The sequence below is a fragment of the Heterocephalus glaber genome, unplaced genomic scaffold, assembly GCF_053883595.1.
Source record: "Heterocephalus glaber isolate CG9 unplaced genomic scaffold, H.glaber_assembly_v1.0 deba00001504, whole genome shotgun sequence".
Lineage (NCBI taxonomy): Eukaryota > Metazoa > Chordata > Mammalia > Rodentia > Bathyergidae > Heterocephalus > Heterocephalus glaber.
In genome coordinates, this window is record NW_028258324.1 from 24,519,354 (window position 1) to 24,591,442 (window position 72,089).

Sequence of the window (72,089 nt, forward strand, 5' to 3'; positions counted from 1 at the left end):
GAAGTAGATTGTTAATTGAACTTACAGTAATATTTCCATCATGACACTGCAGAAATATCATTGTCCACACAAGAATCACAGTATTTTGATTTTGCAAGTCAATCAGGCTTTTGCTTTGCCAAGCTTGGGACCATTTTTGTCCCATGACAAGGAAAGTGCCACAGCCATGGACAGACTCAGGTACAAACCACCTCTGCCCGTCCATTCTTGGTGTCCCTCTGTTCCAGTTGAATGGGCAAAAAATAGTCCAGGTTCTTGTGCACGTTAAAGAAAGAAATTGCCAATCATACATCTCTTAGTTAAGTAGCTGTGTTTATTGAAGATCATGGGACGATAGCAGCATGAACAAGCAGAAGGGCAAAAGGAAACAGGAGGGGAAGAGGAACTCCCCATTGCAGGCGAAGCTACTGTTGCTGGTGGTGAAGTCCTCCACGAAGGAGCTGGTGGTGGTGTTGACAATGTTCAAGGAGCACACATGCTAGGGGCTGGCGTGTTGGCTCCTAGACTTTAGGCCCCCAGAAGAGGAGAAAGAGAAACCCTAGAGGAGCACCAACACAATTCAAGCTTCCAGAATTTAAAGTCAGACACCTCTAACTTCTGGTACCTTCCACTGTGAGCAGATGGCTCTGACACCAGGTGCCTCCTATTTCACCTTTCACTGGGGTCAGAACTAATGATGTGCAGCCTCGGATAGCCTGGTTAATCACCAGGTTGGTGTGGGCACAGCTGAATGAAAAGAAAGGAGACACTTACTCAGCTCCACTGTTTGTTTCTAACTGTATCACCACTTTTCTCTTCATATGTCTTACTACCAAATGAAGTTTCCTGCAAATGCTTTTATTAGTAAGAATGCACTTAAATGAATAATTGATAATTTGAAATAGGAAAAAAGGTCCAATGACAAAGGAGTGAAGGGGGGGAAGGGGAAAGGAAAAGAGGGAAAGGAAAAACTATGAGAAAAGAAAAAAAATGGAAAGGAAATCTATGTAAATAGGGAAGGGCAGAGGGGGTGAAGGGTGCACAGGTAATGGGGGGAAAAAATAAGAACCAAGATATATCATGTACAGGTACAAACACCCAATGATAAATGTAAACGAACTGCACACCTAAAATGTACCAATAAAAGAACTAAAAAAAAAAAATAAGAACGTACTTAGCACAAAGAAGAAATGTGTAATTTCTTAAAAATTCAGCCTTGGCAAGGTTCATAATATTGGAATAAGGTTCAAAACGTTTGAAATACTCACAAATGACAGATACTAATCTTTGAATACTTTTTAAAACAAAAGAAAATCCCTTAATATTGTAGCGTTACTTTTATAATGGTTTTCCTCCTATTGTGGTTTCAATTTGAGTTCTGTGTGCCAAAATAAGAAAAATTAGGAAGTATTTGGCCAGCAATGAAACAATGTAATAAAGAAGCCAGAACTTACTGGTTACCCTATGCTGAATAATTTCACTTAGCAAATATGAAGTGTGATAATAAGTTCAGTGAACGTTTAATATTTAAAATTTATTATAGCAAAAGACAAATTGCCATTAATCCCTCTCAAAATATTCCCCTCTCTTCAAACATACTTTTTCCACTGGCATAGTCTAAAGCATTTCTAGAAGTCCTCTTTCATTAATGTCTTTAGGTTCATTGCCATGGTTCCATCAATGTCTTGAATTGATTTAAAACATTACCTTTCATGGTCATTTTAACTTTGAAGAAGAGACAGAAGTCATATGGTTGCCAGATTCAATAGGGTAGCTGAAGATACATTAGAATATTTTCATAAGCCTGCTTTTCTGTTAGATCCTGCTCAGCAGCTACATTCACTGCAATTTTGATCACATCTTATAAAGACACCTGTGAGAGAGGACTTCTAGAACTGTTTCAGAAAGTGGCAAGAACAGTGGGATAAGTGCATTTGAAGTGAGGGGAAGTATTCTGAGGGAGATTAATGACAATGAACTTTTTATTGTAATAAAAAATTAAGCATCCATCTTATGTTTTTACCACACTTCATATCTTATAATTCTTTGATATGGCATCAAATTTCACTCAAATATGAGAAGCTTAACTTAATCAATTTGGAATCACTAAAAAAGAAATATCTTACCTGCCAATGAACATTAGACCACAGGTCTGGATCAAGCCAAGAGAAATCCAGAGTTTTCAGTTCACACAGATTTTCGGAGCTGAATGTTTCAATTTATTTTGAAAGTTATCTTTGGAGAGTATGTGTTGTTGGCATGGTTATATCAGAATGACTTCCACATAGACAGAGTCTTAATTTATCTAGGTAATGACTTGCTGAATAGTGTCTCCAAACCTAGGCAGGTTATTTCATATTTATCTTGGATTTAGATGGATAAAAAGTAATATAAAGGAATTTAAATAATAATGTAAATAAAATATTCAAAGCATATGTGTATGTGTGGGGGGGTAAAAACTAAAATACTACAAGGAGTTTGTGACTAAGTAGAATTTATCATTTTTACTTCACAAATTTAAAAAAAAAGGTCATATTTCTGCCTTCTAAGAAATGAAAGCATTATAATGGAATATTTGAGGACTTAAGTTGATTATGAAGGCTTTCTATTCTTTGAACAAAATATGCATAGTAGCCATTTTATATAGATAACAACATGTGCTCAAGATTCAGGCAAGCATGTAGTTGCTTAATGAAATAATTAGTAGCATTAGAAAGCACTTGCTTGATGTTTCCTTTTTCCATGTCCATGAACAGGTCTATGTAAGAAACACTCATATGCATTTCTGTCTAATCCAACTCTATTCTTTTCACAATTTATGTTCCCCAAAATATTTTCAAAGGTTTACTTCATCTTTACCACAAGAAAAATCTTCTCTATGTTAGTTTTGTTTCACATACATTTCAAGTACATTACCAATTTCCCCTTTCCATGTTCCTTATGGCTATAGCTACTTCCTATCTTTTGTTTCTGTAATTTTTTGCTTTTTGTTTCCCCTCTCTTGCTTTTATCCTGTTTGTCTAGGTTCTGTTGTAAGTTAGACCTGACAAGTTCCCCAAAAGTCTCATCTACTTGGAAGCTGTATATATCAGTGGATTCATCCATTCATGAATACAGTAGCTGACTCACTGTTAGGAGGTGGGGCCTGGTTGGAGGTTGGTTACTGGATGTGTGACTTAGAAGGGCATAGCCTCTACCTGAGCTTCACCTTTATTGCTCTGCTAACTGGTTGCCATGAGATAAGCAACTGTCCTCGGCCATGTTCTTCTACCATGCCATTTCTCTTTTGGGACCAGCTGACTTTGGACTGAATCCACTGGAAACTTTGAGCCAATAAAGCTCTCCTGCTGTAGGTGCAGATGTCAGCTATTTCATTCCAGTGACAAGAAAGTGATAGATACAGGTTCCTTTAAAACAACTGTTATAAACATTTTTGGGGTACAAACTGCTTTCTCATACAATTTCAGATAGAATATCTCCCCACTAGTCTTTCACTAACATCAGTTCTGTGAGTGGCAATTACATACACAAGCATGCTATTCTGAAAATGCTGAAATGATATTCCCTGCACGACTGAAAGAGACACATATTTATTTCTCTATGTGGCTGGAAAATTATACTTGAAGTGTTAATAAAGTAAAATTTTAAAGATGAGAGTGATCTAATAGTGCTGAAAAAAGAAAATTTTATTTAAGAAAATTTTCAGAATAAAAATATGACAGAGAACCTTACAAAATAAATTACACTCAATCTAACACTCAGATATTTTTGAGGATAAAGTTAGGGCTGAAGGATAAGAGTATGGCTAAAGTAGTATCCAGGAGGTGAGAATATGTCAGAAATACCGTAAGGATTTTTTTAAGCTAATCCAAGGATGCTCATACTCTAACGATAATGACACTTTTTACTCACTGATATTTCCTTATTTACCAGAGTAAGTGCTTAGAAAACAAAATGGTTTTTATTGAATTGTTTATTTTTGATTAGATAATTTCTGACTGCTTAGCTCATCTGGTAAAGAACATGGTACTATCGTTAACCTTACAAAGTTTCCTTAAAAGTTAAAAGAGACAGAAATAAAGGAGAGAGAGAGAGAGAGAGAGAGAGAGAGAGAGAGAGAGAGAGAGAGAGAATATTTACTCAGGAATTCTACTGGATCTAGAGGAGAAAAAGTAATATTTTTCTAACCTTTCACAAAATACTTGGCTGAGGCCTCTGTAAGAGAAGACAGATTAACATTCATTTTATATAAGTTTCACTTGATTTTGGAAACTTTAGAAATAAAGGATTCAAAGAAATAGGAGATGCATTATTTTTATGAAGAGTTGTACAGAAGTATGATTGGAGGACTAAAGGATATAATCTGGTCATAGTAAATTGGAGGGTGGTTCCTAGAAAGACTCAGTTTCTTCTCGGCACCTCTTGGTGACTTTCCACCTCTTTGCAGGAGACTTCTTACAGGAGAGAGTTCAAGGTGAGGCAGGTAGATAAGGCATGGCAAAGCTGGTTGAGGAAGTAGGCAAGACCAGATTTCAGAATATACATGCCAAATAATCCCCAAGGTCCCATATATGGACTTCTGGTGGGTTCCCAGGCTGTATGGAAGAAATAGACAGGATGCCAGGAAGATCTTGTTATCATGCCTCTTCACAGTAGCCTGTCCTGTGTCCCCAGACCCAGGGTGTACTTTTATTTTTGTTTTTATTTCTCTCTTTTGTTCAGCCCAAATTTGCTCCGCAGAGCCAGTTTCCCCTTCACTCTTCACTTTTCAAATAAACTTTGCCACCATTTTTGGCTTGTCTCATTCAGTTCTTTGAGAGAAGGAACTGGAACCAAGAAGCAAGGACCCTAAAAACCTGGTAACTTTTAATTGGGTAGCCATTTTTAAAAAGAGTTACCTGGTAACAAAGATAGAAGGGAGTGAGAAAGTCAGAGCAACCTTTGTAGGTTTTGTGTCCTGTTCAGGGAAACAGGGGTGAAGTTTATTCTAGTTTCTAGGGCCTTCTTCAGGAGAGAAAGAAGCAAGAGATAGTCTGAGGCTCCTGGATGAATCTGCTGTTTTCTCAATTTTCAAGGTACTGTATGCTAAGGTAGTACCTATTTCTCTGAAAATAAGACCTACCCAGGAAATAAACTTCAGCTGTGGTTACCATGGTGATGGCTAGCATTATACAGATTACACCTCACTGTTCTCTTACTTGGTGGCTACTCTGTAATGGCTGGTGAGGCAAGGATAGGCTGATTGGGATTGGCATTTTTGGTCTCTAGCTAGGTCTTACATTTGGGGAAACACAGTGTTTCCCGCACTTAGTCAAATTGTCAAGCCACAAAGAGGACAGCAGTCATTGATTGCGGCTTTTCTTCTAGCAGAGAATCAACCTATGGGAGAGAGTTAACTGTTTTCATCTCAAGGATCCAGAAAATATTCACAAAAATGCATTTCCTATTTCTTAAACATGCATTATAAGCAGTGCTTCTTAGTTCTTGCTGAATATCAAACTAAATCACCCGGAATTTACTTAAATTAAATCAATGTTTGAATTTCTTGTGTATGCTGTCCTCCAGCCCCTCCAAAAACCCTTGATTATTCCAATGTACAGCCTCCATATGTTGAATATGAATAATGCAGTGCCTATTATTTGTTTCAGACTATTTTGGTTCTCAAGGTCTTGGCAGAATGAGCATTTTTGAACCAGTACTTCAACTGATGCTCATACACCTGGAAGTTTGAAAATTTTAAATGACTTGAAAAATTTTACTAGGTGGATTAAAGATAAACAAAATAGAGGGCAGCCTATGTAAGGCCTGTGTGAAGCCACATAACCATTAAGTTGGGCAGTAGGGTAGGGTTAAAGATAAAAACAATGAGTCCCACTATGGAGTATGTATTATGCCACTGAACGAACCTTACTCCTGCCAGGCAGGTGAGGAGAGCCACTGAGGGATTTAAGAGCCCAAGTGATCTGCTCAGAGTCCAATTTAGAAAGACGTTCTGGTGAGTGTGTGTAGGAAGAACTGAAGAAAAGAAGACCAGTAGAGAGGCGATGATAAAGTTTTAAGGTGTAGACAAAGAGTAGGGCTGATATAGCTTGGAGTTTGACTGAGAGAAATGAGTCTAGGAGAAATTCCTTGTTTTATTGTTGCTTATGTGGCATCTCAATAGCACCTTCGTATTCTCCTTTATATGTACTGTAGTTAGAATGACACATTCAATCCATGTCCTCCATGAATATTAAGTTAAAAAGAAAGAAAGTAGAAAAACACATCATGTTGATGTTGATAGGTAGAAAAATAGAAATACAATCAATTAATGAAGTTCCTTTAGGTGTCACCAAAATTCTAATCTAACTGCTGGTAAATTACAGGGTTAATTTATCTATGCAATATCAACTAAATTGATGCTGAGCCTTGGGAATTCAAAAATTCAGGTGTAGTATGGAAAGGCTGAAAAATAAAATCAGTTGTTTTCTGACCAGTCCAGGTTATTAAACTGTCAAAGAACTGAGGCTGGGAAGCAGTGTGGCTTGGGCCCTGGTTCTATCAGATTCTCTCTACAGCTGAAACCAAAGGCAACTTTTTTTTTTTTTTGAGATTCTTTTATTTCTTTAGGTTATATTTCATAATTTAATGATAGTATGTGAGAAAAACCTAATAAAATTGTTCTAAAGGATGCTGTGAATATAAAATGTGAAGAAACACAATCATGTGCTTAATGAACTATAAAAATACAATAGTAGATTAATATCCTGTGAAACTTTAGCAAATTAATTACGATACAATGGAGACAAAGGCATATCTATTTCACTTAGCTCTGTGTGAAAAGTAAATCTCACTTATCCCTGGGTCCTAGGTAGTCACTGGGTGTGCTAAATCATAGAAAGAACAAAGTACAATGTTCATTGAGGATAGAGTGGGGAATTTAAAAACAAGCACTTACAGCAAGTACACGTTATTTTCAAGTTTCAATCATTTATTTATCTATTTTTATGGCTTCCAAGTGATAATATATATCTGAAAAGTGATATTACTCGGAGATAGGCATAATCATTTTTTGGAGAATCACATTGTAGTACACATTTCACTGGAAATGAGAAAACTTTTGTGGACACTGGCAAAATAAACATCAATAAAAGTATTGGTTTATTCATTACTTGTTAGATAAGTCTATTTCAATAAAAATAGTCATCATATTTTTAATTATAAGAAAAATTTAATACCTATTTTCACCTTTCAGGAAATCACAAGGAAGAAAAGAAAGATCAAAATTTCCTTCTATATAGAGGTAACAATTGCTACTACTTTGGCTGTGTATCCATAAAAAACAACCCATGCGGGTTTCTGGCAAGTACCACTTGTTGACACAGATATTTTCCTCCTTATTATACAGTGTGTATATTTTTCAATGCCAGTCATTTTTAAAAGGTGGTAAACACCCTCCTCTTGTATATTAAATTTTTACCGCTGTAAAAAATATAAGCAGGCCAATAGTAGTGGTGGACATCTCTAATCCCAGCTACTCAGAAAGCTGAGACAAGAGGATAGAAAATTCTATGGCAGGGCATTTGAGACCTTGTCTCAAATTTTTTAAATTTAAACATTTTAAATTAATTAATTAATTAATTCATTTATTTATTTATAGAATGGTCTGGGGACGTAGCTTGGTTGCAGAACTCTGGCCTACATAGCTTGGTTATAGAGCCCTGTGTCAATCCCCTGTGTCAATGTATAATCCACAACTACATTAATATTAACAATGATAAAGTCCTGATCAATTTCATAGTAGAAAAATACCTAAGTGACATTTATTATTTTTGAACTTAAATACTCTTTATACAACTTATAAATTGCCTCACTATGGTTTCTATAGATTGTTCATTATAATTTTAATGTTTATTTATTTTTATGGCACTGAACTATATCCTCAATGTCTTTTTTATGGTATTTTGAGATGGATAGTAACTAAGTTGCACAGGCTGGTCTTGAATATGTGATCCTTTTGCTCAGCCTTCTAACTAGTGGGGATTACAGGTGTGTGCCACTGTGCCCAATTCATTATAAATTTTTATGTAAGTAAATCTATTTTTCTTTTCTTTGGAAAGTTGTTCTGACATTAAACTTACAAAAATCATTTCATAAATTTTTGTATATTATTTATTCCAATTAAATCACTAATTTATTTGATTTTTTTGCATAAGATATGAGGAAAGGATACATATTTTAATAGAATTAAATAGTACTAATGACATTTTTAATTTGGTCTTTACTAATAGAAAAGTTGAATTTTATTATATTTTAAATCCTCCTGTATGTTTCAGTGTATTTCTAGATGTTATCATATTTTATGAACTTTTTTCTAATAGTTTAAATATATTTTATAATGGTTTTCTAATACCTAATAGATATTATATATATTCTAATTATACTCACACATTCATTATTTTAATAAACTTTAACATAATTTAAAGTTTTCTTTCCTGAACTCAATTGAAGTATTAATCAGAATTCATTATGTTGCTAGGTTAACATTTAGAAAATTTGTATCTATACCATACATAGTGTTAGCATCCAAAAACATGATATATGACATTGTGCTTTAAAACTCTTTGAATTATTAAAAGATATTTGAACTTTTAAAGTTTTTATTATAAAACTTCATTGATCAAAGTTTTTTTCACACAGTTCTGCCTATCTCTTGTTAGGTTTATTCTTAAGTATTTTGTGTATTTCTTCTCTTAGCTTATATTTTTCTTGTCTTATTTTATGTATTTCTTGTCTGTTACTGTTATTGTGGATGGATTGCTTTTTATACTCTAATTATTGTACATATTTATTTTAGAATTGATTCTTATAAAATTTGTGATGCTTCTGGAAACTTTCTTTGAAACTCTAGGATTTTTCTTGTAGCATATAACTTGTAAAACATATTACTCTTCCTCTATCCTTTCCATATTTTAACTTCTATTGTGAGATCATCTTCTGAAGCAACATTAGAAATAGTGTTCTTATACAAGCTTATTTTGTGTTTGACTTTAATGTCCTTTTCTGATGTATTTTGCAACTTGGAATAAACCTTGGTATATGTGTATGCACACACACACATATCTTTTTGATCCATTAATTCTTTTGAAACAAAATATATTAATATTTTTGAAATAAAAATATTAGTTTTAAAAAATTTTTTGAACTATCAATTAAATATCTACTGTGAGCATCATTCATGGCACTGAGATAATTATAAAATTGTTATTCATTCTGTAGAACAATTTTAACATTTTATGTCAAACTGTGGTTTTCAAATTGGAATATTACATTTATGAACATTTATGTAACTATGTTAAGGAAAATATGTTAAAATTTTGATTTCAGTAATCTATGTCCTTTAAAAACAATTTCATAGTGTATTGGTCAGCTCTTCATTTACTAGATAAAATATCTGACATCTGCAATTTAAAAACAGAGAAGTTTATTTGGCTCACAGTTACAGAGAATTCAGCCCATGGTCTCCTCCAAAGCAACAAGAATCATGGCAGAAGTATGCAGTGACACAAACCTGCTTAGTTCATGGCAGGTGGGAAGCAGAGGAGGGAAACAGTGACAGGAAGAAGTGATGAGGGGCCTTGTATAGACTCCAAGGTCACACCTCCATGACTGACCCCCCAAAACCCAGAAATATGCTTTATTAATACCCTGAGAGGCTCTCAAGTAATCAAGTGACAGTTAAACTTAATCTTGACACATAGTATATTAGTAGAATATTATAGCTTTATTTTTCTAATAAATCTTTTAAAATTTTTATTTTTGATTAACAAATAACAGTTTTATTTATATGGTACAATGTGATGTGTTTTTTATTAAGTTTATTGGTATGTTTTAGGTATACATTATGATCACATTCGTCATTGGAAATTTGTACCTATATGTGATATATTTTGGTCCTTGTTTTTTTCCAAATTTCCCTTCTTTCTCTTCTGCCCCTCCAACTCTCCCTATTAACAAAACTTTTGTTTCTGTGTTTTCCTTCTTTTCTCACATTTTTCATTCTCTTCTTTCCCCCTCCACACTTCCCATTCTCCTTTGGACCTTTCCTCCCTATTTCACATTATCTATTATACATTTTGGTCCTATTTTATACTTTCAGTTTCTCACACCATAGAAATGATTTGGTATTTACACATGTGTGTCCTACATATTTCACTTAAAAGTATGGCCTCAATGTGCATCCATTTAGGTATAAATGTCTCAAGTTTCTCCTACTTTATGGGTGAGTTGTACATGGTAACCATATGAAAGATATGATTAATAACTCTAGAGCAGACACAGATAAAATATATAGAGGAACTGAGGAAAATGATGGAATCCATGAATATCCAACATAGAAAAGAATTGGAAAACATAGAACACATCCAATCAGATATCCAAGAAATTAAAAATTCCACTGAAAGTTTCTGCAGCAGAATAAGTGAATGTGAGGACAGAATTTCAGATACAGAAGACAGGATGGGCAGTTAGGCAACACAGAAAGAAAGATTCCTTAAAATTAGCAAGGGATTGGTCCCACCGCTCATGGTTCAGAGGAAGGGGTGTCTGGGCTGCCTTCCATCCAACTGCTCCCAGCCCAGAAGAAGGGGCTTCCAGGCTGACCACCACCCCACCACTTCTGGATCAGAGGAAGGGGCTTCCAGGCTGCCTTCTGTCCCACCACTCCCAGCCCAGAGGAAGAGACTTCTGGGCTGCCTTCCATCCCAGTGATCACAGCCCAAAAGAAGGTGCTTCCAGGCAACCCTCCATCCTGCTGCTCCAGGAGCAGAGGAAGGGGCTTTCAGGATGCCATCTTTCCCGCTGCTCCCTGTCCAGAGGAAGGGGCTTCCGAGCCACCATTCCACTGCTTACAGTGCAGAAGAAGGGGCTTTCAGGCCGCCGTTCCACTGCTTCATGCACAGAGGAGGTGAGCCGCACTGGTGCCAATAGCATCCCCCACCCCAGATCGAAATGAGAAGATATGTAAACAAGGCACAAAACCAGACTTCCAGATTACCTACAGCAACTCCAAAGGGAAATGAGAAGGAACATTCTGATACTTAACCACCTAGACTCCCTGAACTTGCAACAAAAAACGATCCGGAAAAAATGAAATCAGAAATAATTTCTCAGATAACAGCAGAGATTGTGCTCATAGTGCAAGACATGATTAATAAATCTAGAGAGGAGCTGAGGGACATGATGGAATACCAACCTAGGAAACAAATGGAATCCATAAAACAGATGCAAACAGATTTCCAGGGCATTAAAAACTCCACTGAAAGTCTATGTAGCAGAATGAGTCAATGTGAGGACAGAATTTGAAATATAGAAGATAAGGTTGCAATTATTGAGCAGGAAAAGAAAAATTGCTTCAAAATTGTAAGGGACCATGAGAAATCAATCCAGCAGCTGCTAGACAACATGAAGAAGAATAATATAAGAATGAATGGAGTCAAAGAAGAAACAGGAGAGAGTGCAGATGGCATAAAAAAACTGTTCACAGAAGTGATGGCAGAAAACTTCCCAAGCAGGGAAAAGAACATGACATACAGATAAGTGAGGCATATAGGACTCCAAATAGCCTTAATCAAAAAAAACTACACATAGGCATATAATTGGCAAGATTCCAGAAACACAACAGAAGAACAAAGTTCTACAAGTAGTGAGAGAAAAGAAACAAATCGAAAGCCCATCAGAATCACAGCAGACTTCTCAACACAAACCCTCAAGGAAAGAAGAGCTTGGAGTGATATATTTCAAGCCCTAAAGGAAAACAGTCTCCAACCCAGATTGAGGTACCCTGCAAAACTATCTTTCAAAATACATGGAGAAATAAGATACTTTCATGACAAAGAGCACCTTTGAAACTTCATGAATAGCAAACCAGCACTTAAAAAAATTTTAGACAATATCCTAGGAACAGACAATGGGGATCACAACCCCAGGAAGCAAAGCAGAATGAACCCATCTGGCATGACAAGAAATTAAATGTAAAGGGGGAGAACCCAACAAAAAGAAAAAGTCATGGCAATGACAAGTCAATATGTTTCAGTTATAACCATCAACATTAATGGTCTCAATTCAACAATCAAAAGAAACAGACTGGCAGAATTGATCAAGAAGCAAAATCCAACAATATGCTGCATACAAGAAACACACTTAATTCAAAAGAAAACTCATAGACTGAAAGTTAAAGGGTGGAAAACAATACTTCATGCAACAGGAACCCGAAAAAAAGCAGGAGTAGTTATCCTCTTTGCAGATCAAGTAGATTTCAAACCAACACTGATTAAGAGAGACGAAGAAGGACACTGCATCCTTGTAAAGGGAACAATCCAAGAGGAAGAGATGACAATCATAAATATCTATGCACCAAACACTAATGTGCCCAACTATATAAAACAAATATGAACAGACATGAAAAGTCATATATGCACTAATATAATTGTAGAGGGGAACTCAATAGCCCACTGTCACAAATAGATAGATCAACTAGACAAAAAACAAGTAATGAAATACTAGAACTCAATCAAACTCTTGAACAAATGAACTTAACAAATGTTTACACAGTGTTCCACCCCACAAAATCAGAATACACATTCTTCTCAGCTGCACATGGGTCATTCTCCAAAATAGACCGCATACTCATGCATAGAACATGTTTAAGTAAGTGCAAAGGAATTGAAGTTATCCTCTGTATATTATCAGACCATAGTGTGATGAAATTGGATATCCAAAGCAAAAGAAAGTGCAAAAACTTCATAAACACATGGAAATTGAACAACACACTTCTGAATAACCAATGGGTCACAGAGGAAATTAAAGAAGAAATCAGACAGTTCCTACAATTAAATGACAAGGACAATACAACATATCAGAATCTATGGGACACAATGAAAGCTGTCTTACGAGGGAAATTCATAGCAGTGAATATGCATATTAGGAAAACAGAACAAGCCCAATTAAACAACCTGATGCTGAACCTCAAGCTTCTAGAAAAAGAAGAGCAGGACAATCCCAAAGCTCATACAAGGGAGGAAATTATAAAGATCAGAGGAGAAATCAAAGCAATGGAGACTAAGAGAAAGACACAAAAAATCAATGAAGCCAAGAGTTGGTTCTTTGAAAGAATCAACAAAATTGACAATCCATTAGCCAATCTTATCAGAAAAAGGAAAGAAAAGGCCTAAATCCATGCAATTAGGAATGAAAAGGGTGAAATGACAACAGACCCAGCAGAAATCCAGAGGATCATCAGTACCTACTTTGAGAACCTATACACCAGTAAGATGGAAAACACAGAAGAAATGGACAGATTCCTAGATACATATGAATTACCAAAGTTGAACGAAGAAGACCTAAAAATTCTGAACAATACAATATCAATCAAGGAAACTGGAAATGTAATTAAAATCTTGTCAACTAAGAAAAGCCCAGGTCCTGGTGGCTTCACTGCTGAATTCTACAAAACCTTTAGAGAGGAACTACTGCCACTACTGTTTAAACTCTTCAATGAAATTGAAAGGGAAGCAATACTCCCGAATTCATTCCTGGAAGCAAGCATCACCTTGATCCCCAAAGCAGAGAAAGACCCAACTGAAAAAGAGAACTATAAGCCAATTTCACTAATGAACATAGATGCAAAAATCCTTAATAAGATAATGGGAAACAGAATCCAGAAGATCATCAAGAAGATCATAAACCCTGACCAAATGGGATTCATTCCAGGGATGCAGGGATTGTTGAATATACACAAATCAATCAATGTAATACACTATATCAATAGAGCCAAGGACAAAAACCATATGATTACCTCCATAGACACAGAAAAAGCATTTGACAAAATCCAACATGTATTCATGATAAAAGCCCTACAAAAATTGGAATAGATGGTCTCTACCTCAAACTGTAAAAGCCATCTATGAAAAACCAACAGCCAATATCATACTAAATGGTCAAAACCTGAAACCTTTCACACTAAAATCAGGAACAAGACAAGGATGTCCACTATCACCACTCTTGTTCAATATAGTTCTGGAAACATTAGCCACGGCAATTAGACAAGAGAAAGAAATAGAAGGAATAAAGATAGGAAATGAAGAAGTCAAATTGTCATTATTTGCAGATGACATGATACTCTATATAGAAGACCCCAAGAACTCCACCAAAAGTCTTCTAGACTTAATAACCAAATTCAGTCAAGTAGCTGGTTACAAGGTCAACACACAAAAATCAATAGCTTTCTTCTACATGAATGACAGACTCACTGAGAGAGAAATAGGGCAAATAATTCCTTTCACAATAGCATCCAAAAACTGAAATACCCAGGAATCAACCTAATGAAAGAAATCAAAGACCTCTTCTCTGGAAACTATAGCACTCTGAAAAGAGAGATTGAAGATGACATCAGAAAATGGAAAGACATCCCTTGTTCCTGGGTAGGAAGGATCAACATAATGAGAATGGCCATACTTCCAAAACTGCTATATAGATTCAATGCAATTCCAATTGAGATCCCAGCAGCATACTTTACGGACCTTGAGAAAACCATCCAAAAATTCATTTGGAACAAGAAGAGACCCAGAATAGCAAAAGCAATTCTAGGTAACAGAGACATGGCAGGGGGCATCCCAATCCCCAACTTGAAACCATACTACGAAGTTACTGTGATAAAAAAAATCATGGTACTGGCAAAGAAACAGACCTGATGACCAGTGCAACAGATTAGAAGGTGCCGAAACAACTCCAGATACAGTCAGCCATCTCATCTTCCCTAAAGGAGTCACCCTCACTGGAGAAAAGATAGCCTCTTTAATAAATGGTGCTGGAAAAATTGGGTTTCAACTTGTCAAGATTAAAACTAGACCCATATCTCTCACCATGCACTAAACTAAAATCAAAATGGATTAAAGATCTAAATATTAAAATAGAAACGCTAATTCGGCCTGAACAGAGGTTAGGTAGAACTCTTGAAGACATTGGTGTAGGAAAAGATTTTATGACCAAAACCTCAGTTGTCCGTGAACTAGCACAAACAATCAGCAAGTGGGATTTCTTCTTGTTAAAAAGCTTCTGCACAGCAAGAGAAACCACCAGCAATATGAAGAGACAAGGGGGGCGCGGAGACTCGGGACCCCTGCATCAGCGCCGCTGTGTGTGGTCTCCAGCCCTCTTGGCCCGGTCGCCGCCCACCTAGGTTCCAAGTGTGCATCGCTGACTTCCCTGAGTGCGGGTGGAGCCCTGGGCGGGCTGTTTTTCTTGGAATGTGTTTATGGGGCTGGATGGGCTGGAACAGGAAGCTGGACGCTGCAGCTGGAAATAGCAAGCCAAGGGGAGAAAGTGATGGAGAGTTCTGATGACAACCCCATGATTGAAGCTGTGTAGTTGTCCGGGTGGATTCAGTAAGCTGTATTTGGGCATATTCAGGATATAAAGTGTGACTAAACTGAACATATACTTGGCAGATTCTCATCATGAACCGTGCATTTAGCAGGAAGAAAGACAAAACATGGGTGCATACGCCTGAAGCTTTATTAAAACATTACATTCCCTATAACACCAAGTTTCTTTGCAGTACAGAAGTGGAGCAGGCAAAGGGGACGGAAGTTGTGCGAGATGCGGTGCGGAAGCTAAAGTTTGCAAGACACATCAAGAAACCTGAAGGCCAGAAAATTCCTAAAGTTGAATTGCAAATATCAATTTATGGAGTAAAAATCCTAGAACCTAAAACAAAGGAAGTCCAGCACAATTGCCAGTTTCATAGAATATCATTTTGTGCAGATGATAAAACCGACAAGAGGATATTCAGTTTCATATGCAAAGATTCCGAGTCAAACAAACATTTGTACTATGTATTTAACAGTGAAAAGTGTGCTGAAGAGATAACTTTAACCATTGGCCAAGCATTTGACCTGGCATACAGGAAATTTCTAGAATCTGGAGAAAAAGATGTTGAAACAAGAAAGCAGATTGCAGGGCTACAAAAAAGAATCCAAAACCTAGAAACAGAAAATATGGAACTTAAAAATAAAGTAGAAGGTTTGGAAAACCAGTTAAGAATTATTCAAGTATCAACATCTCCAGCAGGCAATGTGGCATCCAAGTCACCCTCCAAGGACATCTTTGATATGATTCTATTTTCTCCAGTTGCAGACCAGTCTTCAGTAGCTACTCGCAACGGCACACAGCCACCCCCAGTACCTAGTAGATCTACAGAAATGAAACGGGACCTGTTTGGAGCGGAACCTTTTGACCCATTTAGCTGTGGAGCAGGGGATTTCCCTCCAGATATTCAATCAAAATTAGATGAAATGCAGGAGGGGTTCAAAATGAGACTAACTCTTGAAGGCACAGTATTTTGTCTCGACCCATTAGACAGCAGATGCTGATGCCAGGAAGGAGAGATGCTGCCTTGTGTTCAATTTGTTTATATCCATGTATATCATGCATTATTACTTTGAGACAGGTATTATGAATGTGCCAATATATTTTTGAACATCTTTGCACTTTGAAAACTATTGCAGTAAAATTTCTTCACATTCAGTGTTGATCTGTACTTTTTATTCCAAAAGCAACTTAGTGTAATGTGTATCTTACTTTTATATTCCTTTTTGTTTCTGTTGTCAACGAATTTAAAATTGAAACACAAATCATCCCAATGATCTGCCTTGTTTGTGGTCTAAATAATTAGCACCTTAAAATTTGAGTTCATTCTTCAGAATGCTAGTTTATTTCTGATGTCCCAAAAGCCATACCTTAAATGGTAACTTTTAAAATTTTGAAGAGATATAATGCCAAACTACACATGTTCTATTTTAAAACCAATAAAGATGTGACCATTCACTAGATAGATGTCATTTTATATATAAAATGCTGTTCACATCATTGGGAAAATGTTAACTTTGAATTCTGTGCCACCTCTTCACTAATTTTTATCTGATAAAGTAAATACATAAATTCCAATAATAATTAAATTAAATGTATTTAGAATACAAGGTAATAAACAAATACAAGGTTATTATTACTATCTGTTATTAAAAATTAGTCTCTAAAATATTTGCTTTATAAATAATGATTGTGGAAAATAACAATTTACTATCAGTAAAATTCTTAAAGATCTAATTTCTAATGCATAATAACATTACTATAAATTCTAAACATCATCTGATCTGATACTTCCTTTCAATGTATTTGAAATGTGTGCTGTGTATGAGTACAGTGCCTATTATGCATACTTACTTTACCAAATATATTTCTCCTCACTAATATGGACTATTTTCATATATTGTTCTTTAATAAAAATATTTTTTCCTCACCAAAGTTTATTTTGTGATGCCCCACTGGTTTTGATACTTTAAAATGTGTGATAGTAAAATATCAAAATATATAGCACCATGATATATTTGTTTTGTTGAAATCGAATCTCATTTTTCACAAAACTCAAGTTTTTGCTCAGCTTCATCTTAGATGTGAGCAATGAAATTCAGTGGTAGCTCATTCTTGATGTGCTGATGGAACCTGACCTTTAAAAACATTTGTTGTCTGTATCTTTGTCCACTACATAACAGACTAACAGTAACTGTGCAACAAAATTTTATGGTCAAATTTTGTAATGTGTTTTATTAGTTTAAAAGCAAAATGAATTATGAAAACATGAGCTTAGTTAAGATGTAGCCACCAAAAAGAAATTAATAAATAGATTATTTTACTCATGTGAGTTTTCTTCAAGTGCTAAAGGTACATTTTCACTAGGAAAAGAATCAAATATGCTTATGCAATATTATATTTGTATGTATCTCTAAAATGTTCTATAGTATATGCAAGCCTTCTTGTTCATGTTGTTATAAATTGTACCTTAATTAAAGGGTAGTGTATGTTTCATAAGGAAGAGTCTTTATAATTTTGTTTGTCATATAGTATTTTGGAATTTATATAATGAGAATGTTTCAAAGCCATATATATGGCTTTTTTTTTTTTTTTTTGGTACCAGGGATCGAACTCGGGTCCTTGCGCTTGCCCAGCAGGCGGTGAAACCACTGAGCTAAATCCCCGGCCCTATATGGCTTATTTTTAACAGATAGAATTTGTACTTTTATCGTACTTTAAAAAGCTTTATGTAATAGGTATGTATTTAGTGGCCATTTATTATCAATGGTAACAAAATAGAGTACTAAAATAATATTTGAATATTTAAGATATGTTACTTTACCAGTTTTTTATGGTAATCAATTCTGCTACTGGCATGATTAAATAGTACATACTTGGCCATAAATTAGGAACATTTATTTCACCAGTGCATTTTTATGATGATCTGGTTGAAAACTATATTTCTATGTAAATTCAATGATATATTTGATTTTGTTGAGAATAAATAATTTTAAATTAAAACAAAATATGAAGAGACAACCCACAATGTGGGAAAAAATTTTCTCCAGCTGTTCCTCAGACAAAGGCCTATTATCTCGAATCTATAGAGAACTTAAAGTGATCAAACCTCTCAAATTCAAAGACCCAATCAGAAAATGGGCATCTGAAATGAACAGACATTTCTCAGACAAAGAAGTAGAAATAGTAAATAAATACATGAAAAAATGTTCAACACCACTGGTCCTTCGAGAGATGCAAATGAAAACAACACAGAGATTCCACCTCATTCCAGAAAGAATGGCTGCTATCATGAAATCAACCAATAACAAATGCCGCGGGGCTGTGGGGAAAGAGGAACCCTGCTCCACTGCTGGTGGGAGTGTAGACTGATGCAAGCACTGTGGAAATCAGTATGGAGATACCTCAAAGAACTAGGACTGGAAGTCCTATTTGACCCAGCTATTCCACTGCTGGGTATCTTCCCCAAAGATTTAAAAGAATCATACCACAGTGATATATGTGTACCCATGTTCATAGCAGCACAATTTGCAGTAGCTAAAACTTGGAAGCAGCCCAAATGCCCATCAACTGGAGACTAGATAAAGAAAATGTGTTTTTTAAAAATAAAATGGAGTACTACTCAGCCATAAAAAATGAGAAATTAGAGACATTTATAGCTAAATGGATGCACATTGAGGTGATACTCTTAAGTGAAATAAATAGGTCACACGTGTAAATACCGGATAGTTTCTCTAGTGTTAGAAACTGAAAGTGTAAATAAGGACTAAAAGGTATAATAGATAATGTGAAATAGGAAGAAACAGGGCAAAGGGGAAGGGGAAGTGGGAAGGATAGGGGAAAGGAAAGGAGGGAATGGAATTAATATGAGAAAATCAAAAAATGGAAACAAAGTCTTTGTAAATAGGGAGAGATGGAGGGGTTGAAGGGAGGGCAGGGGAATGGGGAAAAATAAGAACCAAGAGAGATTATGTAATGGTGCTAATTTCTACTGCTTAATGTCATTATATTGTATACCTAAAATGTACCCATGATTAAAATGAATAATTGATAATCCAAAATAGAAAGAAAAGGTCCAAAGGGGTAAGAGAAGTGGGACAGGTAGGGGAAAGCAAAGAAAGGAAAGAAACAATTTTGAGAATTGGAAAAGAAGGAAACAAAGTCTTTATAAATAGAGAAGGGTGGAGGGGGTGAAGGGAGGGCAGGGAATAGCCTAAAAATAAGAACCAAGATACTCATATAATGGTACAAGATCCCAGTGATAAATGTAAATATATTGTATACCTAAAATGTACCAGTAAAAGAACTTAAGGGAAAAAAAACTAGCAAGGGACCATGAGAAATCAGTCCAACAGCTACTAAATGTGGTGTATTGGTATATGCCTACACTGCGGAATGTTCACATATAAGAACAGATCTGAGGTTTCACTATTTCCTAAGCAAAAAGATATTTTCTCTCTATTGAATGATGCTGCTTCCTGAGGTCAGTCATATCAGACTATCACTGATTTCTACAGTCATAACTATTTCTTTCAATCACATTGATTACATTGGTACTAGGATATATAGTAATATTTGCTCACATTAAATTTCAGAAGGTCTATAGTGACTTAGAAGTTTTCTTTTTTCCAAGTTACTTTTTGACAATGAGCATATATATATTAATACTGCACAGATTGTTTTCCTTTTTCATATTTGCCTGCTGCTGTTTTATTGATTCATTTTTTAAGTACTCATATAAGTTCTGCATTATTCTCAGCAGTGAAACATGAATAGTAATTATTATAAAAATATATATGGTAATTTCTATTTTACATATTGTTTCAGGAGGCTTATCCAATAATAGAACCTATAAATCTGAAAAGTGTAAAGAACAAGTGTTAATATTTACAGATTTTATGATTTTTTTTTTTGCATCTATCTTGTCAAATTTCCTTAAGGCCCCAGAGACACTTTTCTTTTTTTTTTAATATTAAATTCTTTTATTGGTACATTGTAGGTATGCAACACAATTACATCTCTCATTGGGAATTGTACCTTTACATAATGCATCTTGGTTCTTATTTTTTCCCCATTCCTAGCCCTCCCTTCACCCCCTCCACACTTCCCTATTTACAAAGACTTTATTTCCATTTTTTCCATTTCTCAGCATTTTTCCTTTCCCTTCTTTCCTTTCCCCTGCCCCTCCCACTACCCCTACCCATTTGCACCTTTTCTTCCTATTTTACGTTATCGATTATTCATTCTAATCATTGGTACATTTTAGGTATACAATATAATGGCATTCATCATTGGAAATTTACACCTTTACATAGACTCTCTTGGTTCTTATTTTTCACCCTTGCCCAACCCTCCCTTCAACCCCTCCATTCCTCCCTATTTACAAAGATTTTGTTCCTATTTTTCCATTTTCTCATATTAATCCCATTCCCTTCTATCCTTTCCCCTAGCCCTCCCACTTCCTTCCCCTTTGCCCCTTTTCTTCTTATTTCACATAACCTATTATACATTTTAGTCCTTATTTACACTCTCAGTTTCTCACACCAGAGAAACTATTCAGTATTTATACATGTGTGCCCCATTTATTTCACTTAAGAGTATTGCCTCAATGTGCATCCACTTAGCTATAAATGTCTCTAATTTCTCATTTTTTATGGCTGAATAGTACTCCATTTTATAAAAAAAAACCACATTTTCTTTATCCAGTCTCCAGTTGATGGGTATTTGGGCTGTTTCCAAGTTTTAGCTATTACAAACTGTGCTGCTATGAACGTGGGTGCACATATATCACTGTGGTAGGATTCTTTTAATTCTTTGGGGGAAATCCCCAGCAGTGGAATATTGGGGTCAAATTGGACTTCCAGTCTCAGTTCTTTGAGGTATCTCCATACTGATTTCCACAGTGCTTGCAGCAGTCTACACTCCCACCAGCAGTGGAGTAGTTTTCTTCTTTCCCAACAACCCTCTCAGCATTTGTTATTGGTTGATTTCATGATAGCAGCCATTCTTTCTGGAGTGAAGTGGAATCTCAGCATTGTTTTCCTTTGCATCTCTCGAATGACCAGTGATGTTGAACATTTTTTCATGTATTTATTTGCTATTTCTACTTCTTTGTCTGAGAAATGTCTGTTCATTTCAGATGCCCATTTTCATATTGGGTCTTTAAATGTGGGAGGTCTGATCTTTTTAAGTTCTTTATAGATTCGAGATAGTAGACCTTTGTCTGAGGAAGAGCAGGTGAGGATTATTTCCCACATTGTAAGTTATCTCTTCACACTTCTGGTGGTTTCTCTTGGTGTGCAGAAGCCTTTTAATAGGAAGAGATCCCACTTGTTGATTGTTTGTGCTAGTTCACGGGCAACTGAGGTTTTGTTCATAAAATCTTTTCCTACACCGATGTCTTCAAGGGTTCTACCTAACCTCTGTTCCAACTGGTTCAGAGTTTCTATTTTAATATTTAGATCTTTAATCCATTTTGATTTTAGTTTAGTGCATGGTGAGAGATATGGGTCTAGTTTTAATCTTGGCAAGTTGAAACCCAATTTTTCCAGCACCATTTATTAAAGAGGCTATCTTTTCTCCAGTGAGGGTGACTCCTTTAGGGAAGATGAGATGGCTGACTGTATCTGGAGTTGTTTCGGCACCTTCTAATCTGTTGCACTGGTCATCAGGTCTGTTTCTTTGCCAGTACCATGATGTTTTTATCACAGTAACTTCGTAGTATGGTTTCAAGTTAGGGATTGGGATGCCCCCTGCCATGTCTCTGTTACCTAGAATTGCTTTTGCTATTCTGGGTCTCTTCTTGTTCCAAATGAATTTTTGGATTGTTTTCTCAAGGTCCATGAAGTATGCTCCTGGGATTTCAATTAGGATTGCATTGAATCTATATAGCAGTTTTGGAAGTATGGCCATTCTCATTATGTTGATCCTTCCTACCCAGGAACAAGGGATGTCTTTCCATTTTCTGATGTCATCTTCAATCTCTCTTTTCAGAGTGCTATAGTTTTCAGAGAAGAGGTCTTTGATTTCTTTCATTAGGTTGATTCCTGGGTATTTCAGTTTTTTGGATGCTATTGTGAAAGGAATTATTTGCCCTATTTCTCTCTCAGTGAGTCTGTCATTCATGTAGAAGAAAGCTATTGATTTTTGTGTGTTGACCTTGTAACCAGCTACTTGACTGAATTTGGTTATTAAGTCTAGAAGACTTTTGGTGGAGTTCTTGGAGTCTTCTATATAGAGTATCATGTCATCTGCAAATAATGACAATTTGACTTCTTCATTTCCTATCTTTATTCCTTCTATTTCTTTCTCTTGTCTAATTGCCGTGGCTAATGTTTCCAGAACTATATTGAACAAGAGTGGTGATAGTGGACATCCTTGTCTTGTTCCTGATTTTAGTGTGAAAGGTTTCAGGTTTTGACCATTTAGTATGATATTGGCTGTTGGTTTTTCATAGATGGCTTTTACAGTTTGAGGTAGAGACCATCTATTCCAATTTTTGTAGGGCTTTTATCATGAATACATGTTGGATTTTGTCAAATGCTTTTTCTGTGTCTATGGAGGTAATCATATGGTTTTTGTCCTTGGCTCTATTGATATAGTGTATTACATTGATTGATTTGTGTATATTCAACAATCCCTGCATCCCTGGAATGAATCCCATTTGGTCAGGGTTTATGATCTTCTTGATGATCTTCTGGATTCTGTTTCCCATTATCTTATTAAGGATTTTTGCATCTATGTTCATTAGTGAAATTGGCTTATAGTTCTCTTTTTCAGTTGGGTCTTTCTCTGCTTTGGGGATCAAGGTGATGCTTGCTTCCAGGAATGAATTCGGGAGTATTGCTTCCCTTTCAATTTCATTGAAGAGTTTAAACAGTAGTGGCAGCAGTTCTTCTCTAAATGTCTTGTAGAATTCAGCAGTGAAGCCATCAGGGCCCAGGCTTTTCTTAGTTGATAAGTTTTTAATTACATTTTCAATTTCCTTGGTTGATATTGGGTTGTTCAGAATTTTTAGGTCTTCTTCGTTCAACTTTGGTAATTCATATGTATCTAGGAATCTGTCCATTTCTTCTGTGTTGTCCATCTTATTGGTGTATAGTTTCTCAAAGTAGGTATTGATGATCCTCTGGATTTGTGCTAGATCTGTTGTAATTTCACCCTTTTCATTCCTAATTGCATGGATTTGGGCCTTTTCTTTCCTTTTTCTGACAAGGTTGGGTAAGGGTTTGTCAATTTTGTTGATTCTTTCAAAGAACCAACTCTTGGCTTCATTGATTTTTTTGTATCATTCTCTTAGTCTCCATTGCTTTGATTTCTCCTCTGATCTTTATAATTTCCTCCCTTGTATGAGCTTTGGGATTGTCCTGCTCTTCTTTTTTGAGATGCCTGTGGTTCAGCATCAGGTTGTTTAATTGGGCTCATTCTGTTTTCCTATTATGTGTATTCACTGCTATGAATTTCCCTCATAAGACAGCTTTCATTGTGTCCCATAGATTCTGACATGTTGTATTGTCATTGTCATTTAATTGTAGGAACTGTCTGATTTCTTCTTTAATTTCCTCTGTGACCCATTGGTTATTCAGAAGTGTGTTGTTCAATTTTCACGTGTTTATGAAATTTTTTGAGTTTCTTTTGCTATGGATCAGAGACACTTCTCTTTAAACATATCTTTTCTTTTTGGGTAAATGTTCCAAAATATCTTCTTCATTTTTCTTCCTCTTATTCTGCTGCAGTTCTCCTCTTGAGTAATATTTTTCATGGACTCCATGAGTATTTTATTTTCTGCTTCTCGTGCTTAGTAATAGTGGAGCTAGTTTTGTGTAACTGGACTCTAACTGAACTCTCTCAGGTATGCCAGTTAACTGTTAGACCTTCAGAGGCATGGCTGGGTGCAGCTGCTGATTCATGTCCAGTAATTTTGCTGTCACAAGTGCTAGTGGATAGCAAGGTGAGTGGTGGAGCAATGAGTGGAGCAACAAGTAGAAAAACAGGGAGGCCTTATGTTTTCCCTAGTTACCCTTCTCGCTCACCGGCTATGTGATTCTGTCTGTGCCAGTTTTGGAATAGTTTTACCCTCACAAGAATACCTCAGCTTGACTACAACAGTGGCTGGCAGATTTGTGGCTCAAATTCTTGCTTTTTTTTTTTTACTATGCAAGAAAGGAATAAAAAAAAACTTCAGGAAAGCAGAAATTGCCTAATATGTGAATATTTATAAAACTTTCCCTTTTATTGGAATGTGTCTCAATTATCTTACTTTATTTTATTGTTTTCACCATGAATTGCCTTTATTTTGGTACACATCCACATTTCAACATTTAATGGTCCTGAACAGAAAGTGGGAAGCACAGCAGGTGCCAGAGGCCAGGCCTGCCAGTCCCAGGTCCTCTGCACACCAAGCAGCTCCTTAGTCCCTGCTGAGCATCTGAGAAGTAGCAACACTGAAGCCAAAGTCTGAGCTGGGCCAGGTTCCTAGTTCCAGCTGTCACATTCTGAACTAGACCCAAATGGAGGCAAGGCTGACTGCAGGACAGCCTGTGTAGACCTTCTTCGGCGTCTCAAAGTGAAGTGGGTACAAGGAAAGGGAACCATCCAGAGGGACTGTGTGTGTTCACAGTGTCCTCATGTGGCCTTGCTCCGGGCCTGCTCAGAAGGGACAGGGATGCCGGCAGGTCTCTGCTCATCGGTGCTGATGGTGACAGCAGGTGGCAGAGCCCAGGACTCATTTCCCAGCTGGTGAAGAACAAATAAATGTGGTTCCAAAACTACATGAGGGCGGTCAGACTCTTTCCAACCTTACCTGATGGCTTCTGGCCAAAGGAAGGAAGGGCTGTGGACAGGTGGAAGGAAGGGTGGTGACAGTGACAAGGGAGAGGAGGACGGGGGAAAAGCAGCACACTTCGATCAAGGTGGGGAGAGATGGAGGAAAGCCCTGAGTTCCTCACCAAAGGCCAATTTCAGAGGGGGACGGAGGGTTACAATCTATGGTTTGGCCAAGGGTGGGAGTGGAGGAGAGGGGGACAGGTCCATGGCTTGGAAGGGGGCGTCATTTAGGACTTAAAAAAGAAACCAAGGTGCAGGCAAAGCACCCCCAAACACAGCAGTAGTCCCACAGGCTGTGACCTGAAACTTTCACATCTACTTAACCAGCCACCCCAGGCCAGGGCTCTAGGGGCGGAGGCAGCAGGGAGGGGAGAAGGCAGAGCCCTGGGCCATGTAATCAGCAGCAAGGTGATTGTGTGATGTGGCTTTTCACAGTTGAGTTGGACGTGCCCCACCAGTCATGATGGGAATCAATTTAAATATACTTTCTTGATCCCAGAAGTTTAACTACATGGACAGTGGTTACACTTGATGGGATGGTTTGTTATAGTACAACTTATATATTTCAAATGGACAAAAAATTAGTATCATTTACAGTATCTTAAGATAAACTGCCTTTGAATGGGAGCTTCCTTTCCAGTACTTTGAGGTCTACAAGATGTAACTAGAAAATATACTACTGTGGAAAATGAAGACCAATGAAATGGAATTGGGGGTGGGGGTGGAGGGGAAGGGCATGTGGGTTTTTCATTAATCACTGTAACACTGTCCTTTGGGTGACTGAGAAAGTTTCATATTTTCTTTAGACATCATTAAGCGCTGAAGCTCTTGTAGCACAACTTTAATGCTATATGAATTCTGCCATTTTGCTAGCAATGATATGGCTCTTGGGTTTACCACTCCATTTGAACTATTAACTCCATTCATATTAATTTTTGTCACAAATCTTACAAAGGGGCGTGCTTCTGGGTATTTAGGTCCACATTCTATTTTAAGGCTGTATATTCAGTTTTCATAAATTATCATCCCTGTCCATCTTGTAAGTGTTATGTCTTCGTCATCTTCTAAACCCCAGCTAACTGTGCCATCTCCTACTCCTTTCTGGCCTTCTTCGAATTCTTCCAACAGTAGGAAATTGTGAAGGACTTTTACTCCCAAGCCCGTGGTGGCTGCCGTCTTGCATTGCTGTAGCTCCTCAATTATCTTATTTTAATTAAAGGAATTGTTTGAATTTGTATCAAAAATTGTTTTATAAAAAACCCCACATTTTCTTTATCCAGTCTCCAGTTGATGGGCACTTGGGCTGTTTCCAAGCTTTAGCTATTACAAACTGTGCCGGTATGAATATGGGTGCACATATATCGCTGTGGTATGATTCTTTTAATTCTTTGGGGAAGATACCCAGCAGGAGAATAGCTGGGTCAAATGGGATCTCTAGCCCTAGTTCTTTGAGGTATCTCTATACTGATTTCCACTATTCAGCCATAAAGAATGAGAAACTAGAGACATTTATAGCTAAATGGATGCGTATTGAGGCCATACTCTTAAGTGAAATAAGTAGGACACACGTGTAAATACCGAATAGTTTCTCTAATGTGAGAAACTGAAAGTGTAAATAAGGATTAAAATGATTAAAATGAATAATTGATAATTTGAAAGAGGAAAAGGTCCAAAGGTGTAGGGGTGGTGGGAGGGGAAGGGGAAAGCAAAAATTATGAGAAAAGAAAAAAAATGAAAACAAAGTCTATGTAAATAGGGAAGGGTGGAGGGGGTGAAGGGCGCACAGGTAATGGGGAAAAGAATAAAAACTAAGATACATCATATACAGGTACAAGCACCCAATGATAAATATAAACATATTGTATACCTAAAATGTACCAATAAAAGAATTTAAAAAAAATTGTTTAAGGATTTTACCCTGAAGTGGTCAAAGATCTCGTGAGAGGTTCAGAACATAGTTCCTGATAGTATGACAAATGTGGGCTGTCATTACAAATAAACATTTTAGTATTTGTAGTAATTCCTTTTAAAACAATACAGAAAAAGGAAAAAAATACAGTGAATAAGTGCTTTTAAAATTACCACTGTAAACCTACATACAAAAAAAGAATGAGATGACTATCCTGAAATTGGGATTCTTGCATCTTAGGACAATTTTCCACTGGTAGTACCTTAAATGGTTAGAAATATTCTGTCTGAAAAGAAATTTGAAAACACATTTATTTGGCTGTGGAGATGATGTGCTCAGAAAATAGATGTCTGAAAATCAGTTCTGTGAGGAAGATATTATTGTGTATGTGAGGAGCTTGGAAACAAATGGTTCACAAGTTAAGATGAAAATATTTTTAAATTACCATCTATTTACAATTTCTAGATTCATTTATGTAACTAAATAAAACAATTTAAAGGAGGCACTTGTTATATTCATATGTGTAAAAGTTTTTAAATTAAGTTGTCCAGTTTTAGGATCTTATTTTGGAGAGAAAAATAATAATGGGTTTGCTGGGATTTTTCCTGAAGACTGCTTTGTCATTTCTTAGAACACAGAAAGTAGAATTGCTTTCAATATTTGTGAATTCCAGAGGAGAATAAACAGAGGGTCTCTACCATATATAGTGATCATTTAAAATTATAAAATAGTTTGTCAGTGAAATAAAATATATTCTTATCACTTTACTGTAGCAAATATACCTTTGTAAAAACAAAGTTTGAAAACACTTGTAAACTGATTATTTTCATATATCTGAAAAGTCAGCAAAATACTATTGAATAATTGGACTTCATTTTTATGCATATTTGAATGTTATGGTAATGGGTCAACAATGTTTAGATGAACAATAAAACAAGGGCAAGTACATTTAAGACTTTTAATATATTTTTACATAAAATTTATTTTTGTTTTCTATATTTCAACAAAATCTTTATTTATTGTAATGGAGGTGTTTCATATAATCTGTGTTACAAGTGTAATATTAAATTGTAACATTGCTTAAGATATTGGAGTTGCTAGAAAGATATCATTGATTTAGAAAAATCTTCATTCTCCTAAATTTTACATACCACATATTGTAAGTTCAGTCATTTCTCCCCTAAATCTATATGTTGAAGTCCTAATCCCTCCAATCTCAGAATGTGAGCTTATTTGGAGATAGTTTTGTTATGTATGTAATTTGTAAAATTGTGGCATACTTGAGTAGGGTAGGGCTCCAAATCAAGTATTGATGTCCTTATAAAATGGAATATTTGGACACAATAATCCAGAGGAAAAAATACATATATGTAAAGGCAGAAACTAGGGTGATACAACTACAAGCCAAGGAATGCTGAAAATTGCCAGCAAGCCACCAGAGTTAGAGGAGCATGGAGTCAATTTTCTCTCAAGTTCTTGTGAGAACTGACACCATCAACATGCCAAATTGGACTTATAGACTTTAGAACCATGAAATAAGAAGTTTCTGTTATTTACAGCACCTAATCTGTAGTACTTTGTTGCAGCATCCTTAGCAAACTAATATAGTAAGCCCACTGTATCCAAGGATTCTATAATTACAAATACCACTCACCACTGACCAAAAATATTTTTTTAACTCTAGAAATTTCTAAAAAGTAAAGTTGAATTTAACATACACTGAGCAAATTCAACTCTAAATCCAAGAGAATGAAGTGAAGTTTAGACATATTTTGCTGCAGTCTCCCGCCACTTTATTGGTCTTGACCTTCTACAGTATTTGTAGTTTGAGCACTGTCCATTTCACATCCCATTTGTGTGCCATATGATTCCTCCAGGATGGCTGTATCTGTACTCACAATGTACAAACTTTTTTGTCATTATTTCTTAAGCAATGCAATATAAAACTATTTGCATGACATTTACTTTATGTGAGATATCATAAGTAATCTAAAAATGATTTAAGTATACAGGAGAATATATATAAATTATATTCAAATTCCACATTGTTTTACATAAGATCCTTGAGCATTTTTGGATTTTTAATATAAACAAAAGGGTCCTGAATACTTCCCCTGTGGATACCAGCTGATGACAATGTTTGAACTCTATAATGGGGTTAGGTATAAATTGTTGCATGATAAAAGTAAGATAATTTATAAATTTTTTCTTAATGACTTGCTCTACTTATATCGTGCTTTCACCATTGCTTAAAGTCTAAAATCCTCCTGTTCTCCTTTCAATATTTCAATATTGAGAGTTTTAAAGAAAACTGAAAACTGCAATATGTTGCTCAATTCTTCCAATTCAACCTTGATCTAGTGTGGCCAGAAAGTACTTTCTGTAAAATTTAATCTTACACAATATTTTATTAAAATAAAGCTACTCACAATTCTAAGTGTTCGGTATCCATATAGCTGCCATGTAGATCTATACTTAGATGCAAGAAAGTTACATCTAGACTTCCATTTATACAAATATAAGAGGAATGCAAATTTTTTAATATTGTGAAATGTTCTTTGGTCTTGATGTGTATTTGTTATAAATACTGTAACTATATTGTGTGTACCTCTAAGATCAAGTAGACAATGAAGAAAAGCAAAAAAATATATGGCTAGCATTATTGGGAAACAAATCTTCATTGTGTAATAAACATTTCATTCATATTATCTGAGATGAAGGAATTTTCCTGCTAATTAATTAGCCTTTTTTCTCTTTAAGTGCTTTGGCTATGAAAATCCTTACTCCTTGAACTATGAAGTAGTACCCATCATTTATGGCACAAGTATAAATCTGTCTGGACATTCAGTTGCATTCAGCAAGAGCTGTGGACAAGAGTTCTCCTGGGAATCTGAATGCTTAGTGTTTCAAGAGCCAACACATAGTCATGTAGTACCAGTGCCAGCCACTGAATTCTTACTGGCAAAGATGCCCAACTGTGTTTTCAGAAATTTTGTGTGTTTCTGACACATGAGACATACAAATCTCTGTAAAATGAGAGATGTAGGACAAGAGTACCTCTTTTCTGAGTCTGTACTATTTCCTTATTGACAGGCAGCATTGAGAAGTCGCTCTACTTCTCTATGAGTTTCCAATCACTTTTCCAGGTCCTCATCTTTTCAACCCAAGCTTATAATAAAGACCTTCAGCCTCATCTCATTTGTTATCTGCTAGAGACTTTTGTTAAGCCACATATTGAAGGCATAATTGATTTGCTTCAAAGTTTGTTATATCTGCTACACATTCTTCAGTGTGTGCGTGTGTGTGATTATTGCCATTTTCAATTTTTGTTGTGGATGGAAATATGAAATATACTCCATTTTTAATTCTTTTATTCATTTTTGTATGTTTTGGGGAGAAGAGAAAGAAAAAATGCAGTCTTTCTACTGCTTGTTTTAAACATTGCTGAATGCTTTTCAAACTAGGAAATATTTATGGCTGAATGTTTTAAAACTAGTGGGTTCAGAATAAAAAGGCAGGTTCATGAACCATAACTGAATCATAAAACTACATAATAATGTAAAATGAAAATGTAATTAGACCTTTCAGGTAATGTAAGTTATTTGGGACTCTTAGGTTTATTTTATTTTAGATAGTGGTCTGAAGCATTTATACAGTTATAAAAATGAATAATATAATAAGTACTAAGACATTTTACTAGAAATTAAAGTGCATACCTTGTGTCTGTGAGCTGGAAAGTCCTGCTTAGAAACTGTTCATATGTATCCATGGCTCTGTTATGACAGAACACAATGGTGCCATCACTTACAGAGTATTTCTTCAGGCTGGGAGTGACAGTACGCGAGTGACATTAACAAACACAAACTTGTTTCATTCAGATAGTGTTAATTAGTGCCTCTTATATAATTATCGACATCTGCTCTGGTTTTCACCTGCTTTCCTTTTGCTGATAAATTCAATCTCCATATAAGCCAAGTCAGCAAAGTAGGATTCAAGTTATAAAAAAAATAGTATATCTGAGAAAATATACAAGGCTTGAGTTTGTTATAAAAATGAATTTATTATTACTGAACAGAACTCAAGAAATAAGAACATGTAACATAAGGAAAAACAATACATATACAATTATACCAAGTAGAACCTTTGTTATCATAGACCCAGGAATTCAAACAAGGTTCTGAGGAATGTAGCTGTAGAATCATCCTGCTTCAATACATAAATTTTGAAAATAATTTAACTGGAATAAAAAGAAGCCTAACAGTTCTGAGAAAGCAAACAATATGTTAAGGTAATTTTCTGGTTGGTTAAAATTACTCTGAAATAGATCCTTGTTCCAAAATATATTGGCTAGAAAGCCTTTTAAAATACAGTGAATACTACCTTCTGTCCTGGCAGGTAAGTATTTTCTGGAAAGTGACAATGCTGATTGCTTCTCCATCACTCTGTACAGTAGACAATTTGGGTACTGTACAGGCATATGGATGGATCAGAACTACTTCAACTGAACTTTCTACATGGGACTGTAGCACAAGCAGGTAGTAACTATTATTTTGAACAAACTCTGTTTTACTGGCATTTCTTCCCCTTCTCCTTCTCTTTCTCCTCTTTCTCCTTCTCCTTCTTCTGGTTCTGCTTCCTTTTCCTCTTCCTCCTCCTCATCCTCCTTCCCCTTCTCCTTCTCTTCTCCCTCTTCTTTTTCAACTCTGGTGTATAAAGATGGAACCTGTGTTTGTCTACCCTATAGTTTTCCTTTGTAACTACATCCACATTTTATCTAGTAACACATACCAAAAGTGAATTTGCAAAAGGATAGAAAAATGTTCAGAAATAAAATCAAAATAAGAGAAACATAACAGTGAACTAGCACTGAGGGAACCACTGTAAAAGAAGTATGACAAACAGCTTAGAAATGAAAAACAAAATTTAAAGAAAAAATTTAAAAGAATTTAGAATGCTTCTGGAGAAAACTTTTAAAGATAATCAAATATGCATTTAATAATTGTTTTTGGAGATGGACATTGAAGCAATGAAGCAAAACTTATTTAAAATATAGCTCAGCAAGAAGATACCCCCAAACTGATAGTAATGAAAGTGAATACTGTACTCATACATGAAACCAAAGCAGTCAACACCAACACTGAGAACAGGAACAATTGCCTTTGGAACTACAATCTTTATTCCTACAACCACCCCATACATAAATCACACACACATACATTAGTCCGATAACAAGGCAGAGAAGTGAGAGAAGTACCAACTTCTTCAGTGGTAACACTGAAGCTGAAAAACAGTGAAACAACATTGCTAAAGTACTTAAAGGAAAAATATGTTAACCAAGATTGACCAAACAACCTTTTCATAGCAAAGCTATAAAGAGTTACAAACTTGCAATACTAGTGGGAATATAATTTCATAAACTGTCCTCAAGGAATCTATCTCAGAAAGAGTTTCAGAGAAACATAATTTTCAGAAAAGCTTCAGACTGTAAGCATTTAATTATGAAATGACTGGGATAAAGATGACAAATGCAGTACTCATATTAGAGGGTCTAACATTAGAGAAATAATACAACTAATTTTAAAATAGTGTAGGGACAGAAGGGATCCTTAGGTAAAGTTTGATTAGGGAGCTGGACCCTTTTAAGAAGTAGAAAGGAAATAGCTTCTGCATCACAGCAAACAGCTGAGCTGACATTCTGGGGTACATTGAACTGACAGCCTGTGGTTTGACATCTACCTGCTTCTATGTAGCTGGAACTGACCCACCTAAGCTCCCCTTTAAGTAGGTTACTTCTCCTTAAGCAAGAATTCTTATTAGCCCACCCAACCTAGCCCCCTAGCAACAAGTCCAATAGACAAGCAGTGACTATCCAAGCAAGGGGATAGAGATGGAGCCTCTACACCATAAAACAGGACAGCAGCCCCAGATTTGGTGGTGACCCAACTCTGGGGACTCCCACTTCTCCAGTCTGGCTTTATACTACTTTATAGTACTTTATTCTGACTTTATCCTACTTCCTCTTGCAATACCTGTAATGAAGTTGCTTTGTACTGGTCTTTACTCCTCTTCCTCTTTCTCAATCAGAGAGACAAGCCTGGCTAGGGTGACTCTGGGGATCACTAGATCCCAGATCCACCAGACACAACAACAGGGAGAGAAAAGGCAAAGGAAACAGAAATTAAAATGTACTTGCTTATTGACTCACTGGTATTAGGAATGAAAAGATACTTGAAACAGATAATTGAAGATCTTAAAGCTCAAGAATGCTTAATCTGCATACATTAGCACTAAAATTATATTCATGACTAGCAAAACAGGAAAAGAAGTGGTTATTTGGTGACATTAATATTGATAAAGGAAAAATGTTTCAGAACAAAGTTTTTGTTAAAAAGTATTATGGAAAAGTGTTAGTATAAAGATAGCCATTAGGAAGAGCCTAACCCTTCTCAAGTAACAAAAGAAGTACACGTGGAAAAGCATGATGCAAGTAGCTAAAATAATGGAAAATACTCATGCATACACACTTTTAAAACACTTATAAAACTCTTATTATGGAACTGAAAGTGTTAACTGTATCCATACATGTTAGTGAGCATAAATAACATAATAAAAGGAAATGATTTTCAGATGCGCTAAGAAATCAAAATTTAACTTTTTTGCTGTATGCAAAAGATATACCTACAATAAAGTGAACTGAAAGGGTAAAGATAAAAGGATGAACAAAAATATAGCAAGAAAAGGCAAGGAAGAAGAAAGCAGGGGCCATGATCTTGTTCTAAAACAAGGTGGAATTCAGGCCAAGAAAAATTAAACAATATAAAGTAGGACACTCTATAATGCTAAAGACTACAATTCACAGTGAAGATATTAATATCTTTTCACCAAATAGCAGTAGCAACTTTCATATAGCAGAAACTATAAGAGATGAAAGGAAAAATAGACACACATTAAAAGTAGGAAACTTCAGCACATCTCTCTCAGATCTAGATAAATCAAGGAGACAAAAAGTAAGAACACAGAAGACCTGAAAAGCATGATAGAATCCTTAAATATATAATAAGCATTTTCCCTGAGAATATACCTTGTTTTAAAGAGTCCACAAACACCTATTAAAATTAGCTGTATAAGCTACAAATAACTAAACAATAGAAATGCAAACATTAACACACCACAGTGTGTTAAATCTTCAATTAGTAATAATAGCAACAACAACAAAGTCACTTTCATCAGGAAGCTTTCTTTTAAGTAAACTCTTAAATTGAAAGAAAAATACAACCCAAGATTTCTGAATTTCCAGAAAAGAAAACTGATGGAAGCAAGCTACTGAAACTCTTAAGTAGAAAGGATTACAGAGAAGTAGACTTTAAAATCACTGTGGCTCTAGTGTGGGGAAAGGGTGGAGGGGAACAGAAGCTCAGCGGCCAAGGAAATGGTGATGGAAAGTGAGAAGCAGAGAAGTATCATGGCTCTTTGCACAGGGCCTCAGTGTGTTACAGGTTCCATTTATTAGCAAAGACTGAGAGACCATGAGTGGAGGCTGTGTGCTGTGTGTTGTAATTTGCAAAATAACATGTTTAAAATAGACAATTCATAATAGAAGAAATTCAAAACCTACAAATATGAGTAACTTCAGCTTTACTTTCACTACATAAATATATTTACAAACAAAAGTTGTTAAATTATGAAATTGAAAAATGATTATTGAGAGTGGTGAAATGAACACCCTTATACTTTGTCAATGTTTAGAAAGGCTTAACCTTCTGATTAGCAATACAGAAATACTAGGAATGTATTCTAAATAATTAATTAGTTATTTGACCCACTATCAATGTACAGGCATGGGGCCCAGAGCCTTATATATAATAGTTCAATTGTAGTCAATTATTAATGTTCATCATGTAATATTAAAATCACTGATGTTAAATAAATTAGTATACCAAGATACTAAAAACCATCTATATAATTATAACTAACCATGATTTTGAAGGCATACTTCAAAAGGCTTTTCAACTTTACACCAATTGAAAGCTCTTTGAAGTTGGCAAAGCTATCTGCACCAAGATGTATTATTTGAAAATTTCATACAATTAAGCAACAGTAACATAGCAAGAGAAAATGCCATATAAAATTATAGTAACAAATGAAAAGGAGTATCATTACATTTCTAAAGATAACACAAACATTCTACAGTCATAGACTTTAAAAAACATACTATATCAAAATAAGTAAAAATACATTGGAAAAATGATATCTAACATGAAAGATAAAAGTATGATTAGAAGAACTGAGAATCAGTGACAAAAGTTAAGGAAAAATTAAAAATCTAAAGGAAAAATGAAGGAGGTTAAAAAATTTGAAAGAAATAGACAAATCATGAAGATTGGGAAAACAAAATGAAACACATGTACAATACCAAAAGCAATCACAAAACAAATCCCACATAAAAATATTGGAGCCCCTGAAGAATAAAACAAAACCAAGAGAATAGAAGCAATATTAAGAATTATAACTCAATGCATTTTTCTTGAAAAGAATAAATGGATTTGAAACTACATATTGAGAAGTATACACTATACTAGAGAAAATCAATGCAGAATGGCCAACATCAAATTAAAAAATTACTGTACTTCAAATAAAAAAAAAACTTGTCTCATAAGAATTTAAGCAGAATGATTGTGAATTATAAGAAAAATAAAGGTAGATTATTGCCAGAAATTATGACAACAATTCTGTAAACCCCCAAAAGAATATAAACCACATATGTTTGATACAGTAAAAATTATCTTTAAGTATAGAAGACAGAGGCAACAGTTATGAAAATGGTTGGTCTCAGGAGTAATGTTTCCATGATCTTCCTAAGGGATCTACTAAGGGATCAACTTTAGGAAATCAACATTACTAGGTAGATGTCTACATAAACCTGGTGGTGAGTGTTAAATGCATTGTTTCTTACAGAACTAGAGTTATTGGAGGAATAAAAGAAAGATTTTTATATGCAATATCAGAATAATCTGACACTGTAGATATATTATAAATCTTAAAAGGGAAGAAAGAACAAAGACTATGCAAATTTCTAACTGCTCAATGATCATTTTTGTGGTGACAGATTTGTATTGTGATTCTGAAACTATTGTATGTCTAGAGTAGTATAAAACAAATGGATGTAGAATATTTTATTATATCTGGTCTCCTGAAAAACACAAAATAGTAGTGTGGAAGATAGGAGATACTAATGTTGTATATAAGAGATAAATTAGAATTTATCTAGTCCTAAATTTTATTTAAAAGTAAAAGATTTTCCCTCTTAAGTTGCTCTTAAGTTGTAGTTCAGAGATTTCTAATCCTCTCCTGGGTGTGATGGGCTCTATAAGCTAACTATAGGAAATTTTTCCTTTCTACGCTATATATTGTTAATACTAATATATGCATATTGTAGTGTCTTTGAAAATTTAATTTTCACTTTACATCTCTGCTGTCTTTCTTCTTTGTGAGCAATCTTCCTTTATGCAATTAATATGCTTTAAATTTTTTTAAATATCCATATACATGTGCCTATATATGTAGTTATTGTATATGAAACACTGTATAAAGTATATCAACTTTTCATATATGTATATGTGCTTCTATATGTTGAGTGTGTATCTTTGTGTATTGCACAAACTTTAACATCCCAGTGTTTTCCTTCTTTGTGTTTATAATGATGCAAGGAATTCTAATCATATATATTCAGCATACTGAGACAGCCATTGACACAGCCTTGTCAGTAAGAATATTATCTAGTGAATGTGTCAGAATACAACCTTATGGAAGCGATGGTCTGTGGGTTCCTTGTCTCCACTCAAGTATGGCATTGCAAACACTTATCATTCATTTATCAAGCCCATTAAGCAAATCAGAATCAATATCTATTCAATTAGATAAAATGTTCAACACCTGTGCACCGCAGTTAACTATCAAACCTTGTTTTAAGGTGTTCTTTATGGGATATAAACCTATGACGTTTTCTAAGATGTTTAGAGTAGTTTTGATCAGTGACATGTAAGTCTTGAAGTGTTTCCCATTTTATTAATGAATGAGCCAATGGACGTTGAATGCCAAGCCTTCCTCTTTATATTTCAAAGACTTTTCTAGGACATCAGAAAGATATTTATGATAAATGAAGTAAAAGAAAGACTAGAAAATTTAGATTTCCTGGAGAATAAATGTAGCTCATAGCCTAAGAATAATTAGAAAGTGTTTTCTTTCCTCCCTATAGTCTTTACTGCAGTTGAAGATTCTCAGAGGAGTAGAATATAGATACAATCATTCCAAGGAACAAATGGAACTTGAAATGCAATACCTAACATCCACAACTTAAAGGAAGAGAGGTTTCATTGGTTCATATAATTATTCCATCATTGGATTCAAGGCAGAGACACCACGGTGGAAGGTCATGGCAGAGCAAAGCTGCTTAGTTCATAGCTACTGAGAAAAAGGGACAAGGAAGAGTGCCAAAGTAGAAGGGTAGGGGAGCAGACCTAGACCTCAGGGCATTGCCTGCATAACTCATCCAATCATCCCTAGAAGTGTGCTCCACCAAACCCTCAGGTGGATAACAAAAAACAATCAATTTTAAACTCCCCTATAATGTCCACAGAAACCAATTAGCAAATAGCAAATATGATTGTGGTGAACTCTGAGCGCTCACCTAATAGAAACTTGATTCTATATTTTATTATTTTCTTTCATTTATATTTTAAGCCTTTTAGAACTGTGGCCATAGTAGGAAAGAAATCAGTTCTATGAGTCTTTGAATCAATAGTAATAGACCTGTTAACCACAGGGTTTAATTTTTTTTTCTTAACATAAAGTAGCAAGGAGATACTATAAAATACTATAAAATGCACTTGCATAAAATAATAGATTTTCTTTGATTTTAAGTTATTTGAAACAGGTAAAACTTGACTTAAGCAAACAGTATATTGGGTCACATAATTTAAAAGTTTCAGGAAAAGATATGGCTTCACACCTTGATCCAGGGGTACAGTGTCATGATTGATGTTTCTTTCCATTTTTTACTCTGCCCCCTGAATTACAGTCTTATCAGGTAGTTTCTCTCCTCAAAATTGCATCCCCCTTTGATTTAAATCCTTCAAGGATATAGCTCTTTGAATAATCCCTTTAGAAGCATCATTTCTTTTTGTATAATAGAATTCTTATCTAAATGGAAAAATGTAGTAATTACCTCTGACTTCATTTCATGCCAAGAGTGGCTAAGGACAGAACACAACTGTCCAGAGTAAAATCAATGTTCACATTCAAAGTACGACTAGATAGGAGGCAATAACAACATGTTTCCTTGTACATACAGGTGAAGGGACTTTACCACCCACAGGCTCTTACCAAAAGAAGTGCTAGCATACAAGAAGAAAAGCAAGCACAGGAAGAAGGATAGAGTACAAGAAACGATGTTAAGCTCTTCAAATTTGAGGAAATATTTACTTTGTATTTAAAAATCTTCCATAAGCACCTACAGTGAAGCACAGAATATGAAGGAGGAGCAACATAAGTTGCAGTACAAGGGGCACCTTATGCTTCTACCAACAGAGCCACCCTACCAACACCCAGCTTAGTTGTCTTCTCTTTGGTCTCCTTTCTGAAGGTCCAAGTATAACTGGAGCTTCTCATTTTGTTTTTGTACACAGGACACTCATAGGTGTGTTTGGTTTTTTGTGTCCATTAGTTTGGCTTTGGCAAAGATGTTTAGCATCATGGATGTCAACTTCTTGAAGCAGGCTTTGATATGGTCTGGACAGGGTGTCCTATCTGGCACCTACAGCAAAAACAGTGGTAGCAACTGCATGGCATGTTGGCACTGACATTCTAACTGAGGCAATAAACATTCTGATTTTGTGAACAAAAAAAGAATGCAAGAAAGAACAATTACCATGAAAATGAATAAAGCATTATAGCAAATTAAGAAACTACTTATGGTAAACAGAATAATAACCCCATTACTAAATGTTCTTGTCCTAATCCCTGGAACCTCAGAGATGTTACTTTACATTCAAAAGGAGCTTGTATATGTGATCAAATGAGAATCTTCAAAAGGGAACATTATCTCATGTTATCTAGGTGGGCCCAGTGTTATCCCAAGTGCCTTCTTTTCTTTTGTACACAGGAGCTAACTCAGGACCTCACACTTGCCAGACAGGCACTGCTAAGCTACATCCTCCACTGCCAAGTGTCCTTATAACATGCTCACAGAAGATTAGGGAGAAAAGAAAACGTTATGAGTTTGGCTTTGAAGTGGAATGTAGAAGCCATACTCCAAGGAAAACAGGAAACCTCTAGAAGCCTTCAGAAAAGGTAAGGAAGCAGATTAATGTGATAATGTTTGTAAAATGTTTGCATTATTGATCAAATAATCAAGAAACAAATGTTTAGCTAGCTTTTATTATCATGGCATCCACGAGCAAACTGGAACACAATTATGTGCATATTCATACAATGCCTTCTCTATTGGGTCATTAATTATTCTTTGTTCTAACCAATTAAGCTTAATGGATTGTGTTTAGACAATATAAGTAATCCTCCAGACTCACCATTCTGCTCTTAGTCTCTTTTGATTTTATCTTTAGATCATCTTATAATGTGTGGTCACAAAATAGAGTGAATGTTTAAATTCAAAAATTTTATGACAGTAAAAGACACATTGACATGAATCCTCTTCAAAATACTCATCCTTGATTCCAACAACTTTATTCCATCTTTATTGTTTTTTACTGAAGCTGTCTTGGAAGGCTTCTTTCTTAAGTTGTACTATCATGGCTGTCTTGATGCTTTGAATTCATTCAAGACATTTACCTTTCATGATCATTTTGACTTTGGGGAAAAGCCAGAAGTCTCAATGTGCCAGAAACAGTGGCTACAGTGGACTAAGTGACTAATGTGTTAAAATGTTTTTATAAGACTACTTTTCTGTTGAATGGCACTCAGTAATAGCATTAATCATATTTTTGATCATATTCCATAAAAATATTCAAGAGGACTGTCAGAGCTGCTTCAGAAAGTGGAAAGAATAATGGGATAAGTGAGTTCAAGCAAGTGGACTAATTTGAAAGGGATTTGTCTTTTACCACAATAAATTTTTTAATTTAAACATATGCCATATTTTTTATCAATCTTCATATAGCTTTAATGGTATTTTTATATATCTAATATTCATGTCTATTTAATCCTCCATTGCACCAAAGAAAGTCTAAGTTGCTTGTGTCTAGGATTGATTATATTGCTGGAAGCCATGGTTCTGGGCTTTAGTTTTACTTAATGGAATTATTTTATAGTTTATGATTCATAAAGATCAGTTTCTCTGATGTCATATTTATTTGAAAATCAGGAAGTACCCTATGAAACAGATTGGTGGCAATATTATATTCCATTTTCCCTAAACATCTATGACACTCCTTTTAAAAATATCCTTACAAACTTCAAATGGAAAAGAAATAGCAACTCTATAGGTTTTTAATGCGGATTTTATATTAAAAGAATAAATTTTAGGTTTGACTGGGTATAACTTTGTTTTTTAAGTATTGAAATGGTGGCAGAATCTGGAATCAGAAAAATGTATTTAAAGTGGATTTGAGCCTTCAGCACATTAGTAATGATATGCTAGTGTCTAAGATCCCCAAGGAATACATATGTATTCCTTGATAAAAGGAATGTATCATTTTATACTCAATGTAAAATAAGTATATGCACAGTAAAATAGACATTCACAAACATATGTGCATGTACACATATTTTTAACAAAATTAATGTGGTCCTGCAGAGCCAAGCTAAAGAAGATTGATTTACTTCATAATAATCCATATTTTCTAGCTTCATGGGGGCTTAGATTATTTTCTATTGAGGTTTCTTGTCCACTGTGTTAAAAGAAAAAAAAAATACAGGACTATAATTTGCTAAGCTACAAAGCCTGGCTGTACTCAACTCAGTTTAAGCTCTGGATATGCTGAATATGAAAGAAAGACATGAATGAAAATGTAAACACTTTCTTTGAGGTATAAAAATCCTAATAGAATGTAGATTCTATTCTTGCCATGAATACCTTTTTATATGTAGGTGTGTAAACAATACATGCATAAAATATTAATGTAATAGTCTTGCATGAATCTAAATGTGTATATTTTAAAATGCATTTGATACAGTCTCATAGTAATTCTTTCTATCATAAACTGTTATTATATCTGAAGTCATTATATGCCTTAAGCACCTGGTTAATCTTTAGCTTAAATTCTGTATCAGCCAGGTGTCCTCTTAGGGATCACATAAAATTGAACCTCATTTAAGTGTGAAATAATCCTGTTGCTTCTATCTGGGAGTGAATGCACCCAGGATTAGATCAGATAAAACACACTCCAGCTAAAGTGCACAAGGTGGATTATGCAAGAAAAGAGGATTTAGTGAAGAACGGATCCACAACTTTTTTGTTAACACAGAGAATGGTAGCTTTTGTAAGCAACATTTGTGGAAACTCAACTGGAGCTTTAAAAGCTATGCCTTTTGTTGTACATTTCTCTGCATACATTTGCTTTGTAGTTGGGAGTGCTAACTTTGGGAGCCATGCTGAGCAAGGACTCATGCTCATTTTGCTTAATGAAAGGGTAAGGATGTACTTTTACTCATACATTCTTGTTTTGTCTTCTTTGAAGTTTATTAAGCTCTCCTGAAAGATGTGAAGTTCATTAGGTGGTTATTATCATGACCACAAATTAAATATCTGTCCCCTGAGGAGTGATCACGTTGAAGTATAAGCTATATTTACTATAATATTACTTAATTACTAACATATTGCTTCTTGTTCTTAATATAAAAAGGTAACATACCTATAAATGTCCATTAGGGTATGTTCTGAATATAATGATATACTTACGTAATGACTAATGGACTATCACACCTTCTCAAAGTTACAAGTTGCATACTTATATAGCTGATGGTTACACAGGAAAAAGTTGCTTTAAACATTATATTAAGATTTTACACTAGAACTTACACTATCATAATTCTGTGCACCTCTCTAAACTAGAATATTTTCTGTATTCAAGGAATATTCCTTCACTTCTGACCCGCCAGAAACCAGCCTGAAATGGCATTTTCACCAATAATTAGCTATTATTTTTACCAAGATAATCTTATATTACATATCTACTTTTGAAGACTTAAGATGACTTAAAGCTCGAACACAATCTCTGATGTTATCTGAGAAATTATTTATGATTTTATTTTTTCCAGATCCTCTTTCATTGCCAGTTCAGAGAGTCCAGGTGGTTGAGTATCAGTAAATTTAAAAATTAATAAATTAAGCTAATAGAAGGTGATAACAGGTGAATGTCTCACAGCTAGGTAAGGTGGTACATGCCTTAATTCCAGCACTCTGGGAGGCTGAGGGAAGAAGATCACAAGTAGAGCCCATCCTAGGCTACTTAGCTGTTTAGCAAGAACTTGTTTCAAAATAAGAAATAATTTAAAGAAAGACTGGGGATTTAATTCAGTGTAAATCCCCTGGGTTCAATGCCCAATATAGCAAAAAATAAAAGAGACTAAAATAAAGAATAAAAATGAAACAAAACAAAATCCAGGTGAATGAATAACTTACTTGACATTTACTACTTGCTATGTGTGATATTATATTAGACAATGAATGAGCACAAAAATAGTTCAATTACTGAAGAGGGTATGAGAGGAAGTTTTATCTGTGGAACTTCAAAGAAAAAAGCTTCTAGTATCTTCATTTGAAGATTAGATAATTCAATAGTAATTTTTCCAGATAAATAATCTTTACTGTATTAAAGATTGTGAGTATATTACAAAGAATATGATTATTATTTTATCTCAGTTATACTTGTTTATCAGAGGATCTTATATTGGTTAATTTTTCATATTGTATATTTCATATATGTTGAATCTGTATTGTTTTACTTTAACTAATAGGTTGCGTCAGTTTTACAATTATTGACAGCTCAATAATGGTATGTGGAAGAGCAAATGTTTTCCAAATAAAATACCTGTATTCAGAATAATATTATAGCTTTAAGTATTGGACAATGCTCCTGAGAGATTGTAAAATATAAACCTATATGTATAGGAAAAAAAGGCTATCATGGCACCTTTGAAGAAAGTAAGAAGGAAAACTGGACATACAGTACTTGACACATATTTAAAAGGTGAGTTTTATTTGAACCACTAGAGACCATCCTAATCTTTAAGATATTGTCTGTTATAAAGTATGAACAAATAATTGAATAAAGCTGTGAAGAATTGTATATGATTTTCAAAAAATCACAGTAACTTCATTGGTAAAAGAGATTTTTTCATAATAAAATTGATGAATTATTCTGCTAAAATAGAGAATGACCAAAATTTACTCTTTCCTTCATAGCAAAATAATTTGCCATCCACACATTACCAAGAATCATGAGAAATGATTTGCAAAATGACAAATATTATGCTCAGAATAATACAAGGCAAACTGTTGGCGAAACCCCTTTGTCAACAGTTTTCAACTTTATATATCAATAGTACACAATAGGGAAGAAAAATACTACCATTGGTTTGGCAGGACTAGATTTTTGACATACACTCAGATAAAATCTCTGTGTGTAAAGTGGGAATCCATTCTTGATATACATTCAGTGGATGAAATATACTCAATAATTTTGCAATACTCATCTTTCAATACCAGAGATGAAGAGGGATACTTATTTTACGAGCCATGATGTTGATGGAGAAGGTGCTTCTGGCTCATCTCTAAGTGAGCATAAGCCATGTGTGCTTTAGGACTGGCACTGTTGAATGAATAAAGCAGCATTGCCAATCCCTATGCTGCATTGTCCACATACTGCCTTATTCACAGAGACCAGTTTGTGGTTAACACAATGCCTCCCAATTTTGATTTAATACTGAAAGAAATGGGAAAATTGTGGCCAACTGATGCTAAATATTTAAGAAGTGTAAATTATTAACATTGGCTTATTAGAAATATAATTAAGAGGATTTTTTCTTGATTCATTTTAAATTAAGAATTAGCACACTTAGTCTTTAAAGATTTTGATACTTTCAGCTTTACAGAATATATAGCCTCAGTTGCAACAGCTCAGCTCTGTACCTGTAGGAGAAGAGCAGTCACAGACAAGATGTAAACAATAAATGAGGCTATGTTTAGATAACAACATAGTTACATAAAACATGTAGTAAGTATGATTTGACTCATGGACTATAATGTGCTGATCAAGCTAGTCATTCTCATACCTATTCCAGAGGAATTAAATGAATGAACAAATTGATTGTAGCCACCTTTTCTTAAAAACCTTTCAGAGTCCTCTATGTTGTCCATTATAGGGCAAAAATTCTTTTAGAATAATATTCAAAATCTTTTTTTTTCAGGAGGCCTGTGTATTTTATTTTGTTATGCGCTATTAATTTACTCCATATTTGGGCAATTTATATTTCTCTGGGGTTTAATTACTAAATGGAAAAATGGAAATGAATGGTTTAAGTTATCTTTTCAAGTTCTTTCTGTTGCTGTTATTTAAAGCCTTTTATACTCAAGGCATTATATTTAGTGCTGTAATTATATGATACCCTATTACATAATAATCCAAAAGTGACCTATATTATGATGGATCAAAATCTTTCTTTATGTGACACCTCTCTTCTTTTTAAAATTCCCTCTTTTCAACCAGGCATAGTGGCACATGCCTATAATTTCAGCACTCAGGTGACCGAGGCAGGAGGATTGTTGCAAGTTCCAAGACACCCTGGGCTATGTAGTGAGTTCAAGTCCAACCTAAACTACAGAGCGAGAACCTGCCTCAATTTTTTTTTCCTTTTCATCCATGTGCCCTTTGTACCATCCAAACTGTTTGCAGTTTTTTCAATGTATCATACTCATAAGGCCTTTAAAGACTGTATTCTTTGAATCTGCTTTAAGTATAGAATTTGGCAGTTGTTCTGTTGTTATGTGTTTCCATGTCCAGGAACTGGATTATAGTGTGAGCTCTTTAAGATAGTAATGTATACTCTAGTTATTTTTGCATCTGTCATCCCTATGACGTTGACTGGCCAATTCTAGATACTCAATAAATGACAGATGAAAACAGTTAAGCTATTAAAGCTCACACAATGATGGATGAGTTAACTCCTAAAATAGAGGTTTACCTGGGTAAGCAAATATTGAGGCAGAAACACAGAAATTATCAATATAGGAAAGATGTTTTAGAGTAAATTTTAGTCTTCAATGTCCAGTTATAGAATTGTTGCTTTTCTAATTTAAATTCAACTCTGATATTCTGACACGTTTGTGTTAATCTAAAATTATCCCATCGTTATTCAAAAGTACCACACAATTAGTCTCTATTTATAGAGGGATTAAGTATTTTAACTGGATGTGAATTTTTTCCCTTCACACTCATTCAAGGAAAAATTTTACTGAGGCTTAAAATAGGAAAAAGAAGGGTGTGATTTATATTTCTAATATAAATAGAATATAAGGAAATGGATTTACCATTTTATCTGAAATAATCAAAATATCGACAAAATATATGAAACAACAATTTTCAAGCCACTGAACAACAAAGCATGGTGATTTCTTGAGAATTGAGAAAATAATGAATTAAGCTCTAGCATTGCCTCAGCTTGCTACAGTATTTGATAAGGTTTTCCAGACTGTGGTGCAGAGAAGAACTGGCAGTCTCCTTAAATTTACAAGAGTTTTGGGGGACCCTACAAAGTTTACAGCCACCTTAGGAGGGAAGAGAAAGCTGTACAGGGAAGGGATTCTAGAGACCTGCAGAGGAACGACTTGAGAACTGGGTTGAGTACTGACTAGTATATGTGTGAGAAAATGAACTGAGATGAGGGAAGGAGCAACCCAAAAGCATTAGAGGAAAACGTTCAGAGTTCACAAAGGACTGGGAATAAAATCTATTCTCACAAGAATTATGAGTGAAAAACTCATAATCCACAGGATATTAGGTAAGATTCCCAAAGGACTTGGTTTTAATAGTGAGGCAAAACTTGCCATAAATAATTCTTGTTCTGGTTCTCCTTAATAATGTTAAAAGAAAACTTTCAAGAATCAAGCTATTTCCAATTAAGTTGGCCACTTTTCAGACTAGATCTTAAAATAGAGTGATATTTACAATATCTAGCACTCAATAAAAATAATCTGTATAGATAAATATGATGTAATAAGGAGAAAAGAAGTTAAGTAAAACTGACTCAGGTCTGACACAGATAATAGAATCAATACATAAGAACATTAAATCAAATATTGTATTAACTGGTTTCCACACATATTTAAGCTAGTGGAAAGATTTAAAATGTTAGATGAAGACATTGAAAATAAAAAAGTACTCAATTGGTCCTTTAGAGATAAGAGTTATGGTATTTGAGATGCAATATGTACTGGATAGGATTAAGGGGAGACAATCCAGAAGAAAACATCAGTGATCTTGAAGATGCAGCATTAGAAACCATGAAAAATAAAGCAAACAGAGGAAATAAAAGAAAAATAATTTTAAAAAGTGTGTCAGTGTGAAGTAAGACAAATTTAAAGGTCCTAATATATATGAAAATAAAGTACTTGAAGAAAATAAGAACAGGAACAATATTTCAAAAATTAATGGCAGAAAACATTTTCAAATTTGGTGAAAACTATAAACATGCAAATTCTAAAAGCCCAACAAACTCCAAGTACAAGAAATCAAAACTACATCATGATACAGTATAAGAAAATTGTTCAAAGTTAGTAATAACAAGAAAACCTTAAAAGCAGAGAGAGTAAAAAGATACTACAAATAAAGGAACAAAAATAAATATGATTGCAACTTGGAAACAATGAAAGCCAGTAAACAATGTAGCAAAATCTTTGCTAAACTGAAAAAAACTCTGCCAATTTAGTATCTTTGCCTAGCTAAAATGTCTTTCAAAAATAATGTGGAGCTTGCTGGTTCCTCAAAAACTTAAACAACATTGTTAAGACCCAGAATTATCACAACCCCAAATAATTGAAAACAGAGGCTCAAGAGACACTTTCACACCACTGCCAATAGCTGTACTATCAAAAGGTAGAAACAATTTAAGTGCTATAGTTTGGATCTTGAATGTACTACAAAGTCATATCTGGGAAAGGCTTGGTCAGAAGGATAGCACTTGGGAGGTGGTAGAAATTTTAAGAGACAAGACCTTCTAGGAGATATTCAGTTTGCAGGGGCAAGACCTTGAAGAAAATAGTGATCTCGACCTCTTTCTTTTTCTTTTGCTTCCTGGCAGTAAGGTGATCAGTTTTGGTCTGCTATACACTGCCACCATGATGCACTGCCTTCCTACAAGCACAAAAGCAATGAGGTCAGCCAGTCAAGGGCTAGAACCCCCAAACAGTGATTCAAAATAAATCTTTTCTCTTTGAAGGTAATTATCTCAGGTATTTTATAGTGATAGAAAGATGACAAAGAGATAATAGATAAACAAAATATAGTGTATATGCATATAGTTGAATATTATCAAGCCATAAAAATGAGTAAAGTTCTGGAATATATTACAACATAGATTAAACCTGCAAACATGATCCCTGAAATAAGTTAAACACAAAAGGACACATGGCTACATTTATATAAAATATTTAGAATAGACAAATACATTGAGACAAAACTAGATTAGGTATTACCTGAGAGTGGGAGGAGGAGATATAATTAATATAATGTAATGGATGTAATAAATGAAAGTTTTTTTCATAGGATTAAGGGCAGAATCAATACTGCAAAAGACAGCATTATCAGACAACACTATCAGACTTGAAGACATAGCAGTAATAGAAAATATTTTCAGTTTGTTCAATTGTGTTTTCTTTTGGAGTGACTATTTATGGCCAATTCTGGTTTATCTAAAGAATGATTAAATATTCAAAATCCAATCAATATAGTTCAACTTGGCTGGGAGTTTAGCTGAGTGGTTTCACCACCTGCTGCACAAGTGCAAGGACCAGAGTTCGATGCCTGGTATTGAGAAGAAAAAAAAAAAAAAAAAAAAAAATATATATATATATATATATATATAGTTCAACTTATTGACAAACAAAATAAGAGTGAGTATACTTAGTGAGTGAGTATAGAGAAAGTCGACATAATTCAACATCCAATACAGATTAAAAATAAAGACTCAACAAACTAGAAGTTGGAAGAGACTTTCAGCCTAGTGAAAATGAAACAAAGCAAGGGAGCTCTGCAGTTAATGTTTAAACACTAAATGCTTTTTCCCTAAAGTCAGGTATAAATTCACTTTTATAAATTCTATTCACCATTATACAGGGTACACAACAACAAGTTAAGAAAAATATATAAGTAAATAAATAATTATCCAGACTGGAAAGAAAAAACTCATCATTCATAAATTGTGTGATCTTTTACATAGAAACTAACATAATCCATGGTAAAAACTCCCGGAAGTAATAAATGACTATCACATGATAAAAAATTATAAGATAAATATAAAATTTTAATTTGATTTCTACATAATAACAAAAATTGAGGTGGCAATAATGTCATTTTAATTCCATCAAAAATATAACATACTTAGGAATGAGTCTGACAAAAGATGTAAAATATCTATTTTCACTGGAAACTATAAAATACAGGTAAGTATAATTAAAGAAAACATAAATAAGGAAAAACATATATTGTGCTCATGAATCAGAAAATTCAGTGGTTTTAAGATATATGGTGTGTTTGAAAAATACGCTGAATTAAAAAATTATCACAGTAAAAGACACATTGACATTAATCCCACTCAAGATATTCCCGCTTACTTTGAACACACTTGTACCATCATTCTTAGCACTTTCTGAAGGAAAGAGGTAATCCTCTTTCCTAAGTGTCTTTGGTTTTCCTGGCTTGATGTCCTGAGTCAATTCAAAACATTTACCTTGCATGGTTTTGACTTTGAGAAAGAGCCAGAGTCAGAGTACCAGAACCAGAGGATAAGGTGGATAAGGAAACAGCATAATGTTTTTATTTGACAGAATTTTTCATAAACATGTTGAATTGATTCAGGACATGGAGGCAGCCCCAAAAGATGCTAAAGAGAATTCAACATGGCTGAAAGAAGGAGTCATTACATTGGACCTACTTAGAGAAAAATCAACTAAAAACACAGGTAATGGGAAGAAAGGAAGAGACATACCTCATGATGCCAAAACCAATATGAAATAAGAGTCTAGTAAATCAAATGAAACATAGGTACAGGACTTCATAAAGCAGCCCACAGCCCACTGGGCTATCAGTGGCATGGGTAGTGCCACGCAAGAATCACCATACTAGCAAGTCCCCAAGAAACTGATGGACTGAATAGGTGCAGGTAACTCAAGCCATACAGGACAGATTTGAGAAAGAAGGCCTCTTGTCTCTTTTGCCTTCATCTGCACAGAAGACACTGCAGTTTGGCAGTGGATTTCAAATACAGAGCCAAGTGACCAGAAATCTGCTTCTTTCCCAAGGGAGAGGCTAGCAGCCTCTCTTTTTTTTCTTTCTCTGCCATGTGCTCCAAAGTTAGGGACTGCAGCACAGTGGAGGTGAGGAAAGAAGTGAGGGGTGACCAATGGCTTGAGAGAAAGATGCAGATGCATACATAGGACTTGAACAACCTCAGCTTGGCACTTAACCTGCTGGAGAAGAGATTGAGGTGGGAGCAGCCCTTTGGCAGCCTTGGGCAGTATTCATAGTGGTGGCAGCCCCCCCCCCCCCCCGGCAGCCTCTGCCCTGTGACAAGTGGCAGGATAGGGTAGAGAAGTGCTAGTGGTGGTGAAACAGAGGAGGCTGTGCAAAGACCTAGCAGAGCCAAATGTACTCAGGACTGGGAGCAGCCATGGGCTGTCCCTATCTAAGGGCACCACAGCAGTCCACAGTAAGGAGGCTTGGGGTGGGGGGCAGAGAGAGACATCCCAAAAGCAACTGCCTGAAGACTGGGCCCAGATCACACAAGATAAACTCCATACCCAGCACTGTTCCTGCTGCAGATTTGGTGGGGGTACACAGCACAGCTTTGGGACACTACCTGCCTTGGACACTACCACAGAACTGTGGACTCCAGAGGAATTTTTTTTTCTTTTTTTATTGGTTTGGTTTCCCTTTTCTGTCTGGGTTTTTCTTTTTCTTTTTAGATTTTTACCTTTATTTTTATCTTGTTCTACTCATCTTCTTTCTCTTTCCTCAACTGTCTCTCTAGAATTTATGATACTTTCATGTGAGTGAAAATCCTCTCTTGTCTTTCTGGTTCACTTCAATATTCTTTTGCTGTATCTTTCATGCTTTCTCTTCTCCCCTCTTCTCTTGTCCCAAAACTTGGATGATCATGCATTGTCCTCCAGCCTTCCCTCTCTACATTTTCTTTTTTTCTACATTTCATTTATCTCCCTATTTTGCCCCTATCCCCCTTAAATTTCCCCCCACAGGGTAAAATAACTCCACTAAGGGGAAACTCATTGGATACAAGTTCCTCATTTATGTTGGATTGTACTATATAACTGTAGATCTTGCTCCACTGGTTAAAGGTACCCAATTAATAGTTACCACAATTTTTCAGTTTCTAAGCTGTGCTTGATGCTATTGATATTGTTAATTGTACTACTTTATCCAGGATGTCACACCTATTGTACTCAGTTGTTTTCCCTTGTATGACAACACTGTGATTGTCTGGAGCCACAATCATCACCATAGTCCAGCACCAAAAGACTGGGTGCTAGGCCAAATAAATGGCAACTTCTGATCCTTAATAAATTGGGAAGATCAGATCTTGGGACAGACACAAAGACCAAGAAGCACATATGGCCTGAAGACATCTCTGAGGAATAGACATTTCCTAGGGAAACCTCAATACAAGTGGTAAAGCTATCTGCCATATGACATTTACAAGCAGGCCAGGGGTTTAGCTCAGTGGCACCATGCCTGCCTCAAAAGTACAAAGTCCTGAGTTTGATCCTTGGTACCAAGAAAAAAAAAAAAAAGAAGAAGTTTACAAGCATCGACACAGAAAACAAAATAAAACCAAAACAATAGAAAATGACAAGATTCAGAAGCAAAATACAATCCCAGACCTCCAGCACACCTAGTACAAGTCTAGGGGACAATGAGGTAGAGGTAGAGAAAATTGCAAGTCACCTACCAGAATTTTCTGAAATGATAGAAACAGAAATAAAAAATCAGATGCATGAGGTTCCAGAGAAAATAATCTCTCACATAAAAAAGAAACAATGATCTAAACAAGGACATGCTCAAGGAATCTAGAGTAGATGCAGATTAAAAAAAATAGAGGAGCTTAGGAAAATGATGGAAACCATGAATGCCCAGCATAGGAAAGAAATGGAAGCCATGAAACAGATTCAAATACATATCCAGGAGATAAAAAATTCCATTGACATTATACACAATAGATTGAATGAAGGTGAGGACAGAATTTCTGATCTAGAAAATAGGATTGCAGTTAATGATCAGGAAAAGAAAGATATCTAAAAAGGGAGCACTGTGCCTGCCTTAAAAGCACAAGGTCCTGAGCTTGATCCCTGGTATGGGAAAAAAAAGTAATGACAGCAGACCATAAAAAAAATCAATCTAATAATTGCAAGATGATGCAAAGAAGAACAATATAAGATTGATCTGGGTCAATGAAAAAGTTAGAGATAGTGCAAATGTGAAAAGAACAACAAAAACTATTCAAAGAAGTTATGGCAGAAAACTAGAAAATCTCCCAAACATGGAAAAAGAATTTGACACACAAATAAGTGAGGCATATAAAACTCCAATTAGCTATGACCAAAATAAATGTACACCAAGGCATGTAATTATCAAGATCCCAGAAATTAAGCACAAGAACAGAATATTAAAAACTGTTAGAGAAAAGAAACAAATAATGAATAAAAAGAAAGCCCATCAGAATCCCAGCAGACTTTTCAGTGCAAACCCTTAAGTCAGGGAGAGCTTGGAGTGAAATATTTCAGGTTCTGAAAGGAAACAACCTCCAAACCAGATTGATGTATCCTGCAAAACTATCTTTCAAAATCAATGGCAAAATAAGATACTTCTATGACAATGAACAAATGAAGAAATTTATGACCACTAAAGCAGCTCTACAAAATGCCCTGAAGGATATTTTAGAAAAAGATAGTGAAGACCCCAACTCCAAGAATACCCAAAGGAAGAAGCTACCAGGTAGGGCAAGCAATTGAACAGAGGGGAAAGACAGGGAAACAACAGCAAGAAGATAATATGATCAAACTGAAACTGTAAAGAAGGATCAAAATGTATAATACATAGTATAAAATAGGAAGATAAGGCCCAAAGGGGAAGGGGAAGGGGAGGGGCAGGGGGAGGGGAAGGGGAAGGAAAAGGAATAAACATGAGAAAAGGAAAAAAAGGAAACACAGTCTTTGTAAATAGGGAGGGGTGGAGAGGTGGAAAGGAGGGCAGGGGAAGGGGGAAAAAATAAAAACCAAGATATAACATGAAAAGGTACAAGTTCCCAATGATGAATGTCATCATATTGTATACCTAAAATGTATCAATAGGCTTTATGAATTAAAAAAATTAAAAAAAGAATAAGCCAATATATTTCAGTTATAACCATTAATGTAAATTCACCAATCAAAATAAACCAACTGGCAGAATGGATCAAGAAACAAGATCAAAAAATTTCCTGCATACAGGAAACATATTTAACTCAAAGAGAAATTCATACATTGAAAGTCTAAAGATGGAAAACAGTACTCCATGCAATAGGAACCTGGATAAGAGCAGGAGTAGCTATTCTCTTTGGAGAAAAAATAGATTTCAAGACAAGACTGATTAAGAGAGACATCCTTGTAAAGGGAATAATACAAAAGGAAGAGATAACGATCATAAATATGTGTGCACCAAATACCAGTGCATCCAACTATGTTAAACAAACATTAATGGACATGAAAAATCAAATAAGCACTAATGCATTTGTAATGGGGGACCTCAATACGCCACTGTCACAAGTAGACAGATCAACGAGACAACAAATCAACAAAGAAATATCAGAACTGAACCAAACCTGAGAAGAAATGGATTTAGTAGCTATCTACAGAGTGTTCCATCCCCAAACACTAGAATACACATTCTTCTCAGTTGCACATGGGACATTTTCCAAAATAGACCACATACTAGCCCATAGAATATGCTTAAGTAAATCCAAAGGAATTGAAATTATCCCATGCATATTATCTGACCATAGTGCAACGAAGTTGAAAAACGACCATGAAAAAAACCACAAAAACTCCACAAACACATGGAAATCAAATAACACCCTCTGGAACAATCAATGGGTCACAAATGAAATTAAAGAAGAGAGGTGGGCAATGACTTCTCCTGTCAATCAGGACTCAGAGGCTGGTGTCGTGAGTCCCTAACCAATCAGATTGTAGTGTAGGGCTATGTGAACTATCCAGTGAGAAGTGGTATTCTTTAACTTCTCTTCTGGTGCACTGTGTTTGAGACCAGAGGCTGGGGTTGAGCAGCTCATTTGGCAGCCTCGGACACAGTGTGAACTCTGACAACTTCAAGACCCCTAGGGAACACACTAGGATACCCCGGAACCTGGACATGGACCCACCAATATCAAGCTCACTCACCTTACTGAGGAATAAATAATCTCATGCTCCTTCCTCAGCTGACATTCCACTTCTCTGACTTCATCCTTGGTTTACAAGATCTTCATTGGTTCACTCCCTGAGGTAATATGGTTGAAGAGGTCCTTCTTTGGATTGAGGACCACTGCTTTCAAGTCACCTTTCAGATTTCTTACCAAATGAGGTCTGCTTGCTAACGTTCCTCCTCTTATGTTGGTTGAGGCTATGCCGCTCCACTTTCATGATATACCCCTATGCTGACCTCCCACCCAGCCTTTCTTGCCATTTACATAGCCCTCTCTCTTGTCTTGGCAATTGGATTCTTCTCTGTCTAACCGCCTGAGTGGTCTCATACACACAGATTTGTCTTCACCCTTCTTTTCCTTCTCCGGGTAGGGTTTGTTGCCATTCCATCGTGCTTCCCATTCTTCACCCTCTAATAAAACCCCTTACCAGTGGGCCCTATGGGCTACTAACTTTCCTTTTTGCTTTTACTCCCTTCACCATGAGTGGTGAGACACCACCCAGCTGCAGACCAAATTGCAGCCATTTTGGTATAGTCTGGACATTTGATGGCCTTGGTACCTACTTTACAAACTACAGGTCAGGCAACTTCATATCACATTCTTATATGAATAGTGATCGCTATTCTAAAACATTCACTTGTTCCTACAATGGCCACCACTATCATATAGGAAAGATTACACACCCAGACACCATATAGGAAAGATTACACACCCAGACATTTACAAGTGTAATCAAAAGTTGGGTTCATGGGCTTGATGGAAGATGACAACCCACTGGGGACTCTCAGATGGAGGGGGTGTATAGGACCAGACACAAAAAGAACAGATGAAAGAAGTAGAAAAACAACTTGTAGCAGAAGCTCTTAAAACACCTTCCCTATACAAAGGCATTGGCTTATCCTCCCTAAAGAGGGCTATTCAGACATATAAAAGGCTCCTACACCTCTTCAGCACCACCCTGATCAATCTGACAGGTAACCAAACTGAATGTTGGATGTGCCTGTTGCCCCGATTCAAACCATATGTTCCCCTACCAGTCCCTCTCAATTGGAGTCTCCCTACTCATGAAAATATCATGATAATATTGGGTCCCTATGCAACTCAATTACAACCCTCTGCATGTGGTAATTGGACCTGCATAAATTCTTCTGCTCTAAAACAATACAATTTTACTTCTTGTGCTAAAGTTATCAACATTTTTACATCAGGAATAACCTATCTTCCCAAGGGCCTGTACTATATCTGTGATTCCCAAGCCTTTCAGTGCCTGAGTTCAACCCCATCCTCTCTGTGCTACCTGGGCTTTCTTAGCCCTCCCCATTTATACAGAAACCCAACTATTACAGCAGGTTCTTCCCTCACAGCAACCTCCTCACCACCACCTTAACAAGCGTGCCCTTCCTGCACTCCCTTTTCTGATGGGAGACAGCATGCCAGCAGGAATAGGTACTGGGGTTGCAGGAATCTCATCAACACGCTTCTACTACTGACTAACTCATGAGCTAAATGAAGATATGGAAAAGGTAGCTGATTCTCTGGTCACCCAACAGTCATAGATCAGTTCACTGGCAGCCACAGTACTCCAAAACAGGCATGCTCTAGACATAATAATGCCAGAAAGAGGGGGAACATGCCTCCTATTATAGGACAAATGCTGTTACTTTGTAAATCAATCAGGCATCATTGGAAATAAGGTAAAATAGCTTACAGAGCCCATAGAAAAGCACAGATGAGACCTAGACAGACTATACAGCCTCTGCCAGGATACTTTGAACAATGGTTCCCCTAGCTCCTTCCTTTCCTAGGACCCTTCACTGTCCTCTGCATAATCTTGCTTTTCAGACCTTGTCTGTTCCATTGTTTTCAAAATTTCTTGCAGGAACACACGTGGGCCTTCACCATCCAGATGGTTAGCGAACTTTTCATGGCCCAGCCCCTCGCTACTGATGCCAACTCTGCCTATCGATACCACACCTTTGCCGCATAACCCCCCCCCCCAATGCCCGTCTGCCAGTAGGAAGCAGCTATAGAAAAGGAGACCTTTGCCTCTATTTCTTAATAACAAGAGTCTGGAATGATAGAGTTCTCTGATAGACAAAATGGCCCCAACTGTCCTACATCGTAAAATGGCTCCCGCCTATGGGAAATTAGTCATTTCTGGGAAACTGAAACCTGTCCTTGCCAGGAAACTGAAACTTATCCCCACCTCCAACCTTACCCACCAGTAAGCGTTTCGGTCAACAATCTTTCCCACCAGTAAGTTCAAAGCTGCCAAATTTAAAGACCCAAGCCAAAAATGGACATCTGACAAAGAAGTAGAAATAGCAAATAAACATATGAAAAAATGTTCAACATCACTGGTTATTCCAGAGATGCAAATGAAAACAATGCTGAGATTTCACTTCACCCCAGAAGGAATATCATGAAATCAACCAATAACAAATGCTGGCGGGTGGGGCTGGGGGGAAAGAGGAACCCTGCTACACTGCTGGTGGGAGTGTAGACTGGTGCAAGCACTGTGGAAATCAGTATGGAGATACCTCAAAGAACTAGGACTGGAAGTCCCATTTGACCCAGCTATTCCCTTCCTGGGTATTTTCTCCAAAGATTAAAAGAATCATACCACAGTGATATATGTGTACCCATGTTCATAGCAGCACAATTTGTAATAGCTAAAACTTGGAAGCAGCCCAATTGCCTATCAAATGGAGACTGGAGGAAGAAAATGTGGGTTTTAAAAAAATAAAATGGAATAGTACTCAGCCATAAAAAATGAGAATCTAGAGACATTTATTGCTAAATGGATGCACATTGAAGTGATGTTTTTAAGTGAAATAAATAGGACACAGATGTATAAATACCAGATAGTTTCTCTAGTGTGAGAAACTGAAAGTGAAAATAAGGACTGAAAGGTATAATAGATAATGTGAAATAGGAAGAAAAGGTGCAAAGGGGAAGGGGAAGTGGGAGGGGAAGGGGAAAGGAAAGAAGGGAATGGAATTAATATGAGAAAATGAAAAAATGGAAACAAAGTCTCTGTAGATAGGGAGGGATGGAGGGGTTGAAGGGAGGGCAGGGGAATGAGGAAAAATAAGAACCAAGAGAGACTATGTAAATGTGCAAATTTCCAATGATGAAGGTCATTATATTGTATGGCTAAAATGTACCAATAAAATTAATTTTAAAAAATTCAAACCTGCCGGTCAGTTTAAATCTCATCACCAGCTGCAGCCAATCTCCAGCCCCTGCAGTGGTCTCCCAACCCTTATAATCCTTGTGGGACCAGCTCCCAGCTGCTGGTCTCACCATTATTGGAGACAGCCTGGCAGCTTCTCTGTTTCAATAAAAGCTCTGCCTCGGGGAAAAAAAAAAAGAAATTGAAGAAGAAATTTAACAATATATACAATTAAATGATAATGCTGATACAACATATCTGAACTTATGGAATGCAATGAAAGCAGTCCTAAGAGGTAAATTTATAGTGGTAAATTCTCACATCAGGAAGACAGAATATGGTCAAATAACCTAATATTGAACTTCAAACATCTAGAAAAAGAACAACTTAAGCCCAAAGCTCATAGAAGGGAGAAAATTATAAAGATCAAAGTAGAAACTAATGAACTTGGAACTAAGCAAAGAATACAAAGAATCAATCAGAGAGTTGGTTCTTTGAAAAATAAAATAAAATTGATAAAACCTTAGCCAACCTTATCAAAAAGATGGAAAGAAATGACTCAAACTCATGCAATTAAGAATGAAAATGGTGAAATCACAGCAGGTCCTGTAGAAATCCAGAAGATCATCAATACATACTTTGAGAACTTGTACTCTAATAAGACTGAATATACAGAAGAAAGGGATAAATTTCTACATACATATGAATTATCAAAGCTAAATCATGAAGATATAAACATTCTAAATAACCAATATCAGTCAATGAAATTGAAAATGTAATTAAAAGCTTACCAACAAAGAAAAGCCCAGATCCAGGTGTTTCACTACTAAATTCAACAAAAAATTTGGAGAGGATCTACTGTGACTACCCTTCAAACTCTTCAATGAAATAGAAAAGGAAGGCTACTCTCCAAATCATTCCCGGAACCAAGTATTGCCCCTATACCCAAACCAGAGAAAGGCCCAACCAAAAAAGAAAACTAAAGGCCAATCTCCCTAATGAATATAGATGCAAAAATCTTCAATAAGATACTGGCAAACAGAATGCAGCAAAACATCAAAAAGATTATACACTATAACCAAGTAGGATTCATCCTAGGTATGCAGGGAGGGTTCAACATATGCAGATCAATAAATGTAATAAATCATATCAACAGAGCCAAAGATAAAAATCACATAATTATCTCAATAGACACAGAAAAGGCATTTGAAAAAGTCCAACACCCATTAATGATAAAAGCCCTAAAGAATATTGGAATACATGGTCTTTATCTCAATCTGATAAAAGCCATCAATGAAAAATCAACAGCCAATATCATACTAAATGGTCAAAAACTGAAAGCTTTCACTTTAAAATCAGGAACATGATAAGGATTCCATTATCACCACTCCTATTCAGTGTAGCTCTGAAAACATTAGCAAAAGCAATTAGACAAGAGAAATAAATAAATGGAATAAAGATAGGTAAGAAAGAAGTTAAATTATCATTATTTGTGGATGACATGATAATCTACATAGAAGATCCCAAAAACTCCACCAAAAGACTTCTAGGTTTAGTAATCAAATTTAGTAGCATAGCTGCATAGAAAGAGAACACTCAAAAATCAGTAACATTCCCATACACAAATAACAAACTCACTGTGAGAGAAATTAGGGAAACAACATTTTGCAAAATAGCATCAAAAAAACTTGAAAAACTTAGGAATCAATCTCACAAAGGAAGTAAAAGATCTTTACATTGAAATTGTAGTACTCTGAAAAAGGAGATTGAAGAAGATATCAGAAAATGGAAAGATATCTCTTGCTCTTGGGAAGGAAGAACCAATATAGTGAAAATGGTCACACTTTCAAAATGTTATACAAATTTAATGCAATCCCAATCAAAATACTATTACTATACTTCACAGAACTAGAGAAACCATTCCCAAAATTCATTTGGAATCAGAAAAGATCTAGAATGGCAAAAAATGGGTAACAAAGCCAAGGCAAGGGATATCACAATCCCTGACTTGAAATTATACTATAGAGCTATTGTGATTAAAAACAGCTTGGTACTAGCAAAAAAAAAAAGCAGACTTAAAGATCAGTGGAATAGATTAGAAGATGGAGAAACAACCCTTAACACACTCAGATGCCTTATGTTTGATAAAGGGGCGGAACACTTTCACTGGAAGAAAGATAGCCTCTTTAGTAAATGATGCTGGAAAAACTGCCTTTCTACATGCCAAAGACTAAAACGTGACCCATGTCTGTCACCATGCACTAAACTAAAATCAAAATGTATCAAAGATCTAAATATTAAAATAGAAACACTAAATCTCCTGGAAGAGAGAATAGGTAGAATACTTGGGGACATAAGAGTAGGCAAAGACTTCAAGAACAGAACCTTGACCACATGGGAAATAGTGCAAAGAATCAACAACTGAGATATCATCCTATTAAAATGCTTTTCCACTGCAAAAGAAATCACCAGCAGAGTGAAAAGACAAGGTACAGAGTGGGGAAAAAAATTGGCCAATGGGTCCTCAGACAAAGGACTAATATTTAGAAGATATAAAGAATTGAAAAAAATCAGTCTCCCCAAATTTAATGGCCCAATCAAAGAATGGGAATCTGAGATAACTATACACTTCTCAGATGAAGAACTAGAAGTGGCAAATAAATACATGAAAATATGGTCAACATCATTGGTCATTTGAGAGATGCAAATTAAAACAAAGCTGAGATTCCATTTCACTCCAGAAAGAAAGGCTATTATCAAGAAATTAATAACAAATGCTGGAAGGGCTGTGGGGACAAAGAAACCCTTCTCCATTTTTGGTGGGAGTGCAGATAGATGCAACCATTGTGAAAATCAGTGTGGAGATTCCTCAAAAAACTAGGATTAGAGGTCTTATTTGACCCAGCTATTCCCATTCTGAGTATCTTTCCAAAAGAATTAAAAGCATCATATACAGTGATATGTGAGAACCCATGTTTATAGCCACACAGTTTGTAATAGTTAAGTCTTGGAAACAACCCAAATGTCTATCAACTGATGAGTGGATAAAAAAGTTTTTTTTTTTAATATGATTGAGTACTTTTCAGCTATAAGAAAGATAAACTTGAGACACTTTTAGGTAAATTGATGCACCTTGATATCATACTCTCAAGTGAAATAAATTGAACACGTATGTGTAAATGTCACATTGTCTATCTGGTGTGAGAAACTGAAAGTGTAAATAAGGACCAAATGTATAATAGATATTGTGAAATAGGAAGAAATTGTTTAAAATTGTATTATGCATTAGATACTTTGTTAATAATTAAAATGTTTTATGCAAAAAAGGGACAGTATTATTAGGAAATTATTTCAGAGACAGATTAGCAAATGAAAATATTCTTTTACGAGTATGATACACAGTGTATTTACCATTGTTATTCTCTAGTTTTGTTAAGAAAAATCACTGGTCATTCTAGAGATGCAAACGAAAACAACGCTGAGATTTCACTTCACCCCAGAAACAATGGCTGCTATCATGAAATCAACCAATAACAAATGCTGGTGGGGCTGTGGGGAAAGAGGAACCCTGCTCCACTGCTGGTGGCAGTATAGGCTGATGCAACCACTGTGGAAATCAGTATGGAGATACCTCAAAGAACTAGGACTGGAAGTTCCATTTGACCCAGCTATTCCCCTGCTGGGTATCTAACCCAAAGAATTAAAAGAATCATACCACAGTAATATATGTTCACCCATGTTCATAGCAGCACAATTTGTAATATCTAAAACTTGGAAGCAGCCCAATTGCCTATCAACTGGAGACTGGAAAAAGAAAATGTGGGTTTTAAAAAAATAAAATGGAATAGTACTCAGCCATAAAAATTGAGAATCTAGAGACATTTATTGCTAAATGGATGCACATTGGGGCAATACTCTTAAGTGAAAAAAATAGGACACATGTATAAATACCGAATAGTTTCTCTAGTGTGAGAAACTGAAAGTGTAAATAAGGACTAAAAGGTAAAACAGATAATATGAAATAGGAAGAAAAGGTGCACAGGGGAAGGGGAAGTGGGAGGGGAAGGAGAAAGGAAAGAAGGGAATGGAATTAGTATGAGAAAATGGAAAAATGGAAACAAAATCTTTGTAAATAGTGAGGGATGGAGGGGTTGAAGGGAAGGCTGGGCAAGGGTGATAAATAAGAACCAAGAGAGAATATGTAAAGGTGCAAATTTCCAATGATGAATGTCATTATATTGTATACTTAAAATGTACCAATGATTAGAATGAATAATCAATAATGCAGAATAGGAAGAAATGGTCCAAAGGGGTAGGGGTAGTGGGAGGGGCAGGGGAAAGGAAAGAAGGGAAAGGAAAAATGATGAGAAATGGAAAAAATGGAAATAAAAGTCTTTGTAAATAGGGAAGGGTGGAGGGCATGAAGGGAGGGCTAGGAATGGGGAAAAAATAAGAACCCAGATTTATCATGTAAAGGTACAAGTTCCCTATGAGAAATGTAACTGTATTGTATACCTAAAATGTACCAATAAAAGAATTTAAGTAATAATAGAAAAATAAAAAGAAAAAAAAAGAAAAAATTTTTTTTCACAGAACTGCTTTTATATTTTCTTTACTAATATCTACTTGTATTATATTAAAATAAAAATAATTTTAAAAGATGCTAAAGGAAGAAGACTTCCAGAACTTTTTCAGAAAGTGGCAAGAATGATGGAGTAAATGTATTCTATCTGAGGGGGGTGTATTTTTGAGAGGGATCAATGGCAATGTGTCTTTTACTGTAATTATTTTTTAACTTAATCAGTCAGCATACATTTTTAACATCCCACATATCAATTGCTCCAAATCGATTTTTAGATTTTATACAATTTCAGTGAAAAATCTAAGTTTGGCTACTTTGGAGAGCTTAACAATATTCTAACTTTTATGTAGAAATGGAAAGAACTTCAAATAGTTGAAATATTTTTAAAGAAAGAACAAAGTTGAGCAACTAACTTTTCCTGATTTCAAGGTTATTATAGTGCCTCAGAAACGATACTGCACTATCAACATAAAGATAGACAAATATATTAGTAGAACAGAAGAGAGGATCTAGAGATGGTCCCAAACATACATAACTGATTGTCAGTGCAGAGCAAATAATCTTCATAAAGCTGGTACTGTTGGATTTCCAGGAAAGGAATGAGCTTGAATCCATATTTCATACTATATGGAAAATTTAAGCCAAAGTAATTAACAGACTTTATAATATAGAATTATAAAACTACAAGAAAAAATAGAGAAGAATAAAATTTAAAAGATAGGATAAAAATTCCTTAAAGTATAGAAGTTATGAAACTTTTTTTTTTTAAGAGTAGGAAAAATTTATTGAGAGAAAGAAAGCTTCTGCCTAAGAGAGACAGAAGGAAGACTGGAAAGTGGATTGCCTTCCTACCCCACTTTTCAAGAATGTTTTATACAACAAAGCCATGTGGTGAGGCAGGCACAAAGTGGGACAACATTGTTTAAGACCCAATGGAAATTTACAAGGTGGGCATGAGGTGGGGCAAAACCATGACCAATCATTAAGATTAAATGGGGGTCAGTCTGCACTCCCACCAACATTGGAGAAGGGTTCCTTTCTCCCCACATCCCTGCCAGCATTTGTTATTTGTTGATTTCTTGATAGCAGCCATTCTTTCTGGGGTGAGGTGGAATCTCAGTGTTGTTTTCATCTGCATCTCTCGAATGACGAGTGATGTTGAACATTTTTTCATATATTTGTTTGCTGCTTTTACTTCTTTGAGAAATGTCTATTCATTTCAGATGCTCATTTTTGCTTCTCCATTTTTGGTGGGAGTGCAGACTGGTGCAACCACTGTGGAAGTCAGTATGGAGATACCTCAAAGAGCTAGGACTAGAGGTTCCATTTGACCCAGCTATTTCCCTGCTGGGTATCTTCTCCAAAGAATTAAAAGAATCATACCACAGTGATATATGTGCACCCATGTTCACAGCAGCACAGTTTGTAACAGCTAAAGCTTGGAAGCAGCCCAAGTGCCCATCAACTGGAAACTGGATAAAGAAAATGTGTTTTTTTATAAAATGGAGTACTACTTAGCCATAAAGAATGAAAAACTAGAGTCATTTATAGCTAAATGGATACATATAGAGGCCATACTCTTAAGTGAAATGAATAGGACACACATGTGTAAATACTGAATAGTTTCTCTAGTGTGAGAAACTGATAGTGTAAACAAGGGTTAAAATGATTAAAATGAATAATTGATAATTTGAAATAGGAAAAAAGGTCCAAAGGCGAAGGAGTGAAGGGAGGGGAAGGGGAAAGGAAAAGAAGGAAAGGAAAAACTATGAGAAAAGAAAAAAAAAAAAGGAAGGAAATCTATGTAAATAGGGAAGGCGGGAGGGGGCGAAGGGTGCACAGGTAATGGGGAAAAAAATAAGAACCAAGATATATCATGTACAGGTTCAAACACCCAATGATAAATGTAAACGAATTGTATACCTAAAGTGTACCAATAAAAGAACTAAAAAAAAAAAATTTAAATGGGGGTCAAATGGGGGAGCAAGTCACATAGCAAGTGTACAAGGACTTTCAATAAGGGTGGGTCAGGGATATTTCTTGGAGAGGCTGAATTAAGACATTGACCCCCCCCCCAAGTGATTGATATCTACTTAGAATATCAATCACCTCTATTCATCCTAATGGGTGTGGTAGTTTCTCTCCTTTTACAATGCTGGCCTTCAGTGAATGTGTCTTCACTGTCTTCCATGATGGCTCCTTGACTGTCCTCCATGTTGGCTCCTCATGGGCTGGCCCTGTCTAACTGCCTACAAGATAGCTAATTAACTTACCTATCTGCAATATTCCCCCCTTGAAGAAGTACCCCTAAATGCTGTGAGGGTGCAAAGGGCAAAGACAGGTGTGGCTACTTAGAGCTGAAGGGGTGGTAGTTGTGATCAGCAGTCAGAGTTACTCTACAGAGGGTCTATTTAAAGGCCTTCGATGGGCACCAGGCATTGTCATCTTGGTAGCTGTATAGCTTTGAGTCTGAAGGAGATAAAACCAAAGAAACAGTTAAGAATACAGGGTCAAATTATAAGGTCAGCAGGATTGCTATGAATATAGCCAACAAGTGAAAGAAACTATTAATAAATTGAATGATATCTTCTTAGTGTAGTCTTTGAAATACAACAGGAGGGTATAAAAGTGACAAGTTATGCACTGTATCAGTCAGTGCTTACTAAAGAAATAGATTTAAACCAAGATATACAAATATATAGAATTTACAAGATTGGCTTACAATGGCCACCCACAGAGTCAGGTGTGGAAGAGGGCAGAGTGTCTGTCTGCACACTGGAGATCAGAAGGATCTGTCAAAGTCCTGGGGCTCACTGTAATGTCCTGTGTGCGTCCATATCAGGAGGGTAAAATGTCTGTGGTGGAAGGCGGGAGGCAATGTACATGGTAAAGGTCAAGACTGGAACTCCTTCAGAGAAACAAAAGCAAGCCTTCCTTCCTCATTTCCCTTTTATACCACTTAGGTAGAAAGCCCATTGGTTGCTGTCACTGACATCCAGGAAAACCCAGCAAATCTTCAGTAAATCTCCTCTGCCACACCTAGAATTATGCTGCTTAATTTAGTTGGGTGTTTCTTCCTCAAGTTGACAGGATCAGTTAACTATCACATATATAGAGATAAAATATTTGTAAACCATATGTTTGATAGGAAATTTGTCTCTACAATATAAAAACAAATCTCAAAACACAATAAGAAGGAAAAACTTTTAAAAGTGATCAAAATATATTCACAGAAACTATACTAAAGAAAATAATGGATGTTAATAACTGCATGTAAAAATGCTCAGCATTATTTTCTAGTAAAATGCATATTAAAACCATAAAGAGATAACAGCATATAAAAAAGGCAAAGATAGTCCTTGCTCTCAAGGAACTTTAAGTCTCAAATCTTTAGGGAAGGGGTTACATGACCCTGTAGTGGAGTTTGATCAAAAAGACATTCTAATTTAAATACTAGTGCATTTTTAAGGGTAAATAAATACATATACAGATCCACTTTCATTTACTTATATGCACAATCTGCCAAGACCTCTTATGTGTATGGGGTGCTAATGAAAACTTGGCTAGCCTTTTGAAAAGAAAAGCATGCACAAACATGATGTCTGCAAAGCATCCCTCCAGGTAGGTTCTGAACTTTCTCTGGTAGATAAAGTTTGGTAGGGCTCATCTCCTGTGAATTTCACAGCAGGTGTAAGAATTATCCAGTTGAGAATTTATTAGAGAATCAAATATGACATCATAGTGTATTTAAATCAAGAAATAGTTTGTTTTAGGATTTTATAAGCTTTTCCAGTGAGAAATCATATTTTTAATGCTGTGACTTTATATGATATATAGAAAGGTCAAAGTTAACCTCATGAATGGTTGCAAATTACTAATTCCGATTACTTACTTTTCCTTTCATGCACTTACTTATTTTGTTATTAAACACAAAGAAAAACTTGCTTTTGCAATGCTCCCATTTTCCTTTGCTGCAGCTCCTTTCCTTCCCATCAGATGTTCTTGGCTGTTTCCTCTGTCACCTTAATTTGTCCTCTCCAACTTTTTCCAAGTCACTCCCACACCCATTGCTCAACTCCACCAACCTTAGGACTACCCTACTTGGAAATGTTTGAAAAGAAACTATTTACTCAAAGAAATAACTAATCGTTGTAATACATACATACCTAACAAATGTAGTTTTGGATACATTAAATTATAACTTTATTTTTATATCTTACCATCAGTTTAAAATTTGTTCATTGAGACCAGTGTTCCCCCCACTCCAATAGAAATGCTCAGTTCCCATGAATTTGTACTTACTCTCAGATACACTCTTAGTTCAATAATTAGATGATGTCCAATAGACAGAATCAATCAATAACTTTAATTTTATTCCAAAGTTAGACCTTTTCTTTTCAAAAGCTGATACCTGAAATTCATAGTTGCCTACACCATCACACAAGGATGATGATTCAACTTCCTCCTTTTTTTGCTAATTACCTCTTTCTTTACTTGATAGCTATTATGTCAGATTGTTTCAGATTCAGCAGATGAAAGAAAGAAAGGATGAGAGACAGAGCTTATCTCATTAGGCTGTATGGTTTTCCACTTTCTGGATCTGACAGATGGTAAAGGTCAACCCGCATTTGGTACTGAAAGGTTCTGTGGAGATGACTAGTAATGGGATCGCTTTTGTTGAGTTCCTCTGACTACAGATGGAGACCATTCTATATTTAGTGGCCCATTGCAATTCATTCTGCATGTCCTAAGATCCAAATTCATTTTCGGCTCACACTGCAGCACATAGGTCCTTCTTTTGAAAAAGACCCAAGACAATACTGTGCCAGTTTTTGTCCTTACCAGTTTATTAGGTGTAAGGTGAATTCTCATGTCTTTTTCATCCCCAAGGAAAATTTATCCTTGTAAGTTGTTTTATTGAGGAATTCTCATATCCACTTTAGGCTTTAATATCTGGCATATAGCTTTGTGTTGAGATTTTTTCACCTACTAGGATTAAAGTTTTTATATCTTGTTTTTATATCCTTAAAATATTCACTGTAATCTCTAGCTGTAGGATTTTAGACCTTATTATGAGGAAGTGTGTACTTTATATACAAACAAATAAAAATACATAGACACAAAATTCTACATAGAGGACTGGAAATCATTTCTTAAAGGCAATTGCAATAAGCTTTGGTGCTAAGATTTATCCCAAAGCAATTCACACTAGAAAAGAGGAAGTTATAATTACTCTACAGATTGATAAATACTTCTTCCTAACCTTTGCTCAGCAACTACTTGGCTTGTAGGAACTGTGACTTCTTCAGTATTCAACAAAATGATGAGAAAGTCTGAAGTTAATACTCTGTCTTCTTCAGGAAAAAGATGGTTGTCAAGCAGAGCTGTCTCAAAAAGAAACATAATTCCAATACATAAACAGAAAAAGAAAACTGTGTCTTATGGGACTATACTAGAGCTAAATGCAGAAATACCCACGTGGCCTAGGACAAGAGAAAAAGCATGCTTAAAACCGTCAGTTTGCCTTTGTTCATGACTCTGGGCAGAATCCTGGTTGCTAGTTAGAAGTCGGAGAAAACATGGAGAACTTCATTTACGTAGAGTTGATCATGGGCTGACCCAGATATTAACCCTTGCCATATGTAAATATGGCGTGCAGCAAATGGAAGTGAACTGGATCCATGTAAAGGCAGACAGTTATGAAAGAGAATGCTGACAATATGTGAGAAGAAATGGAGGATTATAGAAATTATTCAATTGTCAAGTTTTCTATTAAAAAAATACTGATAAACTAGGAAAACGTGTTGCTTGTCGTACTTTTATTGCTGACTTTTGTGTACATTCCAATTAAAAGAAAGCTCTCAAACTTTCCATTCTTAATTTGAATCAGGAAGCCAATTTAACAATTTTTTCACAACAAACTCAAGAGAGACATTTTTTTCTTGTATTATTAGTCAAATTTTATAAACTCTTCCAATTCTATTGGTTCAAATTTATTTATATTAAGATTTATTGAAGAAGAGAAACACTTTTGCCTAGTGTAAGGCTGACAAATCTACAGGTCCAAACTGTAATAAATAAAGTTGTGGTTATATTCAAATCCCAATGTAGGCAAATATGACTTAATTATTGTGCCTAAATCCTTCACATATCAATGAAAAGAGTGGGTAGAGAAATCGGAAAACAGTCAGTTGTATGCACATAGAACTATCTGCTCAGTTTTCTCCAATAAGCCAAAGCAGAGCATTCTTTTTAATGACTAGTCCTGCTTTACAAGAATTAATCTTTCAAGGGGCCGGGGATTTAGCTCAGTGGTTCTGCCACCTGCTTCATAAGCGCAAGGTCCTGAGTTCGATCCCCAGTACAAAAATAAAAAGAATTAATCTTTCAGGAGAATGAAGATGGAGATTAATTAAGAAATAAGATTTTTATCTTACAATATGGTAGACATCACTTATTTAGAAAGACATTAGAACACCTGGTCAAATATTTATTTTGTTTGTTTTCTTTTGTTCTGGCTAAAATCTGTCTTTCCTATGAATAGATAAGTCATCTCATTTCCTTGTCTATTCTCATGTACTTCAATCCAGCGTTCCATGTGTGCTGTTATGACATATGCTGTTCCATATGCTGTTATGACATTTTGCTGAGTGTTTGGGAAGCTGAGGACAAAAGGACCTCCAGACATAATTATTGTTAATAAATCAGGTTCATATAAGCTGCAGGCTTGTGATCTACTTCCTCACCCTACCCTCTTTCATCACCCACTTGTTCCACAATATTTCAAAGACCAGCCAGTCAGTTTAAGAGTCATGGGATGATTTTGAGCCAAAGCTGAGTTCTAGGACCTCTATACATCCTGTTTCCTCAAAAATTTGTGATGTGAATTCTTTGGCATAAGAAATGCATGTTTGATGTGATAGATGAAATTATGAAGCCTGGGCATAATGTATGTATAACAATGCAGTGTTAGTGCAAAAATGTTTTCATGACTTCAAGCTATTGATCTATGCATTTTGTACATTATATATTAATTAGCCATCTAATTACATGTAGCCTCTTAAGTGTATCACAAATATAAATTTGTGCATCTTTTCCTAAGTTTAAGATGTTTGGAAAAGCTTTTTCTATAATATCTATTTTCAATCAGATCCGACACATATATTGATAGTAAATATTTGCATAAAATGAATATAATATTTAAAATGCAATTTTTAAAGGTTAAAAAGAAGCCCTTGGATATTGAATAACATATCTGAAATGATCTTAAGGATATATATATAGATATATACTTAGGCACCACATTTAATTTAAACTACTGTTATTACAGTAACTAGTCACAAAAATGGCTCCCTATTTATGCAATATGTTAGCTGTAATGTTACTTAAATTGAACAGATGAGTGCCTTCTAATAATGTATGTTTACTTCATGAATTTGAGGGCAATTACATTGTAATTATGTCTTTGTAGGTGCTTTTTACTGACATATAGAGCGCCAGTGCATTTTAAATGTAATTGCAGTTCTCTGTACCATTTAGCAAGGCTGAGAATTGTTAAAGGTTTGAAAATTACCTACACTTAGACCATAGGCAACTAGGCAAATTAAGTGACACTGTCAGTAATGTTACAACATAAATTGGTACAAAGTATAAGTTCAAGGTACACTTTCTTTTCTAAATTAGAATGTTGTTTATAGAGTGACTCCTAAAGAAGATAAGAGAGAGATAGGTAGATGCTGTTCATTGACAAGATAGATCAGACTTTTAAGGGGTGTGTGCGCAGGCACACACACACACACAGTTGCTGGTTTAGAATATTTAAAATTGTAAAGTTGTTTAAAATTAGAAATTTGGATTGGGTTTATAGTACTCAAGGAAATTAGCTATTTGCCCCCAGATGCTCATGATGGCACGGTAGACGACAACTCCTACATAGACTTGTCTTCATACTATGCCACAAAGCAGGAAAAACCTAGCATTCAGAGTTAACTGTCGTGCCACTGTTTGTCTCTATGGCCTTACTTATGTCTGTTTTTTTTAATCCAGAAACTGGGAGGAACAATAACCAGCTTGAAAAGGATACTGGGAGGAATAAGATGGAATAATATTTGGAGGCCTTCAAAAACTGTGAGTTCTCTGAGTCTTCTCTCCTCATAAGTGATTTGATCTATTTAAAATAAAACAAACAAGCAAAAAAAAAAGTTCTTTCTTTTCCTTTAGACTTGCAAACATGAGCTTCTCTGAGACTATATTGAATCAGCTAGGGAACTACAAAGCTTACAGCAATTTACTTCATCCCACGAGATTGAAGAAAACTAGTGACAATTTTGTATTGAAAAATGTTCACTTTTGCTTCTAAAGCAATGTCCCATAGAGGAGACTAGTCTCCAAAGACCAGCAATGCCAGTTAAGGAAATTAATTTTGAAAGTATTACTCTGTCACTTCATGCCTTCAGGCCAGTCACTTATTGATAGCAAGGGTTTAGGTTCAGATAAAACCATTTCACCCATGCAAGCCCTCTCCATTAAATGGGAAACAAGCATCTGGGTTTGACAGCTTGGAGAGCTCTGCTGTGCAGAAAACCATTCTTAGAGGGACATTTTACTTACGTGTAAGATGAGAGAGAGAGAGAGAGAGAGAGAGAGAGAGAGAGAGTCAGTGCAAGGCCATTTTCTTAGTTACAAAAAATGAAGTAAAAACATGTTAAAATCACATGCATTTAAAAATCTCATATTTGTGTGGTATATTCATAGTATTAAAATTAACATTTTAACCTGTGGTTGCATAGAGAGGTAATGAGCAAGAGTCAACTAACCAATATCTAACAGGGGTTTATTTCTCACTCACTAGGAAGCCTCAAGCAGGTCACTTTACATTCAGAGTCACAGTTTCCAATTTTAAAAATTAACAGTAGTTGATAGTGGCTCTTCATCATAGTTTTAAGTTTATAAATAAGAAAATACCTAGAAAGAGTATTTATTTTATGATGTAATAATTTTTCTGGGACATTTGACATAGAAGCCTAATGTATTTGATATGATAGTCCTGTTTTTCATAGTGTTATCATTACTTTTTTTCCATCTGTCCCAGAAGCATAATTGTACTTTAGTTTTTGCAGCAGGAAGATTAAAGAGCCACCACCACATTCATATAAGAAAAGAAGGTGGAATGCGAACCCTGTTTTGTGACATAATTTTCCCCAGCTAAAATCAATAAAATTATCTTCATAGATAAAAGTTAGTCAAACTTAATTGTCTATTCAAGAGGTGGTTGTGTCTTGTGGAAAGAGGCAACTTGGAATTAAGGCTGAGGATGGAGGGAATGTCTCAGAAAGTGGAAGGAGCTATTTAGTATAAGTTTGAAATCTCACGGGGCTTAGAAAATTAGAGGCCCCAGTTGTGCAAAGGGCAGAAATGTCAGCAGAAAGCTTTTCAGAGAAGCTAGCATGACAGGGATTAGTAACTGCATGAACTAACAAGTCTTGGAATTCCTAGCCAATGGGAAGACATCAGGAATGTTCAGAGGTCTAGTGAGGCTAGAAATCTGTGTTCTGATCTGCAAAAGGGTTTTTGATCTTTGCTCAAAGTAGAACACTGAAACAAGATGTTTAAGAGCTTCTGGAGAAACATCTGTCCAGATGGTGAAAGGCGACATTCACTGTTTCTGAAAATGAAATGAAAAGTGTTCCTCATGTGCTGGATTCTCACAGAAGGTCTCTGATGCTAAAGAAGGAGTATATGCAAGCTAGAAAAATGTGTCAGAGAACAAAAAACTGCGTGTTTGGGGTGTCCAGGGAGGGAAAGTTTTCCAGCACATTCTTGCCTGTTTCCTGTTTTTCACCTTTTCACAGTTGGCTTTTTTTACAAAAAGTGCTAAAGTGGAATTGATTTTACTGTAAGCAAGCTACTAGATGTGAAGGGTGGACAATGGAAGATATGATGTTGCTGATGAAAATAAAGTTTATTTGAACATTAGTTTAAACTGTATTAAGCACTCAAGTATATCTGTTTTTCAGAACTTCAGGTAAGTGGGATAGGGTGATTTGGGATCCACATTTAACAGAAGGGAAAGTCAAGACTGAGAAAATTAAATGACTTTAAAATGGACAGAGTTGAGGAATATTGGGAGACATCCATTTTCAGTGTTTCCACATTTCAATGCTGAAACACCTGAATCACTGCTGTGTGGTGGTCATGGGCTACTCTAACAGATATTATATCCCAAGCAGAAGCTGGAACTCAGAAATAACTGAGTTTCCAAGGCCAAGAAATCTGGAAACATTGACTTTATGGAGGAGACAGCTATTATAAAGAGTTGGAGAATGAGTACTTTTGTTGTCAAAATATTATTACACATTGCTTATTGTACTAGAATTATTTATTAAATACCATAGTTTTTTTTTTTCTCTCACAAAACCAAATTGGAACTAATTTCAAAACCATGACAAAGCTAACATGTTTTTTGGACTTTTATTTTAGGACATCCTATGTTCTTCAGATGCATTCACTTA

General features: G+C 35.5%; 1 protein-coding gene and 1 pseudogene across 1 annotated transcript; one reads left to right on the top strand and one right to left on the bottom strand.

Annotated features, from left to right (window-relative positions):
* The first annotated feature begins 15,306 nt into the window (after positions 1–15,306).
* Positions 15,307–16,428, top strand: LOC101713142 (PTB domain-containing engulfment adapter protein 1). Its single transcript, XM_004834407.4, has one exon. It carries the CDS (start codon positions 15,474–15,476, stop codon positions 16,386–16,388), a length of 915 nt encoding a protein of 304 aa, XP_004834464.1. The 5' UTR covers positions 15,307–15,473; the 3' UTR covers positions 16,389–16,428.
* A 9,531-nt stretch (positions 16,429–25,959) lies between these two features.
* Positions 25,960–26,235, bottom strand: LOC101703164 (ubiquitin-conjugating enzyme E2 variant 1 pseudogene; annotated as a pseudogene).
* Positions 26,236–72,089: the final 45,854 nt, after the last annotated feature.

Bases quoted from the DNA above. Each gene is read 5' to 3' on its own strand.
- LOC101713142 (XM_004834407.4), top strand. From the start codon at position 15,474: ATGAACCGTGCATTTAGCAGGAAGAAAGACAAAACATGGGTGCATACG.